Below are 72,089 nucleotides of genomic sequence, written 5' to 3' on the forward strand. Positions count from 1 at the left end.
CAGTTACAATCACTTTGTTTACTTTACTTGCTCTTGCTGGATTCAAATTTTGTGTTTTACGCCTAGCCACATAAGGGTAGCGACCCAAAAAGAGTCTCAACCCCTTACGCTCAGCTTTTTGTTCCATTGTTTTAAAAGTATGTGGAATATTGTTTTCCTCGCACAAAGAAAATACACTTTTTCCAGTTATCTTACTAGTGCAACGATAGCAAGACGAAAGGTTCTTGAGCAAAGTTCAGTTTCTTGATCAGATGATAAAATCGTATTTCTACCTAATTTTCTTGTTGGTATACCTGTTGTCAAATAGTTTCGTTAGGTCCTCCTAGGTATCCGGAATTCCTTTGAAGCCTGGTTAACAGATATTTCTTAACTGCTTTCAACTCCATCTTGTCTAAAACATATGAACAAAAATCGTTAGTTCAGAGCAATTCAACACAGTAATAAGCTTTCATTTATAAATAGTGAGCTAGTTCTACATAATCACAACGTTTAAAGATCAATTAAGAAAATACAATCTTTATCAAGCCATTTCCCTAATAAGTAAGGCGATAGCTGGCCCTAATAAGTCCAGGCACTGGCCTTATTAGGGCAATCTTGTTTACCAATTGAATCTGTTACAATAACCACTACATAGTTCATGTGTTTCAAAGACTCATTTTATGATCTTATAATACAGTCAACGCTAAACTCGAAAATGTATACCACTTAGCAGTTTTGATGGATAAATTTACGTTAGTTCGAAAATTAAAACTTACCTGAAGTTCTAACCTTCAATCTTGATCTGATGGAACATGTAACTGACGGTGGTACATATGGCGTAAAAGCTTGAAACTACTACAACTTTATCCTCAACTACAGCCCATTGACTGGTGCTGCGCTCATCTGTCCAGTGGTAATTCTTTTAGAAATAAAAGCTGTTAGCCTTATTAGGGCCATGGCCTTATTTGGGTCACCTTATTTATGTTATTCGGAGCAGTAACCACGACGATGTTAATGTCTAAACAGACCATATTCTTTCTTGACTTGTTTCGTATTCTTTAAGTAATGATATACCTATGGGAAAAGATTCACAGTTCCAACTTTATTTATCTACAATAAGAGCTAAAATATGGTGTAAGAGTTCGCGTAGAGAGATTTAAACACTGTCCAACAGGCACTTATACTTACTAAATAAATGGAAAAATTAAAATTCTAAACGACTAAACAAACTGTAAACAAATATATTTGCTGTTTATGTGTTGCATAATTTTTGATTTAGTAATTTTTTATTTTAACATTTTTTATTGTACCTTTTAACTGTTTCTAGTCATATTCTCATTTATGTTAATTTACTTTTAGGTCTTTTGAGTTGTTGGAAAAACTAAAACTAGACAAACAATAAAACTTAGTTAAGTCGAAGTGGAAGTACCTCTGTTTAAGCTAATGTTAATATATTGACACTTTATCCTTTTCCTTACCTAATTTTAGTGTGTTATATTTTTTATTCAGACAATTCGACCTTACGTTTAAGTTATTAGAACTATCATTGTACTAGTTTTAGTTTTTTTATTATGTTAGGGAACCATTGACCAAATATTGCAATATGTTGAAGATATTGGTGAACAATCTAAGTATTTGTGACTAAAGTCTGAAATAAGTGGTGAAATCAAATACATTATATTAACTCTACCAGTTATTGTACAGAAATCATTTTTATTTAGAACGATATATGTTTTGCCAGACCGTTGATAGATTTTTCAGTACCTATGTGCTGCATTTATTTAAGACATGAAATCTACTTTAATTGACTTATAAAAAACAGTGTTTTCATTCAAGACGGTCAATACTGATGACGCATTTATGAGCGAATAAACCAATGTATGACAGAAGACGTTAGCGACACTATTTAAAACATGTGCAATCCAATGATGCATATTTTATATAGTAGAGCTAATTTTAAGCGAAGAAAGATAATAAGTAAATAAAATTTTAAATCTAGTCGCTTCGCTAACATCATTACTTCAATATGTACGCATCAATTTAAATGACGTTGCCCAAACTTAGGGGCGTCGCTAGTATCGAATCTCGTTGCTGCACTACGTTTTTACGTTACCTTAGGCTGGACATGGGAGATACTGTGAATGCTCATATCGGCAAAGTGTTGTACTTTCGAGGCATAAAGTGCTCAACATACGTCCATGGCTCAACACAAACTTACTGAAAAATCATTCAAAAACGGCAAATAGCTAATAAAACTTTTGTAGAATGCGAACGTGGATTAAACTTATGAAGTAGAGGTAATATAATGACAAAATTCTCCCTAAAAATTTAAGTACTCTATGTGATATTGTACCCCTTACCCAATTTACCTGTTGTAACCAAACCGTTCGATTTCCCAAAGAATGCGACGAAAGAATAGACGCGAATCAAAATAGAATTTTTTAGGAAATCATTTAAATGTAAAGTAATAAGTAAGAGCAAATAAATATGCAGATCTGTCCATTTAGAGTGGTTTTTCAAAAGAAAGTATTATTTGTAGATAGCTAGTCAGACAGTCGTAAGTACAAGTTTGCAAATGTCTAGTTACCTTTGTTGTACCATTTTTTTATTTCAGTTTTTGCAGAGTATCTACTTTTTATAATCAAATATGATGCATAGTGTACGAAAATGTAGCTATCCAATTTTTGTGTAGCATGTAAATTTGTCATTTAAGATTTTTTTTATTAATTTTCCTTTTCATGTTTTTTCTACTTTAAGTTAATAATATTACAGAATAAAAGAAAATAAAACTTCATTTCTTTTCACTTTAGTCCTTTTTCCCAGTTACTAATAAACATTTCTTTTTTATCACATTTCCTTTCTCGGTAGTTACTTCATTTTGTAATGAATAAAGCAGTTGCTTTTAATACTATAATTTATGTTGGATGTTACATTTTCGTTTATGTTTTTATATAAAATTTGTTAAAATATGTTTTATGAGGACTGAAAAATTGGTAAGTTTTTTATTTTTTAAAGTATCACTTCAATTTTTGTTGTTATGGAAAGTGTTTTAATATTTTTAGAAATATATTTACATGCATTTCATGTACCAAACCGGAATAAAATATAAGAAATAGTTATTTCTTCTATTTATAGAAGAAATATTTGTGTATAGAAGAGGCATAGAAATAAATAAAACTCTATAACATTACAATGTTAAAAAAATGGACTAAAACAAAAACATGTCTTACGGGACCACCTAATAGGTGGTATGAAAGGTAGATGATATGCATCAATATTGCTTATGGTAGTTAAACACATATTAAACACAAAACTATATCTTACATTTTATAATAAAGTTTTAACAATAAAACTCACAGCCAATTCATTAGATTTTTTAAACATTTGGCTTACGGCAGAAAACAAGAGATCATTTTAAAATACAAAAAACTTTTTTTTTTATGAAGACATGACTCTATTGTCATGTCTATTTTTCAATGTGCCTCCGGTAAGGTGTCCTTCCATTGTTTTCGTGGTCTTTCAACTGATCGTCATTCTATTGGGGAAACGTCTACTCTATTTGTTGTCATTCAGATTATTTGATCATTTAATTCTACTCTTCGCTTTCTTACCCAGTCCTTGCCTACCCACGGATCTATATCAGCGAAACTGGTCGTTTGGTCAAAACCCGAAATCCACGAAGATCAAAGATGCGTTACATCAGATCTCTTTTCCCATCCTGCAGTGGCAGAATACTGCCAAATTACAGCACATTCCGTATTATTTTAAAAAACTCACATTCTCTTAGAGATTTTTATGTAATAGCTACTTCTTATTTCATAAGAACTCCTAAAACGGTAAAAATTTTAAGCATCTTCAGAATATAAAAAGAAATTAAGAGACTTTATCCCTTATGTGGAATCCAACTCTGCACTACTTTACTGTACCAATAACCCTGGTTGGACTGGACTAATGGTAACTGGAAAAAAATGACATGTAAGATCATTTTTACAATAAACTTTAATAAAATGTAAAGGAAATGAAAAAAAAATAGCACAGACAATATCTTCATACATAGACTGACAGGTTATCTATAATATTCTATAATTCTACAGAAGTGATAACGTATATTACAAAGATTATAAAAATAATAAACTATATTTTTCAGTTCTCGGCGTCCTCTGCAATTGAAATTGCTGATTAAATTTGTAAATACCTGTTTTGTTTTATTAAACTGTTACATAAAAATATAAAGTTACTTATATAATTATATATTTCTTGTTAATAGTTCAAATTTGTTAATCTTGAGTAACATCATCATTAGGTATAGAGGTTTTAAGTTTGACTTAAATTTTAACAAATAAAGCCAAATAATTTATTTTAATATCTTAAATAGTATATAGGGTGTTTTATTCGATATATTTCAATATATCTATATATATATATATATATATATATATATATATATATATATATATATATATATATATAAGTAAAAAGTAATGGCATGTCTCGCAAAACACTCTGTTTTGTGAGACATGCCATTACTTTTTACTTTTATTATTCACTCGCATTATCCTTTTCTATATATATATATATATATATATATATATATATATATATATATATATATATATGTATATATATATATATATATATTTAAACTAATTTTCGTTGTATAAAACATAAATTGTTTTTTTCTGAGGGACAGGTAAAGACTAACAAGCAAAGAAAATAAATATTTATACACCAAACTACGTCGAAACTACGCCAAAAACATGGAAAATTGGGAACCTTACAACGAACGTTTTATCAAAGTGGCCATTAAGAGGAATTCAAATAACAAATTGTGTCATATTGTGTAAATTACGAGTACTTGGTCCAAGAGAAAAAAGCTTTGGAAGAAGGCGTTAGGAAACTACTATTTGAGTAGTTATGTTCAAATGTATCTGCTTGTTACAAATAAGTCCCTAGTTATATTGCAGGCGAGTCTAGTATTACCTCAAGGTACTTTATTTCACTCACCAGATTTAGATTTGTACTATTCGGTTTTAATTCCGGACTTAATTCCTCTAAACAAATACTTCTAAGAAATTTCATAATTTTTGGCTCCTAAGGCTTATATTAAGTCCTAGACTTACAATCCGTTCTACAGTTATAGTCAGAGCAGAGTCTATTGCATTACACTCTGTGCCAATAAATTTGCTATGTGCTTAGATGGCCAGATCGTCTGGATAGCCCCGGAGATGTGTCTGTCGTTTCTGAGTCTCTGAGACAATATTTCACAAGAGAAGAGGTAAGAATTCCCCTACGCAAAGCATTTGGCTACCTGTGCAGATATTGTATCCAATCGTACCGTTGCATCTATCATATTTAACATGCAGTGTATCACCTCTTTTTTCTAACAAAGGTGTGAAAAACCCAGCGTCACCTCTTGGTTGTCTTGAACGTACCTACTTCATCTGTACAAGATGATGCAGTGCTGATTCCGTCGAGAATCCTGCTGTATATGAACATTGTCGCTGATATATCACACTTTCAACCAATAAACTATCCCTAATGTGCATATCAAGCATGTTTTCTATAAAACATTTTTATAAATCTTCTGGTGATTTATATGACCCAAATGAATTTATTGCTCAGTTTACTTTGTCGTAATCTGTCACTTCTTTTTTCACTCACCAGTTTTCTCTAGATCAACCAGTTATGGTATTCAGTCCAATGTATTACTACAATTTAGTGATGTCAGTTTAGTTGAGACTCGAAAAGTGGCTCCTGAAAAGTTTTTTCGGGGTTATTCACCATTATGAGTGTATTCCTCTAACACCTGTGGAGTAAATGTATACTTCCGAATCAACGAAGCTATTTAACGTAAATTATTGAATGGTTTTTGAAAGGAGAATTTATTTCAAAAGAATTCTTCCTATTCTTTAATATTCCTACATTTCTTCCATATTTCCAGAGTGACAGCAAGCCTCATAAAAATAGACATCAAAGACAAAAATCCCGAAGACAAAGCAGTGTTCAGAGCTGAACGATACACCATTGACAAAATTTTCTATCTGATTCTACTAGATCTGGAAAAAACCATATGACCACGTGTCAATTTCACAACAATCGAAGTGACGGGAAAATATATAAATAAACCCAGTACTTTTAAGTAAAGCACAAAAATACTACGAAAACAAATATGCAAGAATTAAAATAGAAAATGGAATCATGGTCCCATTTTAAACATGTAAGGTAAACTGTTTATCGCCCACCTTATTTGAGATTTATGTAAACAGATCTTTAGAAAAATGGGTGAGAAATTGCTGTAATACGGGACTATTTTATGAGAGAAAACATGTTTTACACTGTTCTTCGCCAATGACTGAAATAGCCATTGCGGAGGCAATGAGAAGATCTTAGCTGTAAGTTAAGAGTGGGATGTAATACAATGTTTTTAACAATCAATACGGAAATATGAAACTATATTAACGACAAAGTGGCATAGAATAATATCTTATAGTGGTAAAGACGAAAACATGTGATTTAAACTTGGAAAATTACAAGATCAAAGGTACAGAAATATACTAATATCTAGGTATTGTCTTTAATAAAAAGTCCCTATAAGAGTGTAGTTCACTTTACGGTGTAGGAATGTTACCAAACCAACTCTACCAAAGCTAATACAAACAAACTTATAACTACGAAAATGGACTGTTTGAGTCGAAGTAGTGATACATCGAAACTTTACGATGGTTTGCAATATAAAATAATTGCTTCTTCTTCATCCAGATGTGGGTCCCCCATGTTAGCCTCTTGTCAATGTCTGATACAAGATATTTTACAGTATGATTTTTAGGAATGTTCTTATTATGCATTAGGATATTTAGTGTTTCTTCGTGACATTTAGTTAATATCACGTTAACTGATTTTGCTTCGTTGATTGGTATCTTCCATTTCTTAGCCCATATTTCAATTAAATGTATGGTTTATTGTAATATTTGAGCTGCTTGTATGGGATCTGGGTCTTTGACCAGAATTGCAGTTTCATCTGCGAATGTTGTGATTGTGTATTCTTCTCCAGTTAAGAACTCAGCTGTAAAGATCGTGTAGAGAATTGGTCCCAAGACGCTGCCTTGCGGGATCCCTCCATTTATGTTGTGGATGTTAGACACACTTTCTTCGTATCTTGCATACGATAGTCTTTCTTCGAGGTATGATTTTAGTATCGTATATAGCGGCTTTCTTCAGTTTCAATACTAATCCTGAGTGCCAGACCTTCTCAAAGTCTGTAAATCATTTATACCTTACAATATGCATGTATAAGGTATAATTTGGATTTTATACTAAATTGATATAAATCGGTTTCTTGTAAGTTATAGGGTTCTCTATACTTTGATATCAAATTTACCTATATGATTTTACATATTCGAATTATATTGCTTATATAAAAACACTCTATATATTGTAGACTATGTATTAGAACAAATATTAAATGATCCAGTAAATAATCGCTTCATTGGTATTACTTAAATAATAACTGTGGTACAGATAGATTATTTAAATAATATATTAGCCAATTTATGAAGGATTTATCAAATAAAAATATATAAAAACTAAACTGTATATGAAGTATTATTTAAAGCATTTTACGGTTTGTATTTAAAAACGTATATATATATATATATATATATATATATATATATATATATATATATATATTTATTCCAAAAGTATAATATATGACGGTAATATATATTGGTTGGCTAATATTTACTGGTTCATTTTGATCATATCATCACAATTTTAACAGTTTCATAAATGTATGATTTCTAATATGTAATAGTCTAACATATCTTATGAATGTAATTAATAAATAAACTCGATATCAAATCAAAAAGGATGCATTTGTTTGTGCTACGTTATATCGTGGGTTTTCCGAGATCCCATGATCCCTAGAACTCTCCATTGACAATATAATGAAGTTAAAAGAGAAAAAAATACAGACACGATTCGACAGATTTTTTTATTTATAATTTTTTGTTTTCCCTTTAAGCCGTCTGTTGTATAGCGGACGTATTGTAAATAATTCGTTTATGTTACATCTTCCATTAATTTATTACACACATTCCAGAATTCTAGATCCCTATACCAGCTTGTACAGGTCTAGCAGACAGATATCATATATATTTGGAGCCACTTCGTTGTATCCAAACAGTCTTTGCCGCCTGAGATCTATAGTAATTTCTGCCAGTTTTCCGCAGTATTTCAACCATATTTATTATATGTCCGGCTAATAATATATTTTTAATTAGTATTTTTCTGTACTTGAGCGATTATACTTAACCGGAGTAGTAGTTATATTATCTTGAATACAGGCTTTCATCCCCTCGCGTAATACTTTTTAAATACCCAAAATTTTTTTAAAACTCGTTTTGCGAATTCTGTCTGGCTTAGAGGGGTCCTTGGGGTAGTCATGAAAGCAGGACTATGTCTGGCGTAGTCTATGAAAAGTTCATTTTGATTTTTGAAAGTTAGGGAACGCGCTTTAAAAAACCTTTCAGCCCCTTTTTACCAGCTGACTGTTGTTGAAAACGGATGCTTTAGAGAATTTCTTATAGCCAGTTTATACGCCATTCTTATAATATATTTTTTATCTAGCCGTAAAACCTAGAGTTCATTTCTAAGCAATATTTGACTAATAGTTCTTCGATGTCCGCAGACAAAACGGGACGTCTACTTAAATACAAAGCAACTAATGATTCGGGAATCTTTTCGGTATTCTTAACATACCGTTGCTCCATAGGAAAGGAACTTCAAAGTATTTTGAATCTCGTTTGTAGCCCATTTGACCGTTTCTCACAGCTGTGGCAGCTCGCATCGTCTTACCTGAGTCCCAGATTGTGCGTTTTTTAGCAGGTGGTGTCATCTGAAATATTAAAAAAGAAATGCTATAGATGCTATACACCAAACAGTACCCTAATATATTATGATACCTCTTATTAGACACACTTGATCGTCTCATATTAGGAGTAACTACGTGGGAACTTTGTACCAGCCCAAATTTTGACGTTAGGATTGATTTTTACGCCACCACAGTTTCGTGTGTTTACGAATTTAAGTAGCTCTCAGATAATTACTTAAGTGATTTTTTTATCTCTTACCTTGAAGATGAAAATCCAGTTTGAACTAGATCAATGAAAATCTTTTGACTCACAAAAAACTTTAAAAGATGGGTAATACTAGATCACAGACACTCGATCCCTTCACAGACTACTGGAAACACTACCAGAGCTTAGTTTTCACGTCACTCACCAGGCTGCAGCACTTACAAGACTCTAGAGACAGAGGTCTCATATTAGGAACGGGTCTCATAATAGGATCCTTAACCTTATGCGTCAGAATCTCTCACCTGAGGTGATGTATTCATTCGGGCTTTCATAGCTGGTGTTAGTATGCCCCCTATTATTTTGAAGCGAATCTTCTATACTGGCGTTGTATTACTTTCTTTTCTCTAAAGCAAAATCTGAGGCGAGCGTCACAAGGTGCCGTCGTCACGAATAGCGGTTCTGGACATCGATTCATTACTCTCGATCAACTAGTTTCTAGTCATCATATATTTACTCTAAGCAGGTTTAAGTTAAAAACTGAAAGTCTAGTTATTGAAAAAAAAAGTGCTACAATAATTAGCAAATAAATTTTTTTAATTAATTATTATTATGTGACACGTTGTTATGGAATATGTAAGAGTGATAATGACTCTAAATCATTTAAAGACAATACATTATTTTATAAATTTTCTAAAGCCTTATTTGTTTATAAGCAATGTTATTTCTTTTTTAAGTAAAAAACATTTATTTAATAAATATTTATTTATAAATTTATAAACGTCATCATCATCAACCTGTATGCGTTTACTGCTGGACATAGGTCTCTCTCAGCTCTTTCCATCTGTCTGACGTATATTATACATATGACGTATTAGTACAAGATCCTACTGCAGGATCACTACATTCATAACGTAGATCATCAAAATCATATTTTTACATACATTTAAAACTAGGTGAATACATTGATAATAGGTTGCCAGTCAAAAAGTGGCCGCAATATTTTTAATTCAATCAATAGTAATTAGTTTTAGACAACTATTTTATTTCGTTCATTTATTATTTAAATAAAATATGCTGCTCATCGCGTATATGCTTTTTTATATCAAATTAAAGTCAATTTCTTTCTTAATATGTTGATATTCTAACCATAGAAACAAAAGAAAAGAAGAAAATAAATAAGAAACTGAAAAGACAATAAGTAGGATTGAGGTTTAGTTTTTATTTGTCGAGTTTAGCAGAAAGATAAGAAAAAGAAAGTGTGGTACTGGTACACGGTTATAACCTAAAAACTAGCAATATGACGCACCTGGACTGGAATAATTTTAATAGGTGAGTATATAATTATATATTATTTTTTTGTTTCTATTTGACTACAATTCATTTTATTGTGGAATCTGCTCACTTTTTAATGCTTGTATGGTACTAAGAATAAGAACTATTCTACCATCAGTCATATAAAAATATGCTCTAGGAATTGTTACATTTTTAAAGTAGCAACTGGGAACTGCAAGGTCCTGGTAAAATATCTATTGAAACCGAATACACCAAAAATTATAATTATGACTCTTTCCTACATACTTGTAATACTTTTTATAATATTTTTATAATTATGTAGTTTAACTTTTTTTTAATTTCATAATACCTTATGCCCTGTTCACGAGCAATTGATGAACTTGTTTAGTTCCATGGTATTTTTCTGTTTCCGACAGACAATTTATTGTGGAAGGAGTTTACTTATGTGCTTTTGGGTATAACAATGATGCTCCTGTTATTTGTTTCAGCAAAGAAAATGTACCTTTGCAATTGAAAGCTGTTGCATATACCTCAGATCGGGAAAATGTGAGTACAAAAAGAAACATGTTCAACTAATTTGTCTTCCTCATAAACTGACGACATAAAAGTTTGCAAATTATTTGTCAAGTTGTTTTTTTTACAATAAATATTATAAGGAAAATAGGATATTTTCAGAAAATATACATCATTTGTAATATTCTAGCTTTAATCATCAGTTATGAATGGTACTTACATGTAAACAACAGATTAAATATTTTAAACTCCTAATGTAAATTATTCTATTGAAACAAAAACGTATACTTAAAGTACAAAAATACTACATGTTAAAATACAAGCTACTGATTGTCTTCCCATATATTAGGGCCTAACCATTTTTTTGGATGGTACGACTTTTAAGCAGCCGCCATTCTTTTTAACTCCTTCTTTGGTTGTCAAAATAGTCTTTGCAGTTGAAGAGTTTAATAAATTCCGTTTGACACTTTTTATGTTAAACAAATCACCAAATATATGTTCTACGCCGGCATTAGAGAATGGTAAAACAAAAAGTAGCAGTAGCGTCATTTTTAAATTCGGAAATAAAAAAGCATTAGCATCATTTTTTAAATTAAATATTTGAGACCAATATTACTCACAGTCATCTGAATTTAAATTTAATTTTTCAAAGTCTAATAGAGCATGTCTTCTCCATTCATTGTCTAACTCCTGAATATTAACATATTCTTTTAAAATAGGAAATTGATTAGTTACACATTGTAATGATTTTAATTTAAAGCTTTATGCAATTTTGGGATCCAATATTGAAATTATTTTATGGATAGGGTCTTTAAAGGTGAATCGATTTTTAATATTACTAACTAATTATATATAGAATTCTAAAATACATTTAAAAAAACTATCAAACTCTTCAAATTTGGTTTTTTTTTTAATTCTTGCAAGCTTTCTGTTGCAGCAATTCCTAGATAAATACCATATAGACTATATTTGTAGGGTTTTCGTGGTTAAGTGTAAATATGTCATTGGTAGGTACTTTTTATTACAGACATCTTTATAAAATTGGAACACAGTGTTTTCAACAGAGTTCAGTTTGTGGCTGAACCTTACAAAGAATTGTTTTTTCTGACTGAAAGATTAAATTAAAGTCTGTCATTAGACCTAAAAAAGTGACACATAGATAAATAATATAGTAATGTGACATAAACTCTAGATATACTGGTGTGAACAAATTTGACATGGTTTCTTACATTTTTTCTGTTGTAATTGACAGGTCTTCAAATACACATTCCGTCAAATATGCTCTAAGTGGTCATATTGCTAAGCACTCTATCGACACATTCTTTAATAGATAACCATCTTGTTTAGGGCTGGAGAGAGTATCTTGTGAATTTTCACTTGAAAAATGTTGGATCTCTATAAATTTGTGTCTCCTCAAAGCACTCCTATTAAAGTGACTGCCTATGTTTCGTAGAAGATCTTCCACATGCCTAGGTAATTTTAAACAGGCTTTTGATGTAGCTAAATGTGCTATATGACATGAGCATCTAATACGTACTATATCTGAAAATTCTTCCTTTGGTGATATCCAATGAAAACCCTACAAAATTTGTTAGTGGAATATTCTTTGTCTTTAGAATACAGATAATATAGATAATTAGCTATTGATCCATGAGCCCCTTAGATTAAAGAAACCCGAGATGTAACATGAACCTATTTAGATTGCTGCGCGAATGTTACCTTATTTCTAAACTTAATCGCTGGGGTGGGGAGCGTCTACATAAATGAAACAGAGTTGGATTCAGAATAATTAATAATATTTACTGAATTAGTTTCGAATATAACACAACTTAATATACACTTATTTAACTAATTACATTAATTGTATTGACTAATAACAAAAAACAAGAAGTTAGAATAAAGTTTTACAATAAAAATAATCAATAAATAAAAACTAAAAAATATTTTTGAATACATTCAATTCAATACAATGTGTTCATTGTACCATGAGTATCTACAATTGTTTTATTATAATGACGAATTCGGACGTTAATGTAGGTGGAAATGATTAATTTTAATAAATTGGAATAATGTGACTCTAAAAAGGAATAATGTTTGAAATGGTTGTTTAAGTTTTTAAATAATAATTGTTCTGTTAATTATTTTAATATATGGATATTAACAATATTAACATTAATACGTTTATTAACGTTTATGTGGCACTGTAGCACTTTTTCGGCAATAGAGCAAATAATAACAACATCTTCGGATGGATAAGTTAAATTTAATGTGTCTCTTTGGTTGATGAATGACGTCAACAAGTCTGCTCGGTCTCCTATAAGTGCGTTTACACAATCTTCACATTTCAAAATTCTCGATATTTTATAAATGACATATCCTGAAATGTATATAATAACTCCTCTTTTGTAATTTGTGAATGATAAGTTCATTAATTGAAGTGATATAAAATTTGTATTGGGTATGTCATCGTTATCATCAACAAATTCATCTTCAACAATTCGTTCTCTGCCACAAGACTTATTAATTATTTTTTCAGGAGCCATAACTGTAATCAGTTCTAAAGGAATACAATTTCCTCTGAAACTATCCTTTAGTTCTAAATGTTTTAAAATTTTTTTATAAGCTGCCTTAAACTGTTTAGCCGTTGGATTATTGTTATAACCCCCCATTGATCTAATTAACCCAAAAAAAAGTTCAAGGTGATCTTGACTTAATTTGTAGGTGGGAATATATACTAATAAATTTGTTTCCACTAATTGTTTGTACAAATGTTGAAGACTATTTATACAAAATAGAAATCCCAAAACTCCCATTTCTCTATTGCTTTCACAAAGCTAACTAAAGTTAATGATTTTAAATAATTAGCAGTTTCGGTTAAAGTCATTAATTTTGATATAATTCTCTGTATTTAAGGCTTTTTATAATCTTTTTGTGACATATTTCTGGAATTAAAAACATCAAACAAATTATTTAAGATGCGAATAAAATTAACTGTAGCAGCAGAGTTACTAAATTGTTGTAATTGTAAAACTTGTGTTGAATATTCAATTGCATGTGCCACAGAGTTACTAAATAATTGTGTTGCCAACCTTACCTTCATTTTTTGATTTTTATAGTTAACATGAGATTTTTTAAGTATATTTCGTAAATGAACCCCTTCTTTCTCTTGGAGTTTATTTAATTCCTCAATATATTTCCACTCAACAGTTTCACCATTATCATCAACTAGAGTTAGTTTGTCTCCTAGGGTATTTCTTAATAATTTTATCATATGACACGGATCGAACAGAACTGCAATTTCTTTATTTGAATTTGGTAAAGTAAATGTGGATTTTAATGAATTTAATTGAAAACTACACCCTAACTCCTTTACCATTGTCACATTATTTGATGCACCATCAAAAGTTACTGATATCACTTCTACACCTGATTGATTTATCAAATTTAAGCATTGTAATATTAAATTTTGATTTTGTTTCCCAGTTAATTAATCAATTAAGAAATACCCTACAGGAAGTTTCCAAGAACTATTAATACAGACTAACATAAATACTATTGCTCCCTTGGCAATTGAATGACAATCCGTTTGTAAGTCAACACCATAATCTACATATCCATAATATCGTTTTCCATCCCATTGAACATGCTGACGAATAGCCATCTCAATAACTGTTAAATTACAGAGCAATTTATATGGTGTATTGGTGGCCTTTATCTTCAGCAGTTCAAAAACGTCTTTTGAAAAACCAGCATCTCCATTGACACTTTGGTACCATCTTGATATTGTTTTGGGATGGGGTAATGCAGAATTAAAAGTAGTTCTTATATAATTATATGCTTTAACGGAATAAAAATGCAATGTTAAAGCAAAGGTTTTCAGTTCACTACCATATTTTCCTTTAGTAGACAGTTGTCTGTGTAAAAATTCCTTATTTGGTCCTATTACAGCTAAAGCTTCTAAAGTTTCATCTGCAACTTTTCCTTTCAAGGACTTAATAATATCTTCTAAAACTGCAACTTTTTTCTTATAACGATTAAGGGAGACTTTAAGGGTTTTAATTGTTTTCCTAGCTCTTCTTAATCGTTTCCTTAACTTTAATTTTCTAGGTGTAACAGCCTACAATAAATGATACCAAATTAGCAATAATAATAGTAATAATAATAACATCAAATTAGCAATAATAATAATAATAATAACAAAGTAATGGTTATTAGCCTGATAAAAGCAAAAAATGTGACCAGAGCAGCCGAAATCCGAACATATGAAACAATAGTTAGACCAACGGTGTTGTATGCATGTGAAACATGAACCAGAAAGAAGAAAAAAGTGGTATAAAGGAAGCTCACGGTAAATTGCATAAAAGAAAATACCAGAGCTGATGGAGATATATGACACCAAAAAATCATGGTATGGAGAGTTCAATGATTGGGACCTGTGAGGACGAGAAAGAAGTGGTTTGATGCTGTCCGGGCTGACATATAAGAAATAAGAACAAGGGACTGACAAGAGAATAAGCAAAAGATCGGAAAAAGTGGAAGAAACTAATCAAGTCCATGGGAACCAAGGCCCACCAAAACCTGTAGCACTGTTTTATAAATACATATATATATATATATATATATATATATATATATATATATATATATATATATATATATATGTATATATATATATATATATATATATATATATATATATATATATATGTATATATATATATATATATATATATATATATATATATATATATATATATATATATATATATAATGATTATTAGCCAATCTACAAACAAAATACATGATGTCAATTCTTTAGGTTACGAGATTCACGAGATTATATTACAGTATTAGAATGGTGTTGGACTTACCGAATCATTTTTTATGGTAGGTGAATTCGGGGGTGTTTTTTGTACAGTTGATCAGTTCAACGGCACGAAACAAAATACGAGCTTCGAACATTATCGGCAGTTCTCGTCACGATACGAAGCTAATGTCGACTTATATTGGTGGAATCGCTTAGGATAGGCTAAAGAAGAATTTGGCATGCTGCGCAATGAACGATGTTCCTTGTTCCATCTCATGGTACAATGAATACACAAGGTATGATACATAATGTTACAAAATCGGTTCGCTTTCGCGCATGACGTAGTCAAGAACGCTTATTCCCGCAACATTTGAATGTGTTGTATAGGAAAGACTTTTAAGTTTTTTTTATATAATTTGGCTAATTTAATTTAGTAATTATAAAGAGATGATAAAATTATGTTATTATAATATTTAATCATAAATAAAAATTTGAAGTTAATTTAAGTTTATTGATTTTTGGTACAGTTATTTTGTTAACATACATATCCTTTATAAAACAAGTTTTAATTATCTTTTATTACACGTAGGTACAGGTTAATTAACTTATACTCCAGAGTTCGATATTTCAAATGTTTAAAATGATACAAAAAAGTGGTAATGAAGGTACACAAAATTTGTACGTATATACCTACTAAACTAAACACAAAATCAAAATAAATAATGATAAAGTCAACTATATTTATATCGAATGAGCTAGCTGGCCATCGAATATGAGTGTAGTTAGGCCAAATTTTTTAAGCAGTTGCGAAGTGGATATTTGTATAAAGACACATATGTAAGCATATATCTAAATTATTTTTCTAATATAAAATAGATGACTCAGTCAGTATTGAGTTACTTTAAAATATATTTATTATCTCATAACTTGCAATTTGCAATAGTCACCATTGATAACCGATATTATTGTTGAACTTTTGTTTTTATACAAGCCTTCTGTCTTGCCGGTGTAAAGTCGTCTGAAGTCGATATTTATTGCGTTTTGCGTTTGAACTAATTTGTGTCTTATTTTCATATTATATTGTTTGATAAGTAAATCTTGCATATAATAATCGGTAGGTTATAGTAATGTGTATATTTTTTATTTTACTAAATTTCATTATAACTCATCTAAAATACCATATTGAATTGTAAAACAGATTATTCTTTATTGTAATCTATTTTGTTTTTATTTCAGTAAATCTGCTTGGAAGTGAGTGACAGTAAATCAGAATAAGCAAATCTACTACTATTTACCTATTCACAGTATTTCCTCTGCAGAAAATTTTTAAATTTCAACGGATTTGCATACAAAAAGAGTGCTTATATTATTAGTATATGTATGAAAACAAAAATAAATATTTCGCCTGAATCCCTAGCAAAAGTAAAGGTTTTACGCTACTGAAAATATATTTTTTATTCAATTATAACCAAAACAAAACATTTAAAAAAAATTAGATCATTTTTTTGACCATAATTTCAAAATTAATGTGTACGTTAAGCTGTAATAATGGGTTCGAGGTGGTTCGAGCGGTCTTGACTACGTCACACTCCTGGGCCAGCTGTCAAATGTCATGCGCAATATCATACCTTGTGTATTCATTGTACGCTGAGGTGATGATGGTTCCATCTCGGGTTTCTTTAATTTAAGATGAGCCCGAACAAGATCAAAAAATTGTGTTTTGGTTAAATTATTTTCGTAAATTATAGTAGTGAATGCACATTGCCTTTTTAATAAAACATCAGTAGTTTCATCCATAACCAAAGAAAAAAAAAACATCCTGGCTCCCTTAATTTAATATATATTTCTTCAAGAAAATTATACCCCAAGTTATTGTAAGTAATTGACTGAGCTTTGGTTCGTTTTAAAAGTAATTGTTTAGCAATTTTCGAGTCATGACATCTATTTTGAATTAAAGGAGTTAGGATGTCTACTAATAAAAATGGCACGTTATTGCTTGCCAACAAGGCACATAACTTTAACTCTGCCGTTTTTACAGCTACATCATTAGCATTTGGTTTATACAATTCAGTGAGTTTAGTATTGCTTGTCACTTTTGTCCAATCTAATTTATACCTGTCACTTGTTGATTGTTTTAATAATACACTTTTATGAGCTACAATATCACAATCACATACCTTGCGGCATACTCATTACCCTCAGATGATGGTTATTTTATCGATTTTTCTAACCAATTCATAAACTGTGGAACAGTTTTCCAAGAGCTGTTAAAAGTCTGCTTCTCTTCATTGTTTGAGGCTTTCTCTATTTTTATTTTCTTTTTTGTTGGCGTTGTGGGATCATTCTAAAATATAATCATAATTTAGATGATCTAAATCAATAAAATATTAGTCAAATACAAATTTATTTTACTACTGTAGTAGAAGCAAAGAATATAGACTATTCTTTGGTAGAAGTATATAGATTATAGATTTATAGAATAAAAAGTTTAAAGTGCCAGTGAAATTAACTACAAATGAAGGAAAGTTTTGTATTTGACAGTGTTGCCATGTCGTTTTAATAAATCAGGAAAGAGCATGGGACATATTAATTAATTTTACAGAATGACGGTATTACCGTCATTCTGTTTTGTTATTTACTTCGTTGGAAGTACGAGAAACTGAATTCACTACGAATTTTGACTAGGATGAACGGCTTGTGGAATGCAATTTTAGATTCCCTTGCCGATTAATTCATCCAGCTGTTTGTTTCGCAAATTTTAGGAAACACAGTGGTTAAGATTTGAATTCGGTTTCGCTAAGTAGAAATCGTTTGATTTCTCTTTTTGTTTAATTAATTTTAATAAACATTCTTTTTAAGTTTTTAAATGAAGTTTAATTAATTTATTATAATTTTTAAAGTTTAATTTTTAAGTTTTTAAATTTAATTAAATATCTTTCCCGATATATTTTTACTTTGTTATTCATATTTGATGGATTAAATTGTGGCGGTGAAAAAAAAGTGGTTTAAGTCATAAGTCTTCCATTTGCTCACAGATAGCAGCACAAACTTGACAGTCAAACAAAATCTCGGTTGTAGTTGAGGAAATAGTGGTGCAAGTCAGACTTACACCACTATTCCGTCATTCCTATGACAGTTGTTTACTATTTTGTAGTTGTGAGTTTCCAATACAATGGATGACGACAGTTTAAGTGATGTGAGTGATGAGCCTAGTATTTTCGCTTACTCAGGAGATGAGGAGTGGGTACCTTCTAATTCTCAACAAGTATTGAAAAAAAGAAAAAATATAGCGACTTCGCAACTCAGGTTGTGAGTATAAGACAACAAAAGGAAAAGTAGTGCCAGGTAAAACTTTTTCAAACAACAACTGTTTTTGCAATAAAAAATGTTTTGAAAATATGTCATGTGAAGACAGAAAAAAAGCATTTGATTCATTCTGGAAATTGAAATCATTTACAGCACAGAATGCTTTTATTTGTGGTTTGATCAAACAAAAGAAACCTGAAGTAAAACGTCCTAGGGATCAGTCACGACCTGGTAAGACAGTGTCTAACCAATATTTCATTCAAAAACAAGGCGAAACCATGAAAGTATGTAAAAAATATTTTCTTGGAACCTTTCAGATATCTGATGGCCGAATGTCACGGGTCATTAATAAGATAAAAAACAAGGGGAACCACCTGGTTCAGATAATCCAGGCCATGGTATACCAACTAATAAAATATCTGAAGAACATATGAACTGTGTCCGGAAACATTAAAAATTTTCCATCTTACCAATCGCACTACACAAGGAATAAGAATCCCAATCGTAGGTATCTATCTTCTGACCTTAATGTTACCCCGCTGTATCGTTTGTACAGTGAGTACTGTCAGGAATAGTTACTGTCCCCGTTTCCAGTGATATTCATTGCCGTACATTCAATAATGAGTACAACCTTCATTTTTTTCATGTACCACAAAAAGATACGTGCTCAAGTGTGATGCTTAGAAATTAAAAAAAGCTGCAACAACAGATGCTAATGAGATAAAACAGACTGAAATTGAGCACAAACTCCATCTTGGGGAATATGAAATGGGACTATGAAAAAAGATACAGAAAAGGCCCAGACTGACGATTCTTACTATGCATCCACTTTTGACCTAGAGAAAGCCCTACCTTTCCCAAAACTAACCAAATCTATCGCATACTATAAACGTAATATGTACATTTACAATTTGGGCTGCCATGAGCTATCATCTGGCTTACGCTACATGTATGGATGGGATGAAACAACAGCTTCGAGAGGATCTCAGGAAATCAGTGCCTGTGTCACAAAGCACATAGGATTACGTGCAGCAAATTCAAAGCATGTTGTATTGTACAGTGACAGCTGCACCGGCCACAATAGAAACTGGAATTTTGCCTTGGCCTTGTTACAGTTAGTTCAAAGTGAAAACAATAGTATCGAAATAATTGATCACAAGTTTATGGTAAGCAGACACTCTTACTTACCAAACGACTCAGACTTTGGTTCAATTAAAACTCACTCTAAAGGCAAACTGATTTATGTGCCTGAAGATTGGTTTTAAGTCAGAGTCCGGTGTAGAAAGAAAAAGCTTTCATTTTCACAAAAATGCTTAGAGAAGACTTTAAAGATCTGAAAAATCTCAATAAATCAATTTCAAAAAGAAAAACCAATACGGATAACCAACCAGTGTCATGGTTAAAAATGCAGTGGATTAGAGTAAAAAAAAATGTTTAGAACATTGTTGAAAAATCTTCAACTTCAAAACAATAAACTTGTTTTGATTTCTTTACATTCTCTTTAAACTCTTAAAGGAAAAGTGGTGTAAGTCATTTCACCCCTTAAAAACTACCCTTAACATAGTTTTATTTGTACAAAAATGTTGGTAGAGTTGAACATGTTCTTAGTAAATAAAAAAATATCACAAGCATGTTTATAAATGTTCCATAGATTTAATTACAATGTTTCTAGTAAAACCTTTTATATCTCAAAATGAGGCTCAGATGACTTACACCACTTTTCCTTTCACTGCCCCAATTGTCAATAATGATAGTTTAATCTCTGCAACATAAATTTGAAAAAATGTAATTATTTTAATGACTGCAGATCTGATGATTGAAACCAAAATTAATATTTTATTGAAAGTTGTGGATTAGTTTCATGTAGAAGTAGATGTGAGTATTAGAGAATAAAAAACCCACTCCCACTAATAGATGCATCTATTGAAACCAAGAATTATGCAAAAATAAAGTAACACAAATTTATAAATTTTCATACACAAATTTGATAAAAATAGCAAGAATCATAATTCCTAAATATATACAATCAATTAAACAATATTTTAGTATAATATATACTGAGAGCTAAGCGACCTTATGTACCACACAGTAATAATTATTATCCAAGTTATTTAAAGACCATTCTAAAAATCAAACAGGACTAGGATGTATATATATAGATATGTATATATATAGATATGTATATATATATATATATATATATATATATATATATATATATATATATATATATATATATATGTAGATAATATATATATATATATATATATATATATATATATATATATATATATATATATATATATATATATATATATATATATATATATATATTTGTAACAATAACATACCTGGATATAATGGGCAAAAGTGTTTCTTCGTTTCTTGCGGTCTCCTAAAAGCACCTCGATGGTACTTCCTCAGAAGAAGCAGGAAGCAGGACTCATCAATTTCCACCATGATTGGTTTACACTTCTCGACAGAAATTGCACCAGTCGACAATTGTTACATTTGAGGTATCGAGTGAAGCTTCGTTTTTGATTTAAGTTTGTGGGATGTCATGTGCAAATCCGTAAACGATAATAATGATTTGTTTTAATGAGAGCCTCCTATTTGCAAAGAAGGATCCTTCTCTTATAGTGAAGAATAATCTTATATCACAGTTTAACCACAAACAGTTAGGACACTCGGAGTCGGCGCCTTTGAAGTATAAAAGTATCCAGACGCCATATTGAAAACAGACCAAATCAGTTACGGACTGGCACAAGTGGTTAGAACAGAGACGTGTTTATATCATAGTATAAAAATAAACTGTGTTTATATTATTTTAAAGTTAGTAAACAAGTTAATTTGAATTAATTACAATCGACAATATATTGTTTTAATTTTAATCCTCAGCTGGTATCGTTATTTTATAAACACACAACTGGTATCGTGGGGTGCGTAAATACTCCAAAATTAAAGTGACCAGCATTTATCTCTGCATTGAAAAAAAGAAGACATGTCTCATACAATATTTATTATTAACTAAAAAATACAAAAGGTAAATATTATTATTAAAAATGTTTTATTTATTTTATATAAAAATAAAACTTTTCTACCATAACCAAATAAAAAACTGAAAAACTTCTATTCCTACTAAAGTAAAAAACAACTCTTACAATTATTTCGGGAGGCAATTTTTTTGTGTAAACTAACTTAAATAGACTTACTTTTAACTAACTTTAACAATAATTTAACAAAAGTAAACTTACAAAAAATTTTAACAAGTAAAAATGATATCGGAAAAATTAAGAGGGAGTGATGAATACGTATATATCTTAATTTCTAAAACAATCTTAACAAAAGTTTCGGGTGACACTACGTTCCTTACAACTTGCTCTCTTACAGTCATCACATGATTTCACTTTTCTGTCTTTATGTTTCGGACATCTTGTCTTAGCAGGTTGTCGATTTGGAAGTTCCTCAGTTGGGTTTCTTGAACTCTTGTCTTGACCTGTTCCAAGAATTTTTATGATTGTGGTTTTTAAATCATTAGAGAGCTGTTTCATATCTTTTCTTCTTTTCAGATGTTCATTCAAAAGACTTTTACGGAGTAATATCGTAAAATGTTTTTGAGACAAAGAACATTGACTATTTGCGCTTTTATAAAGAACATGCATTTTTTCTTGTTATATCTGAAATTACATAAAAGACAGCCAGAGGCCATCTTTTTTATTATAAGTTTTTTACCTGCCTTTTTAAATTGCATTCACTACAGTTTCTAGTAGAATAGTTGTGAATTTAAATTTTTTTTAGTAGCAATGGTACTTATTTATTTTTAAAGTATTTCGTACAGTTCTAGCAGTGATACCAGTTTCTGTTGAAATTAGGGTGTTGTTACAAGGAAAATTGATTTCAGTTAGACTACTTAAGGCAGTTTCACGCTGTTCCTGTTCTTGATTAATTGCACGAGCTGGTTAATTTATCTCTATCACTATCCGTGCATTTTCTACAATTATTTTTTCACAATCAGTTTTTTCAAATTTAAAAATAATGTTGGGAATTGCAGATTTTGATGGTACAGGGCCTTCGAATGAAAACGAAAACGTACCGATTATATCGTTGGCACTACTTCCAGAATATCATTTAATAATTTGAATTTTATGTTCAGTTGTAAAGGTTACCATTTTCCTAACTGGAAATATCAATTGCATTATTTTTTTTTGCGAATAAAACCAGAATTATTATTTATTTATTTATTGACGGGATGACCCCATTTTTTACAAAATAATTAACAACGTAAAATATCTTAACCATAACACAAATACTAAAACTAAATATTAAATAATTATTAAATATTGTTTAACAATTATTAAATTACATAAATTAAATTTTCCTGGAAATCGTTTTAAAATGAAATTAATACCCCCAAGTTCTTATAAAAATTATATGAAAACTCCCAAGTTGAAGGTCACTCATCTTCGATCCCTAATATACTCAGTCAAACAGTGCTTGAATCTTACAGATTTTATATCCAGCAGATCCGACACCCTGATAGGGTAAAAGGAAGGGGAGAAAGAAAGAAATATCCAGCAGATCATAAGATTGACTAAAGTCATTTCCCAGTATCTGAATTCTGATATGGGAATTTGGCATAGTTAGTGTGATAGTGTTTTATAGAAAACAAAGACATTTCTTTAAGAATTCTAGTGCTACATCTAAAGTTGATAGGACCTAATAAATCAGAACAGTCAGTTGTATGATTAAGTAGTTTATAGAGAAAGACTAGATCGCATTTTAGTTCTATAGTTTTCTAAGGAACTGATATTTAGCCTTGACCTTCGTTCCACCAAAGACAAGTTCTTTAAGTTTAATCTATAAGCACAAATCCGGAAAAACTTATTTTGAATTTTTTCGAGGGTGTAAATATGGTTAAAATAGTATGGTGACCATTCTCTAGAAGCATAAGACAGGATGCCACAAATAAAAGTAAGATATAAAATTCTATATGTGGGTACCGAAATATCTCGAGAATTTCTTGTGATGAAACCTAGATTGATTGTGATTTCATTACTAATGAAAAAGTAGACGTATATTTGACGTTTCCCTTATCAAAACTGAATGTCACTTTAACAAAACTACAATTCAATCTAATGGGTGTTAAAAACAAGCTCGTATGTTGGTACTAGTTTCATACTATATTCGGCTTCTCTTTGCTAGTAGAACAACCTCATACTGTTCTTTTCGCACTAATGCATGCTATATACAGTTTTCAGATTACCACAACTGTATAGTATTTTTTTGCTACTAACATTTATATATTAGCTTATTCTTAATGTAAGCTTAATTTATTCTAAACAAAAAAAATTGAAAAACAAACAATTATAAAAAAACTATTATTTGTAATATTTGGAACATGAACATGTATTTAACCAGACTTGGAACATGGAAATTTGGTTAAAATTATAATTAATTGGGCAATTGTTACAAACCATTATGTATTTCTGCATTTCCTGTAACAGAGTTCTCTGAGGGAATATTTACTTCACTATTGTGAACAGTGTCGGCAAAAGAAGTTAAAGGCATTGTAATACTTTTATTAGAAGTAAATCAACAAATCAAAACAACTACATGGCACTATACTAACACTTATTTTGCATTATTTACCTAGGAAAAAAAGTAAATACTGTTTACCTACAGAGAGAAAATTTACTTCTTGTAGTAATTAAATAAATAATAGTAATTTTTCATGTTACTAGTAAAAAAATCTATAAATATTTTATAACTTGATTCCCAAGTTTCATTTATTTTTTGGGGACAAACGATAATTTTTCATTTCTCAATTCCTTTTACTTTTGATCTGAGAACTTCCTTCCTTGGAGTATGGGAAGATAGAAGTAAAGGTGTTTGAGTGCTCAATGTTGGAGAAAAATTCTGACAGTGGTGAAGTTGATTTATCTACATTATCTGTAAACAGAAAAAAAATGTATTATACATAAGTCAATACTCTTGTAATAATAGAAAAAAAGTCCAATTTTAGAAATGTTATAATGTATTGTATATTTCTTTTGGAAAAAGAGTGCTAATTCCATCACTTGTTATGAATGAATCCTCTGAATGTTTACTACTAGTATTAAAATTCATATAACTTTCAACAACTTTTATTTTTAACTGTTTTTTAAAAAATAGGATTATACATAGAGTGGATCAAACAGACTAAATAACCATGTATAACCTGTAGAGCATTCTTAACTTTGATATATAATAACATAAGGAACACTATTTAAAATTGAAACATAGGTTTTCAATAGTTTAGAAACCTCCTTTTTAATTTTAATAACGTTTTGCACTTGATGTCTTATAATGAAACATTAATATCTGATATTAAAAATAAATATCTTTTTTGGGATAACCAACATATTTAAAAACTTCACTGTCCAAATGAATCACATATGATTCAAATAGCGTGGTTATATGCTAAAATGGATTATATATAATCCATTCATGATTCAAATGTGATTCAAGAGTAGGTCATGATATTTTAATATTAAAATAACATTGGACTTGGAGACTCTTCGTAGCTATTACCATTTGGACAGTGAAGTTTTTAAAAATAATAGATAAGTATTTACCAAAAAAAACGCTAATAGAAGATGACTTACCTAAAAGTGAATATGAATGATCACGGTGATTGTCTGAGGATCCCTGCATACATAAAAAAATGGTAGGAACTGCAGTAGGCTTAAGCCTGTTACGGAGATAATTTAAGAAAACAATTGTCATCAAAATGTAGATGACAAAGTTTATAACTTTTATGAAAAAGCTGGAAGCTTTACATATAAAATCCTCCCATCCAGCAGCTCGTGCCCAGGTTTCTGCCCTGAAACAAATATATTTTAAGAATTTGAAAATTATTGAAAATTGACTAGATAAAATGGATAAAAAATATTACTACGCGAAAAACTTTATCATTATAGATTACAAAAATTTAGCAAATTTGAGTTTTTATAAACTTTTCATAACAAAATAGAAATATCATTTCTATATAATATATAGGTATATATATATATATATATATATATATATATATATATATATATATAATATATATATATATATATATATATATATATATATATATATATATATATATATATATATATATATATATTATATACAAAAGTAAGTACACAAATATTATTTTAATAGTTGTAGAGGTACAGCAAAAAGTAGGGATCTTCAAAAATGAACCTGTCTTAAAATCATTTTAAACTTGTAATTTACGTTTATTAGTTACGGATATTGACAAAAGAAATACATACCCTTTGAGGATCCTTGGGAAACGTAAAAAAAACGTACCTCCCGTCTTCGAACGTGAATTTTTGCAAGTGTTTCACAGCACATGCACAATGGGTCCTCCAGGCATAATGAAATTACAAATATCTCTTGGAAACCACAAAACTAATATTTACCTACGTATATAATATACGAAGTTGAAATTTGATAATACAATTTAGGTTCTAAAAATAATTATTTTTAGACTTAATTAAACGAAAAATAAAAACGACACAGAAATAAACAAACAAATCACGACAGATGACTACACGTCACTTGCGTCACCTTGTAATACCAGTCTGATGTCACAAGATTTCGGTCTGTTTTCAATATGGCGATATGGCCTGCGCTAAATGATGCGCGTACTTTTTCCCGCCTGTCGAGTGTCCATACTAATGCTTATATTAACTGCAACCTGCGCTTAATTAGATTCTTGCTTATGTTACACAAGTTACATAGGACACTATTTTTAATTAATTTACGCAACACGCACCACACTAAAGGGTCAAACGCATTTATAAAACTTAAATTGGTTTAAATTAAATCGTTCTTCCCGCATTTCTGCTACATTTAATACCCTTTCAGGTTCAACAATTGTAGGCATTATTTTAAATTGAAATTTTTGTTTACTGAATACACAAATTCACACAATTTTAAATGTAGTGGACGATCTGAACAAGTTCCAGTAACTAACTATAATTGCTAATACATTTATACATTAACAAAACGGTATTCAGGTACCATTTCATTCCAAAACTATAAGAAAATAGTAATAATATACAAAAATTGAAATCTGCTGCTGAACATGTGTTGCAATTGCAATAATTTTGGTTTTAAAAGTTTTGACAGTATTGCCAAGTTTCCGCTAATCTACCAAAGGCCAATTATAATTTTTTTTCTAATAACTAACTGCAACTTGTATCAAAAGAATCAAATATTCATTCTTTCGTGTTTTATAAAAATTTAAAAAATAACAGATTCCATAAAATAATATAATAAAAATGTACTGTTTGAACATGGTTTGTACGCATATTTGAGGCATAAAACATATACATAATAAGAACATGGCAATACCGCAAACGCAAATTTGACGTTTCATTTGTATGTATACTTCATCTCTTCTTCATCTAATTTACATACCGCTGCACGTCATCGGCGTCATAGCCCGTGACGTCACATGATACCAACACGAAATATTTAGGCGGTAGGTGTGTTCTTTTTTAGAATCACTTTGCTGAGTACACTAGCATTACAGCCACTAGACATATTTTATTATATATGCGTAGAAATAATATTTAAAGATTTCTATTAATGTTAACTTAAAGAAATACACAATAATATGTTTCATTTAATTTGTATAAATGCATTATAAAGCGTTTTTATGAAGAAGATTTGTTCGAAACACACTGTAACTGTAATCAACCATTAAAACATTTTAAAATAAGTAATAACAAAGAATATAGATACATGCATCTATATTCTTTAATAATACTTTAAATGCTATATTTAGTCTGTTTAAACCAATATAGTGACATTGTTTTAGAAAATAGGAAAAGTGATACAGAGATTAGACATGATTTGAACAAATGATTAGTGGTTGTTCTTGTTTGAAGAAATTGATGAAAAAGCTGCATATGCCAATGGATTTTATAATTAAAGATTCCTAGAGAACTTTTTTAAACAATTGAAGTAGAATTCCCACTGTGGTTTGCAGATTTTGTAAGTAAACAAGGTCATGCAACAACCAGTAATATAGAAGCATATTTTCAATAACAAAAATTCAAGATTTATCAAATTATAAAAATCAAACATAGATGAGAAAATTATTGATAAGTTACCAAAAGAAAAAAAGTGGCTTCTAGGTATTTGAAAAACCGTGCTACATTTCTTTTATTAATATCTGCATAAATGCAAAAATAAATATGAGAAAAGTGAATATTATTAAGAATGGCAATAAATTAAGAGCAGTGCTGATAAAAGACATACCAAATATACCATTTGCATCGAAAATACATGACTGTTTCCTTCATAAATTCAAATTCTGTCAACAGCAGCAGTAGATGATCCATTTTATTAAACTTCCTCTGAAATAAAGACATTTATTTTGAAGTTCATTAAAGTTTTAACTTTAGAGCCAGGCTTTAGAGAAAGGGCAATACTATCAACATACATTTTTACAAATCAAAATAAAATCTTTCCCATATGTATTAAATTTAGATGATTCTTTGGCATTAATTTGGAGTAAATCTTTTTAGTATTGTTCTAGTGGACTCAACACATATTCTTGAGTGAATTGTGGCACATATTCTACCAAAGTACTAACAGTATGGTTCACAGAAACAACAAAAATTAAACAAACTTAACTATGCATTCTTAGGAAAACATCTGCAAGATATGGCAACAAGTTTTCAATCTCCTTGCTGTTCATGCCATCAAGGTTGTGGGATTAACAGGGTATATAACCATCACATATATGTGGAGTTAGATGTTGAGAAAGGATCTATTTTCACCATAATATCGGCCACCAATTCACGGTTGATAGCTCTACCTTTGAAGTGGTGGACAAATTCACATACTTAGGCTTCCTGATCAAGCTTGAAGAAATCAAGCGAAGAATAATCCTAGGAAACAAATGCTATTTTGGACTGAGTAGACATATGAGAAACAGAAACTTAAGCCAAAAAAACAAAAATAACCATATACAAAACCCTTATACAACCAGTGTTGACATATGGGTCGGAACATGAACCATTTCCAAGGCAGATGAAAATCTCCTGCTTATATTTGAACGAAGGATCCTGAGAAGAATATTCGGTGACATCTGTGAAAATGGTGTTTGGAGAAGAAGGTACAACTACGAGATATATCACAGATATAAATATATATTTGGTGGTAAAGACGTAGTCTCCCTTATAAAAATAGGAAGACTAGGATGGGCAGGACATCTGGCAAGATCACAGTAGAACAACCCTCCTAGAAGAATCCTTATGTGACAACCTGTGGGAAGTAGAAGTAGGGGTAGGCCAAAACTCAGATGGAGGGATGGTGTAGATGAGGATGGTAGACAAATAGGCGCAGCAAACTGGCAACAGTTGGCAATGGATAGAACTGACTGACGTAATAGACTTGGGAAGGTCGAGGCTCTTTTATAGGGCTGTAGCACCAATGATGATGATGAAAGTGAGATAAATATTGCAAAGAAATGTCTTCATTTTCATAAAAGTACTTTTAATCATTGCTATTCTGCGTTTAATTGTTATGTCTGGATCTAGTTGATCCGTATGACAATTTCCAAATATGAAATTTTGTGAACTTTTTCAACTTCGATCAATTTAATTGACGCTCTGCATCTGGATTTGGGTTACGACTAAAGACTAAGACTTTTTTTTTTCTAAGAACAAGCAGAATTTGAAGACTTTCAATATTTTCTGACACAATTACTGTATCGTCCGTGTATCTAATTACATTAAGTAGTTCCCTGTTAATTTCCATTCCATGTGGCTGTCACTCAAGTGCCTTCATAAATAACTGATCCGAGTAAACATTGAACAGTGTTGAGGACAACCTGCAACCTTTTCTGACTTCTATCTCGTTGTATGGAGATTTCGTCAATGTAGATATCTCCAGTTTTTACGATAGCAGTTTGATCTTTTCTGTGATAACGGCATAATTGTAATATAATATTTAACTCCTTAGTTCCCATAGCATTTCTAAAACCAAACTGGGTATCTTCCGAGATCTTCACATTTGCGTCTAGGTTTGTTGTGGAGTATTCTTAGAAAAATCTTAAAAGTGTGGCTGATTAGGCTAATTATTTGATATTTTAAACATTTTTTAGCATTGTGTTTTTTAGATATTGTGATAAAGATGGATTTTCTCACAGCCACTCTCCGAGAATCATTCCAGTGTTATATATTGCATTTAAAAGTTTTACTACTAGTTTTATGTTATCTCCATATACTAGCTTCAGCGATACAGTTGGTGTATCATCTGGACTGCAAGATCCTAATTTTATCATTTTTTAAAGCATGTTCTATCTCTAATTTCACAATTTCTGGGCCGCCAGTACAATTTTAGTAGGATTAAGTAATATTATTTCTGTCATTTTCAAACAACTCTGATATATACAGTTGCTATTCTCTTCTTATTTTATTCTCATTTACAATCATTTTGTTGTTATTGTGAACTCGTACAGAGGGAACTCGTCATTTAAATATGTTGCTTATGCCTTAAATATGTCTTTTACTTTTTGTGCATATTAAACAAGTCGTGCCTTTATATCCCATTCTACATTTCGTCGCACTTTTTTCGCAACCATTTTTATTAGGCTAATTTTACCTCTCTTTTAATTCTTCTCTGCAGATGTCTATATTCCTTTTCATTCGATTTTATAAGTCAACGTTATTCCATCAATTTCAAGATGTCTTAGATCGGGATATAGATTTTAAGTATATTGGTTTTGAATGTTTGATTATTTATTTGGTATTCCGTCTTAGTTATATTTATCTTTAGACCCCATTATTCATACTCTTCTTTTAATTTTATTTTCCTATATTTCACATCCTTTTTCTTATTTTTACAATAATGGGTTTTGTTAATTTATTACCTATCTTTACTACTTATAACTACGGAAAAGACTCTTGCAATTGAAGGGATCGGTGCAAAAACCAGTCAACTCCATTTTTTTATGATTTGTGGAAAATCAATAAAAACTTTCTACTATTGTTATTTGTAGTAATTTTTTGTCAAAAAAAGCTTTTCAGCAAAGTAAACTGATCAACATAATATATGTCTAGAAAACTAGAAATCTTCAGTTTCAACTTCGCCACTGTCACTGTCCAGTTCTTCTTCTTGTTGTTGTTCATTTTGATTTGTAATTCGTATTTGTTCGTAGTACCAGTTATATATTAGAGGTACGTATTTATCTGCCAAAGACATCACATTTGATATTTTTTTTGGGGTTTATTTTAAGTGGAAATGTGTTGTAGAGTTTAGTACTTGGCCAAACTAATACTGCATTAGGTTTTTTGATGACAACTGATGAATATAGCGTGATACCTGCTATAACACTACACTGTATTATGTTTTTTCTTTCTTGTTTGAAAAGACGATACTTGGAGATGGTAAATCTTTCTTTTTGTTGGTTACTTATGACTTTTTAAAAAATTGGTTTAAAAGTATTTGAAAAATCGATGATAATATCCTGGGTAACGTTTATTACGCAAAACTGTTTTGACGTTGTCTTGACTAATTTTTCCTTTCCCTGTCTATACATTTTACTAAAGTAGTTACATTATTATGCTATGCCAGATTTCCTTATGCTTCAGAACTTTTAAAAATACTTAAAATATTCCACACACAGACAAATTAGGTATAACTTTGAATGACTTTGTGTCATTTTTTACTACACTCCTGACTACCTACCTATAAAAGTAACCAAAAGCGAATGGAATGGTATATCTTAATGCTCGAAATTTTAAATATTGTGTGGACTACTAATCTACGAAAGTTTTATTTCACAACCTACCCTAATTACGATGCTTTCGATGGCTCTGTTTCGAGATCCCAAGGGTGAGAATTTTTACTTCTTATTATTAAAAAGTATTGTTACGATAAAATATCAGTCATATTAAAAACCTGTAAACTAAGTGTTAGAATATTCTTATAATAAATATAGTTAATAAATTAGACTAATAAACTCAGTTCAGTATTTTGGAATTGTACATTCACTAATGGTTATCGAGAAAGGTAAGTTATATAGTTCAGTTATGATGTACGGCATTTAATGATAGGCAGAAAAAGAAATATGAACAATGAATTAACATTACTGAAACAAGTACTTATCTTATTTTTATTATAATTTGTTTATTGATTCCATTAATAGATCCGTTGTGCAGAATAGCAAAATTTTGTAGAACGATTTATTTTATTGCAGAATCTCGTAATTGTAAAAAGATTTCTCAACATTTTGGATAACAAATTGTGTCCTCAGCACGTCCAAATTTTTACTATCAATTAAATTTATCTTTTCTATAAACAACAATATAATTTTACTGCATTAGTCAATTTTATCGGTAAATATTTTAAGAGAGGTCAAATATGCAAGTGATTTAAATAAAAAATATTCAGTGGGTATTTAAGTTACTGTTAAGGTACGAAGGAGGAGTTTTGTGATTGTAGCAGTAAGGAGTAAGTGAGTATACAGTCCATATTTGATTTTAATTTTTTATTTTACTTCTCTCCCTCCTCTTTTTTATGATTTGTTACAAAATACCCAAAATTCTATTTGAATGTTTCCTATAAGGGGTCAGATTCTCTAGTTACGTTTGTCTATATGTTTGTTTTTGTGAGAGTGGAAATCTTCTAAAGACCTTACAAAATCGTACTTGGCGTGAGTTGGATTCAGGGTAGATGCATTACATTCGAAGGCATTTCCTTGAGGGGCCTGACCTCCGGATGCATCCATGGTACCCCCTTTAACTAAAACCACTCTCGGCTTGCAAGCGTGGCACGTCTTTCAGGACCGTTCAACCGCGCGCTCAGCCTCCCATATTCCTTTTTTAATTATCTGTATGTTTATCTTTTATATTTAATTTGTATTGGTCCTTGATGTCTTTCTCGTTCTAGAATTTTTTCCTTTTTATAATTTTTGTTATTGCATCCAAAACATCCATAAATCATTCTTTCCCCTTCCCATAACCGTCATTATGTCTTGCGCTCTGAATATGTCTACATTGGCGCACATTTCAGCTCTATCTTCATTGAACCTATTACATTTAAATACACAATGATCGGCTGTGTTAACTCCACATTCCACACAGTTACCATTCTGGGCTTTGTTAGAAATTGTGTACAGAAGTAGTTCGTGCTCTTGTGATTGCAGCTGATCTCCTCCTCCACATCCAGGATTAGCACCCTCGTTCACGTAGCCCTCCATTCATTTTCTCATTCTCTTTGCTATATTCTTATTGTTTCCCTTCTTTATTTTTTGTTTTCCTGCCTAGTCTTTCCGTATGTTCTCGATCTTTCTTTTGCCTGCAGGTGAATTGCTCATACCCCCGATATGACCTGTAGAGCTACAGTCGAGGCCGCCGGGTATGCGAAGACGGCCTTTGACAAAGCTTTCTTTGTTAAAGGAAACCAGTAAACCTAACCTAAAAAATTTCGACTTCTACATCTAGACCTTTGGTTATTTTATAAAGTATTTCATTTTATAAAATTTCATTTCATAAATGAAATTTTAAAGTTTTTATATTTTATTTAATATTATTTTGGCACTGTTTTTTTATTTCTAATTAACGTGTCTCGACAGCTTATAAGTCACTGACACGGGTACAGTATAGGGGAAGTATGCCTATGATGGCATATCTAACTTCACCTCTCGTTTTTTTTTTATTAAAATACATGATCATATTTGTTACAATTTTTTTTCTAGTTCAGTTGAATGTTCCAATTCAGCTGGACATATAAAGGTCAAAGGGAATGTTGATTTTTATATTAAAAAATTGAAATATCAGAAATGTCAAGTGTGCCATCATAGGCACATTCCTTGCCTATGACGGCATGGCTGCACAGTATAATAGAAAAAAATAGGTTTTAGTGGAATTTTCGCATTTTATTCAAAGAGGACAATAATACAATAAATAACAAAGTATCACACATTAAAACAATTGAGAACATAAATTCCAGCGCAGAGTGACACCGGGATTGGCACTCCTGACATTTAATCCAGCATTCTTTTGACTTTGAGAGGGAATACAGGCCATTACAATACAAGCAAGCGACGTCGGAATCATCATCTTCAAAATTTTCGTTATCGCTCGCAGATTTCTGTTCCATCTCATCATTTCTCTCTATCCCTTCTTTTACCATTCGGTACAATGTTCGTTTTTCAGGAAAAGTGTCATCCTCAGATTTCCGTTCTAATCCACTGTTGTACGTAGCTTTTCCTTTAGGTTCTATCTTCTGTTTTATTTGTCGTTTAACTTTGTTTGCCAGTTTTCTTCGTTCTACATTTTCTTTGTCAATGACCTTATCTTTCAATTCTTAAATTTCAGAGGTTGAATTTATTACCCCTGTTTTTCCACGCTTCTTTTGTTTTTTTTTGTGTTTGACTGCGAAATACTTGGAATGGGTGATAAATCTTGGATTGTTATGTGAAGAGTATCCTCTTGAGTATTTTCTGGAAGGACACATTGGCAGTCTTCAGGTAGGTGATTTTGTCCACTTTCTAGGTTTTCTTCTAGATTATAATCTGGATTGTTTAGATGGATGTTTTGAGTTCGATCTTGATTGCTCTCTATAATTTTATCTGTAACCAATGATGGAGCGAACATCTATTCCTCAAAAATATCAGGATTAAAAGGTTGAATCCCTGTTTTGGCACAGGCGTTTATGGAATTAGCAGGAGTAGGACTTTTAAGGTAAGCTATTTTAAACAACCTAGCAACTTGAAAGTGTGTAACGAGTCTTCCAGGATTTTGTTTTAACCAATTTTGAATCTCTTGGTATAATAGGTTTGTAGAGGACTAAAAAGCCCACGTCGAGTGGCTGCACCCGGTGGGAACAGTGTGGTGGAAAGCAGAAAAGTACAATACCATTCTCTTTTGCAACTTGTAAGACTTCCAGTTCATTATGACTACTGTGGCCATCTATAAATAATAATATTTTGTTCTCATTCGAAGATTTGGTATAGTGAATAAAATGTTTAAGCCATTGAACAAAAATGTCTGAAGACATCTACCCTTTCTCCTGGCAAAAAGCAACACTTTCCGGTGGGGCAGCGTCCATTAATTCATTTTTGAACCTTTTTCTGGGAAAAATAAATGCAGGTGGTACAAAAGTACCAATTGCATTCATTGAACATACAACTTTTAAATGCTGACCTCGTTCCCCACTGCTCAGTGCTTCTACTTGTTTCCATCCCTTGGTTGCAAACACTTTTTGAGGCCTTGTTTGAACAGTACTAAGACCTAATTCATCAATGTTGAATACATTTTCGGATTGAAAATTTTATGTATCTAAAACTTTTGATAAAGAGATAAAATATGCTTTAATATTGTTCTTATTAAATACTTGTGCTCGCGCGAGAGATGTATTTTCTGGTGTTCTGATTGAAATTGTACTATTTCTTTTGAAAAAACCTCTCACCCACTTCCATCTAACAAGACGAGTCGTTTTGTTGAATTTGTGTTTGATGTTATTTCTCTCAGAAAGTTCGAAAACTAGTCGTCTCAAATTTAGCGTTGTGAGATCAAAAAAATCTTGTTTCCATATCAATCACATGAGTAGCTAACTCTTGCTCAAGATGAGGAGGTAGTGTAATTCTTCGGCCACCCAAATCTCCTTTCCTACAATGGCAGAAGTTATAATGCATTGCCTACTGAAGCTTAATACTAATCAAAATTGCATACTTACTTTGGATATTTTAACTTCAGAGGAGAAGCGGCACTGTTTTTTTATTTCTAATTAACGTGTCTCGACAGCTTATAAGTCACTGACACGGGTACAGTATAGGGGAACTATGCCTATGATGGCATATCTAACTTCACCTCTCGTTTTTTTTTTATTAAAATACATGATCATATTTGTTACAATTTTTTTTCTAGTTCAGTTGAATGTTCCAATTCAGCTGGACATATAAAGGTCAAAGGGAATGTTGATTTTTATATTAAAAAATTGAAATATCAGAAATGTCAAGTGTGCCATCATAGGCACATTCCTTGCCTATGACGGCATGGCTGCACAGTATAATAGAAAAAAATAGGTTTTAGTGGAATTTTCGCATTTTATTCAAAGAGGACAATAATACAATAAATAACAAAGTATCACACATTAAAACAATTGAGAACATAAATTCCAGCGCAGAGTGACACCGGGATTGGCACTCCTGACATTTAATCCAGCATTCTTTTGACTTTGAGAGGGAATACAGGCCATTACAATACAAGCAAGCGACGTCGGAATCATCATCTTCAAAATTTTCGTTATCGCTCGCAGATTTCTGTTCCATCTCATCATTTCTCTCTATCCCTTCTTTTACCATTCGGTACAATGTTCGTTTTTCAGGAAAAGTGTCATCCTCAGATTTCCGTTCTAATCCACTGTTGTACGTAGCTTTTCCTTTAGGTTCTATCTTCTGTTTTATTTGTCGTTTAACTTTGTTTGCCAGTTTTCTTCGTTCTACATTTTCTTTGTCAATGACCTTATCTTTCAATTCTTAAATTTCAGAGGTTGAATTTATTACCCCTGTTTTTCCACGCTTCTTTTGTTTTTTTTTGTGTTTGACTGCGAAATACTTGGAATGGGTGATAAATCTTGGATTGTTATGTGAAGAGTATCCTCTTGAGTATTTTCTGGAAGGACACATTGGCAGTCTTCAGGTAGGTGATTTTGTCCACTTTCTAGGTTTTCTTCTAGATTATAATCTGGATTGTTTAGATGGATGTTTTGAGTTCGATCTTGATTGCTCTCTATAATTTTATCTGTAACCAATGATGGAGCGAACATCTATTCCTCAAAAATATCAGGATTAAAAGGTTGAATCCCTGTTTTGGCACAGGCGTTTATGGAATTAGCAGGAGTAGGACTTTTAAGGTAAGCTATTTTAAACAACCTAGCAACTTGAAAGTGTGTAACGAGTCTTCCAGGATTTTGTTTTAACCAATTTTGAATCTCTTGGTATAATAGGTTTGTAGAGGACTAAAAAGCCCACGTCGAGTGGCTGCACCCGGTGGGAACAGTGTGGTGGAAAGCAGAAAAGTACAATACCATTCTCTTTTGCAACTTGTAAGACTTCCAGTTCATTATGACTACTGTGGCCATCTATAAATAATAATATTTTGTTCTCATTCGAAGATTTGGTATAGTGAATAAAATGTTTAAGCCATTGAACAAAAATGTCTGAAGACATCTACCCTTTCTCCTGGCAAAAAGCAACACTTTCCGGTGGGGCAGCGTCCATTAATTCATTTTTGAACCTTTTTCTGGGAAAAATAAATGCAGGTGGTACAAAAGTACCAATTGCATTCATTGAACATACAACTTTTAAATGCTGACCTCGTTCCCCACTGCTCAGTGCTTCTACTTGTTTCCATCCCTTGGTTGCAAACACTTTTTGAGGCCTTGTTTGAACAGTACTAAGACCTAATTCATCAATGTTGAATACATTTTCGGATTGAAAATTTTATGTATCTAAAACTTTTGATAAAGAGATAAAATATGCTTTAATATTGTTCTTATTAAATACTTGTGCTCGCGCGAGAGATGTATTTTCTGGTGTTCTGATTGAAATTGTACTATTTCTTTTGAAAAAACCTCTCACCCACTTCCATCTAACAAGACGAGTCGTTTTGTTGAATTTGTGTTTGATGTTATTTCTCTCAGAAAGTTCGAAAACTAGTCGTCTCAAATTTAGCGTTGTGAGATCAAAAAAATCTTGTTTCCATATCAATCACATGAGTAGCTAACTCTTGCTCAAGATGAGGAGGTAGTGTAATTCTTCGGCCACCCAAATCTCCTTTCCTACAATGGCAGAAGTTATAATGCATTGCCTACTGAAGCTTAATACTAATCAAAATTGCATACTTACTTTGGATATTTTAACTTCAGAGGAGAAGCGGCAAAAAACTGTTTGTGTTAACCAGCGGCGGCCGGCCAGGTGAAGTAGGTGAAGGTGAGGTTCACCAAAAAAATATAATTAAATTGAGACAAATAAATAAAAAATGAAAACAACATTATTATATCTAAATTCTGAAATCAATTATTTATTCTCTTTTAATTAATCTAAAAATTAAAAAAGACAACTAGCTTTATTAGCGGTACATACTTGACGGTCAAGTCCTGACCTGTGTCAGTAGCCGTGTATAATAGGATTCAGGAAGAGGTGAATATAATTTTTGAAATGCAAAATCCATCTGCATCAGCGTTCACGGTTGCCATGGCAACGTGACGTCAGCCTATCCTTAGTGATAGCTGAGAAAACTGGTACGTGCAGTTCCGTTTAAAAATATATTATTCGTCTTCACCCACTGTTGGATGTGTATTTGGTATTTCTATTTTTGGGAAATTTCTCTAAGCGACAATATTTTGAAATTTAGTCCATTATATAGATATTTTTATATAGTATAGTGTATAGTATAGTATTTATTAGTTTAGTCACAATATATATTTTATTTGTTTAGTGCACTTTATTAATACATTTCTATGTGGTTTGTTTCGGATTTCGGATATAAAGTGTTCTCGTGGATTTCGTTTGGACAAAAATAATTTTAGAGAGACATGAATCCAATTAATGACTTCTTCTTCTTCTTCCTATGCCGTCTCCATTAACGGAGGTTGGCGACCACATTTCTAAAAATTTCTCTGTCTTTTGCAACGTGGAATAAATCGTCTACAGTCATGTTTGTCCAGTCTCAAATATTTCGCAGCCATGATTTCCTCTTTCTACCTATTCCCTTTTTGCCATCGACTCTACCCTGCATGATGACCTGCAGAAGACTATATTAAATGGTGGCTAAATTAATGACTTGGTGTGTAATATATTAGAGACTCCATTTAGGCATTGGAAAAATAAAGATAAAAGGGATGTTCTTTTACATTGTCGACCAACCAGTATTTTAAAGATCTGCGTCTGATCCAGAGTGGTCGGGTGCAATCAGCATCTGACTTAGAGTGGACGGCTGAATCGAAACTCACCAACCCCAGGCGTGGTGTTTTAATCGCCAAAAAACCCTCAATGAAATGTCGAGGTTCAGAACTAAAATACCCCAGGCAAGCAGAACTGAACAAGAAAAACTGTTTTCAAGTTATTAGGGCCATAAACTCTAAACATTTTTTTTAACGAATTTTTTATGAGATTTGGGCGCGAAGTAGGTACCAAAACTCCTTTTGGCTCAGGCAAGCTTTCCTCATCTTCACTACTTTTTTAGGCCACGAGCCGCTGCTGGTGTTAACGTGCGTTATAATAGTTCAACACTCAACAAATTACACTTTTCGTTACAGACTTATCTGTGGAAATAATAAGTGTTTGTATCTTTACTGTTGCAAATAAACACTGTCTATGCGCATGCCTATGCAGCCGATATCGTTCGACAGGAAACGATTTACTAATTACACGTGGTATGCCTTCAAAGGCAACATGCCATCATAGGCATATTTCCCCTATATATTATACATGCAAACATTTGGTATGCACAATTATTAGTGGTGAAGGTGAACAATAAAACATAACCCAATGCACTAGTTAGATTAGCTGAAATAAACATGTTTCTTTTAGAAATTTTAGAACATCCTCAAAACGGTTTGGAACACTAAGAATGTCTTAGTTACTTTTAAGTTGTAGTCACTTCTAGATTAATCGTATTCGATAGTCCATTATCACGTGTTTGACGGAAAAGAGAGTATTGCAGTAGTGGCATACTGTAGGATTTTCTGACCCCTTAAGGTATCCAGGTATACCCTATTCGTAGTTAGGAATAACTGATTTTTTTTCTGTTTATAGATGAATTGAGGCAAGATAAGTTAAATTAAACTTCGTGCAGCTTAGTTTTTGTTTTATTCCCTCATGAGCTGATAATTTTTTGTTTAATCAATATCTTAAGATCCGTATGAGTTTGACCTCTTTAAAGGTTGAGTCAGAAGAACATAATATTGCTTTAGCGGCCTGGTCTGCTTTTTCATTTCAAAACATACCAACATAAAATGGAGTCCAGATCATTGTGACTGTTATGTTAGTAGAATACAGTTGGTTACAGATGTTTTGTATTTCTTGGACTAGTGAATTTTTTAAGAAGATGCATCTTACGGAATGAATTGAGGAAAGAGAATCAGTACATACGGCGATTGTCTCACTTTCATTTGAAGACGGGTGGAATGAATTCTTTAATGTGTGAAGTATTCCATATAATTCTGCGGTGAAAACACTACAGCTTCTAGGTAGTAGCACAGAGCTTATTGTGGGTGTTTGTGGCTTTTGTTTTATTGAATCTGCATAGATCAGTACTGATTATTGGAATATTGTGCATCAACGGAACTGTCTTAGACGTACAAATAGTAGAAGTATTTGAAAGGTTGATAAAGTTGATAAGATAATATTTTTGGTAACGTGATTGGATAAATTTGCTGGGATAAGCTCTAAGGTATTGATTAGATTTATTACCGGGTTACTTGGCTTTTCTGATAAGTATGAAAGTTGAAGTTGTTGCCTTCTTAGATGGAGTGGTGTCTCTGAAGATTCAACACAAACACTTTCAGCGGGGCTTGATGATTTGAAAGCGCCAAGATATAGTCGTAGGAATGTATTTTGAATTGTGTTAAGAGACTTTAGTGAGTAGCTACTGGATGTCATATAAAAAGTAGGTACTGCCATAGTCTGTACTATGACAATACAGACTATGGCAGTGCTGTATAATTTTTTTAAGAAGAGATTCCTCATTGGCTCTCCAAAAGTAACCAGCAAGAGATTTAAGTAAATTTATGCTTTTGACGCAGATTTCTTTAAGCTCCTGAATATGTTCTCCCCAGGTAAGCTTTTTGTCAAAGATGACACCCAGAAGTGTCAAAGAGTTTGTAAAGTCCGTTTAAAGTTATATAAGGTAAATTAGATCTATGCTTTTTGGTAAAGTAAACTCATTTAAATTTAGAAGCTAAAATCACAAATTCAGCACGTTTAGACCAGATGTCTATTATATTTAGTGTATTTTGTGGCAAAACGCTGTTGGTAGCCGTTACTCTGCCATTGCAGTATAAGATAATATAATCAGCATATATCGGGTACCTGACCGGTGGTTCTATACGTATATTAGTCAAAGTTATTCATGCTAAGTAAAAATAATGTAGTGCTTAAAACAGAGCCATGGTGTAAAAGGTTATCCAAAGCGTGTGGTTTTGATATTTTTCCATTTTTTACTACTCTAAAAAAAACGATGTGTTAGTAAATTTTTCAAAAATAAATAAATTTTACAAGTAAAATTATATTCTGTTCATTTTCTGAGAATTGAAAGGTCTTTGTACAGTGTCAAAGATACTTTGAATATCTAAAGTTGCTGCTATGACTTCGATTCTATTCGAGAATTCGTTAACAATGTCAGCATGTAGTCTGACCAAGTTATTCATTGTATTTCTATTTAATCTGAAGATTGTCTAGAATGAGACAAGAATATTATTTCTTTCAGGATATAATAGCAATCGTTTATTAACCATTTTTTCTAACATTTAACATTGTGAACAAGTAAGAGAAATTAGTCTATATGATTTTAGAAGATTTGGAGATGACTCATTTTTTCTGATAGGAATTGTAGTTGCACCATAACGTTGTGAACCGTTTTTGAGACCAGATCTTATTATATAGCTTAAGTAGTTTGAGATATGTATCTGAATGAAGATTTTTTGAAAATATTTATGGGATATCGTCTAAACTGGTAGCTGAGTTTTTTAGTGAGCAGATGGCTTCGTTTAATTCTAGGAGATTCAAAGGAAGATTAGTAGAACTGGAGTTAGAAAACATTTTGGTGCCGAATACTTTGGTATCTGAGTTATTGGAAAGATTTGGAATATTTGATTTATATGAAAACTGGTATCCAGTAATATGTTAATCATCGGTAATCATTTGATCCTGCAGAGAGTTGGCTTCAATTTGTCTGGGTATATTATGACCTTTCATACGTTTTATCTTTGACCACTTTGCGCGGATGAAGTGTACTTTGTGATTGACCTAACGTACTGATTTCATGAGGCTTTCTTACTTTCTTTTAAAATGCGCCTGGAATTGGCCCTAAATTTTTTAAAATATTCGCGAATTTACCAATACATTCCTCGGCAGATTCTGTTAAACCGTTATTTAATAATCTTATATTTGTATCTATGTCATTGTTGAAGTGTAGTTCATTGGTATTTCCCTTAACAGTGGTTCTGAAAAGTTCACAGTTTGCTTAGGCAATTTTCCATTTTGTTATAATTCTTGAAGGTATTTCTGACTTGTCGGATCTGTGAATTGGGAAATGATTACTATCATAGAATCTGTTTAATGTGTACCACGAAAGTAATGGAAGTATTTCAGGAGTACAGAAAGATAAATCTATGAGAAACTTCCTGTTTGGATGTGAAGGTATGTAGTACTTCCTGAATTTAGTAAGTTTAGAATAATATTTATATTATTTAGGAAATTTTCGATTGTTTTTCCTCTTTCAAATGTGTTTTTGAAGCCCAATCTAGTATTATTTGCATAGCACTAAAGTCACCTGCTAAAATAAAAGGTGTAGAAAACTGAAAAAAATCTTCCAAATAGAAACTTGTTCCAAACAGCAGTTTGGAGGAATGTATATGCGACAAATTGTAATTTTCTAAGGCACAAATCTGTAACGGCTATAGCTTCCACGTTTGTGTTTAGTAGAAATTTTTTATGGAAAATATCAGTGGAAATAAAAATTTATACTCCGTCACTGGTACGAAGTTGGGTAGTTCGAATGTAAAATTTTTAAGTTGTCCGGAATATTTATCAGTAAAATTTGTTTCTTGTAGACATAGAAAGTCAGGAAAAAACTCTAACTAAGAAAAGAAATAAGCTGTTCAAGGCATGGACGACGAGGATTAAATCCATCACATTTCCATTGTATCACTGGGAAGGCTGAGATTAATGTGAAGAGTTTTTTTTTTGGAGATGTGAATTATCGGACAAGTATTCTTGTCCGGTATTGTCACCAATATCGTGGGGATTATCAAGACTGTCAAGATTTTCAGAATCATCTGTTGTAAGATGTATTTTAATTTAAATTTTTTTAATTAAGCGTATGATTCTGATTTTTGTAGATCTTTCTTTAAAAGTTGGGTTTATTGATAGCAAAGTTAGAATAAGTGATTTAATATCTGTTATGGATTTTAATGCTTATGAGAGAGGGTTACAGCTACCGTAATCGAAAAAGGCAATTATAATATCGGGAGAAACTGCAAACGTTTCTGGGTTTTATTTTTAGACTTGAATTGCTTGCTTAGAGTCAGTGCATAGACTGGGATCGTCAAAAGAATTATGTTTTTGTTTCTTTTTGTACTGGAGGATCTAAATTAACTAGGAACTGTTTGTTTTGGAGGAAGCATGATTTGTTCTGTTGTGGGGATTTTCCCAGATTAAAGGTTTTGATCGCTTATAGACGATACAAAAGAGCGTGGCTCTGAAAGTAAAAATGTTAAATATAGTTTATCTCACTCTTTAGATATTGTTTCATTTTTGCAATTTTATGAGGAGGAGAGAGAGATAAGGTAAATTGGTTTGAGAGGGACACAGTTTTAGTATAAGAGGAAAGTTGTGTATTCTGTTGCTGTGGCAGTTGTGTCGTGGGGAAGAGGAGGACTTTGAGATGACAAGTTTCCAATTGAAGTACTGGGGCAATTAGAAGCAGCTTGTCCCGACTGTTTGCACACGAAACATTCCATCTTGTCAGTAGACAGAAAAAATCTATTATCATTGCCTTTAAAAGGAATTAACAAGATAGTATGAAGCTCGAAATTATCAGAGAGAGAGAAAAACATACACTTGACGGCGGAAGCTGAGGATATGGGAGTAATCATAATCTGGAATGCCTGCTTTAGGGAAAAACACAGGGGAGGCTATTTAAAGACAAAAGTTCATGGGGAATGTAAGGAAATATGTTCGAAATTAATGATTCTTTTGTTGTGTGTGTGTGTGTGTGTGTGTGTGTGTGTGTGTGTGTTTTGTTTTATGGCACTGGAACTAAGCCAATTAGCCAGAACAAATGTGTGAAAGTTATAAGGAAAATGCTTCAGTTAAGTATTAATTTTCACTTAATGCGTATCTAATATTATCTTATATTTAATGAACAACACATATTATTATACATAATACTCAATATTATATTATTGATTATCCTTATAATGTAACTATTTTTTTTTAACTATATTGTTTGGTTTTTGATTTATTATTTGTTTTTTTTTTTGCCGCTAATTTGCCGATACAAAAGAGTGGGATTTATGTTAGTGTGCTTATAATTTAAATTTACATTTAACTGTATGTACATAAATAACCTCATATACTCGTATATCTTCAGTTGCAAGTAAGCTCGATAAGTTAAAAGGTGTGTCTATTTTTAATTTATATAGATTACTAAGTAGTGTAGAGATCTCTTGTTGAATAGAAGGGCATTCTAATATAATATGTTCTAAACTACCATGTTTTCCGCATTCGCAATAATCTTCGTTATGGATACCTAAACGGTGTTTATATTCCGGATACATTGCATGGTTACTTCTGATTCGTGAAATTGTTTTTATAAAATTTCTATTTTGTACATTAAAAAACCATGGTTTTATGTTTAGTTTTGGAAGCAACAATTTAAACTTTTTCCCAGAGTTGGATTTTTCGTATTTTTCTTGCCATTTAGTTTTCATGGTTATTTTCATTTGGCTTACATGATCGTTCAAAGGTAACTTCATGTTAATCATCTCCCCTTCTGTAGTAGCCCTTTTTGCTAATCTATCTGCTATCTCATTATATTCTATCCCACAATGACTTTTCACCCAAGATAATGTAATTATCTTTTCATTTTTATTCAATTTTGTAAGAACTTCATATACATCTTTAATTAAATCGTCATACTGGTCAGTTATGTTAATATTTTTTATCTTTTCTAATGCACTTCTGCAGTCAGAGAATATTACTATATTAGTGCCGGCTAGGGATTGAGCATAGATTAGTGCATTTTTAATTCCGACTATCTCTGCAGTGAATATTGACGATCCCTTAGGCAGTTTATACAGTCGCTTTATTTTTTTATTAACATGATAAAGAGCCAAACCGGTATTTCCATTAATTACAGAACCGTCAGTAAAGATGTAATCATGATTTTCCCATTTATGATGAATTTTATTAAGAAAATATTTATTTAGTAATTTTTCTGGGAGTCTAGGGTAGTCATCGATTAAATGGAATACAGGGCGAATATCGTAGTGTTTAAAAGACGTTAAGTTGTTAATAGGTAATATATTGTCCTTAATTTCTGGGTAGTTATAATAACTTTCGATCAATAGAGGAGTTTTTTTATATTTCCAATATCGATTTGTTAAAACCTCGATAGTTAACTGATGAATTGTGTGTGTAAGATTGTCATTTTTTGCGTATATCTTAAATAAGTTTTTATTACTTAAGAATTGTCTCCTTAACTGAAGTGGAGGTATGCAACTTTCCGCCTCCATAACAACTATGGGTGTAGATTTCAGATACCCATTACAGATTCGTAGACATTTATTTTGGATTTGATCAATCTTTTTAAGATGACATTCAGAGGCCGATCCATATAATACGCACCCATAATCGATTATTGACTGAATAAAAGATTTATAAAATAGAAGACAAATATTAGGGTCTGCCCCCCACTTACTATGGCTGAAAACTTTTATGATGTTTATAGCATTTTCAATTTTAGATGTTATATAATGAATATGAGATTTCCAGTTAAGTTTTGTATCTAGAGTAATACCTAGATACTTAATTGAAGCTAGGTACGGGAGTGTGTAATTTTTTAGTGTTATTGAAGACGGATGATGAAACCTCTTCCTAGTAAATGTAACAGCTGCTGACTTATTTTCTGAAATGGAAAATCCGTTATTCTTTACCCACTTTTCTAATGAATCTGAAGCTACCTCTAAATTTTGATGACATTTTTCTATATTTTGTTCTGCCGTATATATACATATATCATCAGCATATTGTAATGTTTTTATATTCCTATGGAATATAGTATCCAAGTCAAATGAGTATATAATGTACAAAATAGGACTTAATATGCTGCCCTTTCTTTTGTTGAGGCGACAAGTTTTCGAATACTTATAATGACGTGTCCGATATGGATAGTTGACATTAACAATAGGGTTTCGGTGCAGATTTTGCAGCGGTTACGTATGAGAGGGATGTAGTTGCTAGAATGTTGTTTTTAGCACTCAAAAGGGTCATGGTAAAAATATGTCATGGTACAAGTTAGAAATTGTAGGAGTATTGTGTATATTTATAATGCTAATTAGACACAGACAATAACCTCGTGTTATATCTCTTTTTTAACCGTTTATGCTGTATGGTTAAGATGGTGAGACCAGTCTCTAATATGCGCTTTGTATAAATTAAAAATAATTTATATTAATTTAATATTATAATGAAAATAATACGTACAAAACTCCAAAAATCACTTTTTAAATTACCCTATTAAATCTAAATTAAATACACTAATTATTATCGATAAAACCTCCTACACACGTCCCGACAAGACCACTTAACTGTCGGGACCGACAACGTTAGTCCCGACGGTTGGTGTGTGTAGGCTTGTTGACCGACAAAAATAGTTGTCAGGTGCTGACTCGACAGATTGGGTAATGGGAAGTCGGCTGTAGGGATGTCGAAGACAACCAACTCGGTCAGCGCGACAGTCGAGTACAACCATTTTTGCTGGTCAACAACCCTACACACACCAACCGTCGGGACTAACGTTGTCGGTCACGAGAGTTGGATGGTTTAGTCAGGGCGTGTGTAGGCGGTTTAAGGCAAACTGGATTTTAATTGTACTTGGCATACGTTCTACTCTTTCGAGTGCTAGAACTTTAATCTCTGCACTGGTTTTGAAACTATATTTTTCTTAACATATTTTCAGAGCATTAACCATGAGGGTCTACGCAAGTCTGCTTCTATGTGTTTTACTAGTTGAATTAGTAATTTCAGAGTACTCACAAGGTAAGTATATATTCTTTATTAAGTTTTATTTTAATTTTATTGGTTCTTATTTGAAATAGGGCGCTGATCGGGAGAATTCTTCCAAGATCGAGGAATTCGAAGTTTTCCAAGATATGTTAGATATCTTAGATATGTTAGATATCCAAGAAAACACCATACCGTAGAACGTTTTTATTATACAATTTGTCAAACTATGTATTTATCTCTTTCTCTTTATAGTACCAGCAATTCTTGATAAGTATAGGGTGGCTCTGCGAGAAGATGGATTTACATTATGTGATATTCTAAATATGTGAATGAGTTGTTAATATTTTCTATGTTGAACGAATTGCGGCCTATTGAAATAATTTGGGTCGTTTTATTATTCAGCATATATGTAGAACCGTATTCTTTGCTTATCCTGTCCAGTTTGTTCATTATTTGTATTAGTTTCTCTCTAGAGCAGGCTAAAATTAGGGTTTAGTCCGCATATTTAACATTCCTAATTATGTAACCTTTATTGCGCATGACGTTTTTTGTTATATTATGTATAAATTATAATTTCCTATATATATATATATATATATATATATATATATATATATATATATACAGCGTGTTTCAACGAAAATTTGATACCCTCAGAAACTCGGAAACCAAGAGTTTCTTCAACATTAAGCATCAATTCCAGGTTTTTTAGCAAGTGTGGTCTAGTGACATCATTTGAAAGGTATTTTTTTTCTCTATACGACACTATTTTTTTTGATTTTCCGAATAATTTTGAAGATAATTTTAGATTTAACTAGTTTATTGGAGATGCTACGTGTTCTCCGTATTATTTTATGGGTTGGAGGCTTGGACTTTAAAGAAAGATGTTTCGGACAGATTGGAAGCCTTCGAGAGAAGGATATTAAGAATAAGTTGGATGGATAGAGTCACGAATGTCGAGGTGTTGAGAAGAATGGGAAAAGATAAAGAGGTTTTAAATACAATTAAAGTTAGAAAACTGCAATATCTGGGACATGTCATGAGGAGCGAGCGTTATAACCTGTTGAAATTAATTATGCAAGGAAGAATACAGGGTAAAAGGAGTCGCGGAAGAAGACGCATCTCCTGGTTGAATAATTTGAGAGCTTGGTTTTACTGCACTTCTGCTGACCTCTTTAGAGCAGCGGTGTCGAAAGTGCGAATTGCCATGATGATTTCTAACCTTCTTAGAGGAGATGGCACGTGAATAAGAAGAATTTATTGGTTGAATACAGTAATAACAAAACATAAAATTTCATTAAATTAACCAATTAAATGTTCGAAATGTCCTCCTGTGACCTCCATACAATAATACAGTATATTTTCAAAGCCTCTTATTCTGTCATAATTCTTTGTCGCAATTCGGCAAGATTCGCAGGCGGAGTGGCGTATATTTTTGATTTTAGGTATTCCCAGTAAAAAAAAATCCAAAGGCGAAAGATCCGGAGTCTGGTCACTCTATTGGACCCCTTCTGCCAATCCAACACCCTGGAAAACGTTGATTCTGGTCAGCTCCGTAAAATCACTCACTTTATAAACTAACGAACTAACACAGCGGAGCATAGTTGATATTTAAATAATCATTTTTCGGCATAAACAATACAAATTGTATATAACTTATAAACCATTTGCTCTATCTGGTTGCTAATTAGCACACTTTAATAAGTAGCTGTATTACATGTTATGCAAAAAACATTTAAAAATATAATTTTTAATTAAGATAAAAAACGTTAATAAAAACAGTTACTAACGTTTATAAATTACTTCAAAAATAATGCAATAATTCTGCAATTATATCGGTCAATTCTTTATGTATTTTCCGTCGACCGTCCATTTATGATTAATTTTAACACCCTCAAAATCATTAATTAATGACCCCTATTAATGAATGATTTTCTATTAATGAATAGAGGCAATTATACGTTATAGGCAATACAACATACATTGCTTGTATAAATTAATTTAACCACATTTAACGCTCTGTGATTTTGGCAGTTACCTGTGGTGTAGGCAAATAAACATACCTATTTATATTCTCACTAAAAAATTATTTAAAATGAAGTAGCCGCTGTAAGTACTGTCTGTCATTGTATGTCATTATTTATCGTTAAGTAAATAAAAATTTAAACTAAGATATTTTTATTTCTGAAAAGAACGGTCGACGGAAAAGTTTTGTAACGAACTCGTGAATTAAAATGGCGATTAACAATCTCGAACATTAACGCACTCGCTTCGCTCGAGCGTTAATATATCTCAATTGTTAATCGCCCTTATTAATACACTTGTTGGTTAAATAACTATTAATGTTAATATTCTCAAAATTACATAACTTTTAATGATCTACAACTTTGATTTAAACCATTTACTCTAAAATTTATAAGAACCGTTTTATGGACAAAAAATATTTTTTTCACTTTTTAAGCTAAAAAAAAAAACAAAGCAAAACTAGCTGCCCTTGATACCTTTAGAACCTTCAAATAAGATTTTACGTGAAATCAGTGTTTTTTCAGGTTTTTACATTACTGGTCTACTCCAGTCAAGAAAAAAAAGCTGAAAAGTTTTTTATATAAATATTTAAAGTTTCTAAAAGGTATATCAGAGGTAGCCGATGACAATTATGTAAAAACGTTCAGTTAATTTTGCTTTGTTTTTTTTTTAAACAATCGTAAAAAGTGGAAAAATATTTTTTTCTATTCCGAACGTTTCTTATAAATTTTAAAGAAAAATGGCTAAAAGTTATATATCATAAAAGGTTCTGTAATTTTGAAAATATCAAATACATAAAGAATAGACCGAGATAATTTTAGAATATATGTAATTATTTTTGCAGAAATTTATAAATGTAATAATTTTGTTTTTTGCATAATGACATATACTATAACTATTTAAAATTATGGTACTTAGTTAATGAGTTATTAAATGGTACTAAATTTTATATGGATCGACCAAATAATTTATAAGTGATTCAATTTGTTTATCCCCGGGAGTAATTATTTAAACAACTTTATTTACCAAAACAGTCACTCCAGTGGTATTTTGTAAATCGCAATCGATTCTTTGAGACTACTTTTTTAAGGTATATTAAAAAAACCTCAAAATTTTATTAAATTTGTTATTAAAAAACTGTTTGACAAAGAACTGACTTTTAAGCTCATAAACATTTATAATAACTATGACATTTCTTGTATCATACACTTGTATGTAGGTTTAATGAAACTCTGGTGAAAAAACACACCTTTCAAAAAAACAGGACCTTCTATGACCAATAGGAAATCAGATATTTTTTTCTTAAAACCCTATTTAAATTGTTAATTAACATTAAGAGCTGAAACTTGAACAAAATGTGAAAGAAGATCTACATTTTATGAACCATATGGTAGATCGTATATGCAGTGAAGAAGTAAAAAGTTATATCCAGTTAAAATGATGGTATTCGTAAAATACTGCAAGGAAGAAGTGGAGGGTAGAACTGTCCGCTGCAATATCTCAGCTTGTTACTTGTTATTGGTCAGGGAAGGTTCTATTTTTTTTTTGGAAAGTGTGCTTTTGCAGTAGCTTTTCATTGAGCCTACTTACAGCCGTGAGACATAAAATCAAAGTTACTGTAAATGTTTAGAAGCTAAAAAGTCACTCCTTTTTTAAACTGTTTTTCAATAACAAATTTAATAAAATGTTAAACGTTTTTTAATAAGCCTTATAAATAAAGCCGCAAAGAATCGATTGCGATTTACAAAATACCTCTAGATGACTGTTTGATGACGTACAGTTGCTTTTGGGCAGTACATGTCGTCATGCAAAAAACAAAGTCATTTATAAATTAGTACAGGGTTTAGGTTTTAGGTTTTTTAAAATTATCTCAATCAATTGTGTATGTAATTTATTTCAAAACTCTCAATATAAAGAACTTTCTATGATCTACAACTTTTATTTGACATTTTTCTCTAGAAAGTATAAGAAACTTTTTATAAGCAAAAAACTATGTTTTTCACTGTTTAAGATTGTTTAAAAGAAAAACAAAACAAAATCAGCTGTACGTCTTCACCGATTTTTTATCAGCTATCCCTCATATATCTTTTATAACCTTCAAATATCTGTATAAGATTTTTTCAGCTTTTTTTCTTTCTTGACTGGGGTACTAAGTATAAGCGACAATGTGCATTTAAAAATTTAACCAAAAATCTGAAAATGTAATATCAGACAGAGTACTCTACTTAAGCTACAAAGTAATAATATGCCTTGCCCATACGTAACATTTTGTAGAATTAACTCAAAGAACTTAAAGAACTTTTTTCTTCTGTTGTTACATATAATGTTTATGGTATTTCCGAACAAGTTCTACTCTATTCGTTTTGTAAATGTCTGCCACTGATTTTTCTTAGTTTTCTTACTAATTCGTAGGATTAGGTTCTTAGATTATTGTATTCCTTAAACAATTTTATGGTTGGTAATAGTCGGTACTTCCGCAATGTAATTTTCTCGGTCTCACAGTTCATACACTTTAATCTGATACCATATTCAAAGCAGCTTTTGCTAAGCAGTAAGTAATGATTACTTCTCATTTCTCATATTTGCTGATGCTCCTTACGCCTAATATTATTATGTATGTATTACTTTTTGGTGACTACTAGTATACCATCTCTGTTCACTTTTAGGAAAAACTGTATACCTACTTAGGTTCTGATCAGGTTCTAATTAAAAAATACAATATTCATCCTCAGTTCGTTCGTGGAAAAGTAATTTTCCATATTTATATTTATTTAATAAATTAATATTTAACTTTAGCATTGTTTATTTTAAGGTCCTCTATTTCTACATCAGAAAAGAATTCAGAAGAATATAGTAAAATCTGCTGGTTCCACGTTGAGGCTTAATTGTGAAGCTAGTGGAACTCCCACACCTAACATAACTTGGTACAAAGACGGTTTATCACCACTCCCACGGCGACTTACACCAACAAAATCCAAGAAATGGTCTTTGGTTTTAGAAGATTTGGTTTCCGGAGACTCAGGAGAGTACACGTGCAAAGTTTGTAATGAAGTTGGCTGTAAGGATTTAACATTCAAGGTAGAAGTAACTGGTAAGTGATCATTATTTTAAAATATAAAATAAGACAGAATATTGTTTTTAAACTTTTTTCTTGTAGCCTTTTATTAAATATCTCTTAGTAAAATATTAAATATTTAGAAAGAATTAATAAAAAAAGTTGTACTGAGGACAGCTTAATGCTTGTTTTCTACTTGAAAATTTATAAAAAATATCTATTCGAAGTTTAACATTTAACACTTTTTTAGTAATTTTCGTGCCCTTGATATATATATATATATATATATATATATATATATATATATATGTATGTATGTATATAATTAACTCTACTAACTACTAACTACATTTATCTAATTACTATTTAAATGGGAATAAGCCACAATTAAAGGTTAAAATACGTTTATTGACGTTTCAATTTTAATTTAAATTTAAAATGCTACAAGAAAATAGCTTTAGAACAATACATTTATCTACTCTAATTAATCGGTCAATTAATTGCCATTTGATTTACACGTTAATTATTCTAAATTTAATTATGTGATATTTATTTTATATTATTTGGAAAACACATAAATTCGCTAACGGGACACTGACATTAATGACATTGTTCCGTTTTACCAAAGAATCTTAACATCTTAACAAAGGCAAGGGTTTCCTGCCGAAACGTTGGATAATAAAATCTAGTTCCAAATTTAATATTACTTATTGAACCTAAACCCAAGAAATACTAATTTTATATTAAATATAGTATGGTTTAAGAAACTCCATATATATATATATATATATATATATATATATATATATATATATATATATATATATATATATATATATATATATATGGTGTAACGACTGTCAAACTCAATAAGAAGTGATATAACAATGGAAAATACACACACTGTAACTCTTGAAGGTCTCAGTCAGATAAGAGGACAAAAGAAACAAAGCTATAATGTTACTATTCCAAATATTAGCGGAAACGTTTCGTTATGTGATTACAAAACAGCATCAGTCCAAATCTGCAAGAGTAATACTCTTTTAGAAGGATTAGTGAAGCTCATTAAATTAAAAGAAAGGCCAAGAAGTGACCTCTTATGTTGATAGAAAGGAGAATAATAATGAAAAAGTTACTTTCATGCTCAATATAGTAAGGATGTAATTACTTACTTAATCATGAAAAACAGAATTTACATTTATAAAATTAGCCTTAGTTGCTAAATGAAGCTTAAAAAAACAGCCGTCAGGCAATTATTTGCAAATTTACATAACTACTAATTACGACAAATACAAAGCACGTGTCTATTTTTACTTTAAGTTAAAAAATCAATGTAGTTTAAAACACAAAACATTGATGGGTAAAAATATCACGTAATTATGTATTATACAACAATTTATTTACTGGTAATTATTAGCACTAAAAGTGTGTCCCGGCAATTTGATTAATTACGGCACAATTTAAGTATTCAATGCAGTCGCCATTGTGGCATTCCAACAAGTTATTCGCAGATGAAGTGGCGCAGAATAGAACTCAAAGGCTCAACAGGTAGGGAGAGATGACCGGTGCCGCGACAATTAATCTGGTCGTGTATACTATCCCATATTAGAGCTGTATATTAGCTCTAATATTTCTTGTCTCATCCATGGCTGTTTCTTTATATTGTTTTCTGGTTTAAGTTTATTATCTACCACTAAATTAAAAATATTTTTGATTTTATTTTACATATCATCCACACTTATGTTTTCTTGATTAATATCTGACATTACTATGCTGTTTATTTTGTTGTTGATCTCCTCGTTGACTTCTTCTCTTGTGGTTTTATCTTTCAACTTCTGGATATCCGGACGTTTTTGTGCTTTTCTTTTATGGACTTTTGTCGGGTGGAAGTTGAAACGTCCTAGTAAAAGATTATGGTCTGATGGAACATCTGCTCCCGGATATGTTTTTGCGGATTTTACGGAATTCTGAAATCGTATGTTGATGATGATGATGATTTTTGACTTTACGTATTACTAAAATGTTTTAGAGCGTTCACACAATACACCACGTCTCCTTAAAAAGCTTGAAGATGTGACCGCCAAAATTGGAGACAGAGTTCAATTCAAATGCGAGTTTGATTCAGATACCAAACCTTTCATAATGTGGATGAAGACTTCAAATGCTCACTGTTCTTTCACAGATTCAGAAGACTGCGATGCTGATCTACTACAGGTACACATATTGATCATATTTATATGTCTGTAAAGTTATAAAGGGAAAATTTACAGTACTTATAACCTTATTTAAAAAAGCTTCAAAGGAAGTGTAAAAACATCTCTTTATGTAAGTAGTATATTTATGTAAAATTTAAATTAAATATACCAATTACATAAGAAGTTTTTATCTGGTTTTTTATGTTACCCTTTATTATTTGTTTATTTTTAGTCTTATATTATTGTTAGATATTAAAATTTCTATAAGATACTCTGATTTTTGAGCTTAGAGTTCTTGATCTAGAACTATTCTTGAAATTTTGCCTGTAGCTGCGTCAAATGTTATGAATGGTGATATGACTAAACTTCTTGTATCATAACTAGAATAACGAGTACCGTACGATATTTTACTTGATGGTTGGACTATTAATCTCACACACCATTTATCGATTACTGTCCGATCTTGTTTACTAGCTATTTCCATTATCTTCTGTTTCTTGCTAGGCTTGTTGCTTCGTTCTGTTTTAAATAATTTTGTTTTATTAATTTTTTATTGTTTTTCCATAAATGAAGTGGTCTACTTTTTTTCTAGGTCCTTGAATTTTTTAATTCAGCATCTGTCTAGCAATAAATTTGTTGGTTTTAATAATATATCTCCTTTTTCTTCTTTAGCTAACCTGCATAGTTCTTGATTTGTGATGATATTTAGGTATAATACTTTGCATAAAAAGCATGAATATTTGTTAATAAAGGATTGTAACCTAAGACACGGTTTCTTGTGATAGTTCCATGTTTACGTTCTATACAGTAAAAGTTAACTTCACGTTGGTTTGGAAGATACGCAATTTTGTTTTTGTGATAGTGTTATTTTAAGATCAGACAAGATTTAAAAGAAATATGGGCATGGCTCTTTCTTTTAGTGTGCCTTATTCTTTAAGGACATTGGCGATAATCAAGATCAAGGTATTTGGATAATTAATTGTAATCTTTTCCTGTAAGGAATATTCTTTCTGCTTCACTCTTGTTCTTATTAACAAGCGCAACATTAAAACCGGTCCTCTTAAACCAAAGGATCCTTCAATGACCTTCTCAATCTAACGGATATACAGAAACTTTCCAGAGTTTTCCTGCCTCGAAGGAGACTTTGAGGTCCTATGGCAGACTATGGTGATAAGACAAGAAGAAAATCGACGTAGCAAAACGACGAAATTAAAAAATAAGCATGACGGAAGACACTGGAAGACCTCTGGTACCAACTAGAGATTGTTAGAGAACATGAATCTCCCCATGACTCCGTGACGTTGCAGCACGGGACCTTCATGCCATTGACTGAATTAGGGAAGATGGCAGAAGTCATCTTTAAAAATTTGGAGTTAGCTGTGCTATATTTTTACGACAGCTACTAAGCTCGATAGACTTCTTACGGTTTCATACTGTACAAGAAAGACACTTCATGTTCCCAATTCTTGAAGGAGGTACAGACAGATATTGCTCAAACCATCGTCAGGTCAGGTAGGTCATACACTTAAGGGGTATGGCGCTTATCACTAAAGAAGAAGAACTTCAATGCTGATATAGAAACTGGGCAAATGAGAGCCTGGCTTCTCTGTAAAACAAATAAGACTCATGAAGAACCATATAATGACAATGAAAGTTGTCCTTTTCGTCCAGGAGGCAAAGACAATTATAGAGAGAGTCTCGCTAGAGATACAAAGCAACAGCATATGCTGAAAATATAGCTATACTGATAATGACTAATATGTACCAGATAGTCGAAGACACGGTCAATGAATGCTGCAAAAAAGTAAATACATGGATGATAGGCAATGATTTGGAACTGGCAAGTAGCAAAACCGAAGTGGTTTTTCTAAAAAATCCGAGAAATAGACCCGACCTGATCTTCCAATTTGGTAGTACTACATTAAAGCCTACAAACGGCGCAAAATACTTAAGTATAGACCTAGATCCAGGCCTAAGATTTACAAAGCACCTGATAGTAATAGTCAAGAAGGCGGCTAAAAGAATTGCAGGTATCCAGAGGAGGCCCTAATGCAAGAGGCCCTAGTAGCAAAAAAGAAAAGTGTACCTTTGGGTAGTAAAATTGACTCTTCTATATGTTCCTGTCTGCATAGGGGTAATAAAATATCAAAAAAACAAATACATGATCACAAGCTCTTAGCTAAAACCCCTTATGAAAGTAACAAATGATTACAGGACTACTTTGACGTTAGTCCTACAGACGATACCAGGTACGCCACCTCGTATCCAAAGAGAGAAAATTCTCTACGAAACTTAAGACGGCCACCTTCCACATATGAAAGCCGCCATTAGAGAAACAATGCTTACAGAATCGAAAAGTGAATGGAAGGCACAGTGCAGGTAGTTAAGGCTTAATAGAAGAAGATGCTAGTCTTTTAAGCTAAGAGTAAATTATTATTTTACACAGTTCTTCACCAGCTATGGATCTCTTATGCAATACGTAAGTGAATCTCTACTTCAAAACTGCGCAAGACTTCCTCATGTTTCTGTACGACAATAACTATTACTGTTAAATATTTCTTCTTGTTTTTCATTTATCAGCTCTATCATTTTCCTTCTCAAGATTATTAGCCCACTTTTAACGTTTTTTGCAGTTATTTATTTTCTACGTGGATTTTGTTATTCCATAAATAATACATTAGTTTTCCTATTTTTTCCTTTGTTAGTGGTATTTAAGTTTCCATCTCCTTTAAGTAAGTATCTATGTTTTTTGATTCTATATTCAATAGTTCAACATGTTTTTTCGATATATTAAAACGTGTTCCCTTCATTCAGATTGTTTCGTATCCCCTCAATGTATATTCTTAATGTGTTTCTTTTCATTTCCTTTTCATTTATTTGGCATTAGTTTCATATTGTATTGGTTTATTAAGCTCTTTAATAAATTCTCGTCAACTAATTCACTTAAAATTCGTCTACATAGATTAACTTGGAAGTGCCTTTCAATGACTTGCGGATTATTTAGAGTTATATGACTGTTATGTGACTGCCTACATTATAAGTAAAAATTATTTTAGTATTTTAGTTTTTAAAACGGTAAATTGTACCCAATAAATACAAGTTTTTTTTCAATAAGAAATAATTTGTTTTCATTTTAGGAAACTTTATAAATGATCTAGTTTCAAGTAATAGCTAGTAGCCAGTAAAATCTGTCGATCATTTGGCACTAGAAAGTGTAGCTCTGTAATACACACAAATACACAGAAATCGAGAAATATATAAATTTGTGCAAATAAATCATAAAATCAGCCTTACGTTATCTTTTTTTTTTTTTAGAAATCTTACGATGGTAGAAAGGACCCCGAAGTTTATGAAATCGCAAGCGTACACCGGTACGATGAAGGATGGTATGCTTGTATTGGAGCCAACAGTATGGGTAGTACTGCTTCCAAGGCTTACTTGAAAGTTTCTTCATAAGAAGAAATAGTAAAAATATTGGAAATCCAGTAAAACTTTTTGAGGAATCGGTATTTAAATCTTAATACACAACGAAAAAATTATTTAGTTTGTTTTATTGGATATCATTTTTAGTCCTCAATAACCATAATAGTAAAAACTGTAGTAAAGTGACCGTCATGGTCCAAATGAGTTCAAAATATGAACAAAATTTTAATATTATTACTACTAGGCCTGTACATGAACGTGAAATACAGCTTATTTCAAATTGAGTGGCGAGCCCTTCCACGAAATAGTTAATATCTATGATCAGACCCATGCAGTATCGTTGCAATATTAAGCAAATAAAATTATTTGAAATCGCACTAATTACAAAATTATTACTCACTTAAATAATAAATGGAGTTTGATTGTACACACATTGTTTTATAAATACCTACCAAACTTTTTGTTTGTTATAACCGTCTTTAATAATTGATACTCTATAAAGTTTGGTAAAAGGTAATTTCTAATTTAGTATCAGTAACCTTAACACCGTAATTATAAAGTCATTAAGGCCGTACAAAGAACTTATAAGAATTATTTCCGAGAATTTCTAGTCACTGGATTTCAAACGAGTTCGTAATTAACAAAGGAATAGTTTACAATGTATTTAAATATATGCAAATACTATTTCCCTAACATAATCGAACCAGTATTAAACAACGTGTGAGTAAAGCTACTGGAGTATCTTTACATACAGGAGGATCCTTTTTACATAGTAAAAAGGATCATTCAACAAGCGAGTGTGTTAACAAACGCAGAGTCAAATAATACACTAAAATTTCAAGCTATAACACTTGCTAAAAGGAAAGCAACCGTGACACACTTGAGGGAGTATGACAAACAGTTCATTAGAAATACCATTAATCGTTTTCATGAGACTGAACGTTATCGTGTATCATTGAAGCTTTTGCAGAAAAGGCTTGAAGAGGTGTACTGGAAGAGGTGTACCGGAAGAGGTTTACTGAAAGAGAGTGGACTGGAAGTGTGAGTTCTCTTTACAGAATTGTGAAAGATTTGTGATTTAAATGGAAGAAAACAAAAGATAATCGACGTTCATTAATTGAACGGGATGATATTCGTGCTCTACGCATTAAATATTTGTAGAAAATAAATATTACACAAGCTAAGGTAAGTCAATTGTATATGTTGATGAAACCTATGTACATGCAGCCCACACTACGCCAAAGAGCTGGACAGATGACAGTGGCAAAGGATTGTTCAAAAACATTTCAAAAGGAAGTAGGTTGGTTATCGTACATGGTGGTGGGGAGATGGGTTTCATACAGAATGCCCTTTTGATTTTTAAGTCAGGAGCTAAAAAAGGAGATTATCATGATGATATGAATTCAGAAAATTATGAAAAATGGATGAAAGAACAGCTAATCCCCAATTTTTCTGTTGGATTTGTTGTTGTTAATGATTGATAATGCGTCATATCAAAATGTACAAATTAATAAAGCACCCACCAGTAATTCTAAAAAAATCGATATGATATCTTGGATGACCGAAAAAAATTAACCATTTGTAACGGCAATGTTAAAACCGCAATTGTATGAAATCATCAAACGACACAAACAAGATCATATTTAATATTAAGTTGACAAAATGCTGCAAGAATGTGGATATGTTCCTTTAAAACTTCCGCCATATCATCCAGACTTGAACCATATAGAAATGGTTTGGGAGCAAATAAAAAATGAATTTGCAAAACAAAACGTTTATTTTAAGTTAGAAGACGTAAAAGTGTTGGTGGAACAGGAATTTGCTAGAGTAACTGTAGATAACTGGAAGAAAGTGTGTGAACATGTTGTTGACATGTTGTCAAGGTTGAAGATAAGTACTTGGGGAGTGAACGTCGCATAGATGTAAGTTCTGAAGAATTAAGGATTGATTTAAATGATTCTAGTGACAACGATAGTGCATCTGATTATGAAAGTGAATAATATAATTTAATATACGATGTATATATATATATATATATATATATATATATATATATATATATATATATATATATATATATATATATATTATGATGATCATAAATTGTTATTGTGCAAAATCCGAATGAAACACATATATGTAATAACAAAACACCAGAATACATCACAAAGATAAAAGTCGAAAGCTTACAGGATGCACACAAGATAACTATTCTAAAAAAGAATTACCGAAAAAAGCAGAAATACATATATCACAGAAAGTGATGGAGTCGAAGAAAGCTGGGCAACAGTTAAGTCTAATATCTTAGCCTCGGCCAAGGAAGTTCTTGGTGAAAGAAATAAAAATAAATCGTTCCCAAGACGAAGAACTCCATGGTTTTGTACAGAAGTGAAGGAAAAATGTAAAGAAAAGAAAAAAGCTTACCTGAAAACATGTCAACCAAAACACAAGAGGCATACCATATCTACAAGACAATTAGAAACGAAACACATGCACTTGTAAGAAAAATAAAAAATTATCACTGGGAACGCTTTTCGAAAGAAATGGAACATGATTTTTACGGTCTGCAAAAGGAAATATGGCGATTCATAAGAGGTCAAAGAACGGAGGTAAAGGAACTAATAGAACCAAAACACATACAAAAGGATACGTGGATTGACTACCTAAAAAAGCTATATGCAGAGAAAGAACAAACGACGCTAGAACCGGAAACACCAAACATTACCACAAATAAAGAACTTAATATAAATATACAGGAAGTTCGGAAAACACTTGAAAACCTGAAGAATAGAAAAGTAGCAGGTAAAGACGGGATACGAAACGAGTTACTGAAATATTATGGAGCAGCAATGACAGAACAATGAACAACATTAATTAATAAAATTATAAAACACAATAAAATACCCGAAGGATGGACGAACGAGCGAACTAATTCTACTATTCAAAAAAGGAGATAAAAACAACCAGAAAACTACAGAAGTATAAACTTATTAAATACTACGCTAAAACTTACAACTAAAATTTTACAAGTGCAACAACAATAAATCAGAGGATAAGTTTAGCAGATGAACAACAGGGTTTTAGTGGAAGATCGTGTACAGCTGCAATATTCGTTATAAAGCAAATTACTGAGAAATCACTAGAGTATAATAGACCAGCATTTCTGTGTCTGATTGACCTAAAGAAAGCGTTTGACAGGTTAAGACTCAAAGATGTAATTCATCTTCTGTATAATAGAGCAGTTCCCCTAAACATTATAAAAACTATCGATAACATCTACCAAAACAACAAAATGGAAGTCAGAATAGATGGACAACTTACAGAACCTATAGAAATAGGCAGATGGATATGACAAAGAAGATTCATTGAGCCCCATGCTCTTCAATTTGATCATGGATGAAATCATCAAAACCGTTAACAAAGAAAGGGGATACAGAATGGGAAACAATGAAATCAAAATACTCTGTTACGCAGACGACGCAATATTGATACCCAAGATGAAGATAGTCTGCAAAGACTGGTCCAAAGATTTAACACAAGAGCAAAATAATTTAATATGACAATCTCATTTCAGAAAACTAAAACAATAGTAGTCAGCAAAGAACCAACCAGATGTAAAATAAAAATTGATGGCATCAGTATTGAATAAGTAATGGAAATAAAATACCTGGGAATTACGCTGTCTAGCTATGGAGACCTAGACAAAGAAGTGAGAGATCAAGTACAGAAAGCAAATAGACTGGCCGGATGCCTTAATAATACTATATGGCGAAACAGACACATTAACACTGAGATGAAGTCAAGAATTTATAAAGCCAGTGTAAGACCAATAATGAAATACGCCTCAGAAACAAGACCCGACACAGCCACAACGCACCTACCGGACTACATTACAGAACGTTTTCGGGATAACTATGCCATTATCAGTGCTATCTGGATGTTCATGTTTGAAGCCACTAAATATGCGGGTAAAAACCCTTTAAATGTTAATTAAGCTACACTGAACTGAACATTGACCAAAAGTCCAACTGATCAATAATATAAGAAAAGTCAACTGATGAAATATGAAATTATATTAATTACTTTAGTAGATTGCGCAATCCAGATCTCACACTCAAAACTGTCAGTGATAATTTAGGTGTTAATTTGGGGGCAAATGAAATGAAGATAGAGTGTAAATTGATCACGAACAAGCTTGTTTAGTAAGTTATTGATTACTAAAATGTTAATATTAATTAAACTATAAAATTAACAAAACTCCTAATGGATATACCTACTCAGTGTAGGAAATCTAAACAGTCGAGCTAGGTCCCTACAAGGTGAATCTGCAATAAAAATTTTAAAAATTGGTTTAAATTTAGTACAATTTAAATTAATTTGAGTATTGCCAGTAAGAGTTTTCATTTGTTTCTTTTGTAATTTCCCAATCTTCTAATAAATTCAACTCCAAATAGTTTTTCTTTCTACTAATGTCTTGTAAGATAAATAAACTGATACTGATATTAAAATTGTTAACTGTAAAATGAATGGTGAGCAAAACTTGAAGAGTTTAGTCTGTTGCGTGTTTTGTTGTGTGAAAAGGAACCTAAGGTGTTGTCTGACTTGAAGGATATTTTGATGTCCTCAATTGTAGAGGTAAAAAATTTTGATATATTTTTTTTGGAAATGTTACGGATACAAGTAACGGAGAAAAATTTGATGTTATTTGTGGCATTGGGTTGAAGCAAGTATTGTGATAAATTATTAAGATTTTCTGCAAGTTTAGGTTTTGCTCTATTTAGAAGCTTATGGACGATGTTAGGATCATAAACATTATTGAATGCAATTTTCCAGTGGCCGCTCGTGACCTCAGTATGTGGGTAGGCGAAACGCGACAGATACATCTTTATATATATATATATATATATATATATATATGTATATATATATATATATATATATGTATATATATATATATATATATATATATATATATATATATATATATATATATATATATATATAAAGCCGTTTAAAAACCCGGCCATTACACTTGCACCACGGTAACATTGACCAATCAATTTATCTTTGTAATCATATGACTCAAAAACGATTGTAATTAAACTATATAGAGCATCTGCTACAACTATATAGGGTAGCGGGTAGATACTTATCTATGATCCCGATAGGTGACAGATCTACTTCAGGGATGCGCCCCTGCCCACGCGAGCCTTGGTTTATCTCCTAATACCATACAGGGAAACCATTATCCTACCCTAACCTACATAGCCCTAACCATGTGGAAATGATTTTTGATTAACGAATGGGAAGATGATCCTCCGAAGAATAGGGGGTTAAGGCGCCGGGCCTACTACCCGACACTCGGAAAAGGTCATTATGCAAAAACCAATCCAACACAGGCTTGGATTTTGGACGGAAACAAGGATATTCGACTTAGGCGAAGAAAAAGGACTATAAGAATAGGAACGTGGAATATACAAGGAATCGCATCTAAACAAAATGAAATAATCCCAGAAATCGAAAGACTAGGCACATATATAATAGTCTTAAGCGAAACAAAAAAAAAGTTAAGGAGAGGAAATTATAGGGAAATATACACACATATGGAGTGAAGTTTGCAAACATGAAAGAGCCGCAAAGGGAGTATCAATATTAATAAAAAATAAATGGAGAAAATACATACAAGATTACCAGCAAATAAATAAACGAATAATGGAAATTAGGATGAACATATTTGGACAACCAACAATAATTGTTGGAGTATATGCAATGAATGACAATGTGACCATAAGGGAAAAGGAAGATTTTTTCAACGCACTAAAAGATGTATTAGACAGGACAAAGGAAAAAGAAGATATTCTACTAATTGGAGATTTTAACAGCCACATAGGAAAGGATGATGAAGATATAGTGGAACGATTCGGAGAAGACGAAATTAGAAACGACAATGGAAGTCGGATAATCGAAATATGTCGAGAATACGATTTAGCCATAACCAACACAAGATTCCAGCATAAAACATACATAGATACACATGGGAAGAACCTAGTAGAAACCAAAGATCAATTATTGATTTAATAATAGTAAGAAAAGCCAGCAAAACAATAATACAAGATGAAAGAGTATACAGACAAGCAGAATGTGCAAGTAACCACCGATTAGTGCTAGGAAAATTCATATACACGGGAAGACGACAAAAAGACAATATCCAGAAAGATGAGGAGATGCAAAAAATCGCAAATACGAGGTATAAAGTAGAACTTCTACAACAATTTAGTACTCGAACACTATATCAGAATAGGCTACAGAATATGCTACAGAAGAACGAAGAATGGACCCCAACAGAAATGTATCAACACCTAAAAGAAAAAATAAACAAAGCGGCAAACGAGGTGCTGGGTATTGAACAACATAAGAATACATATTTGGAGAAATACAGCGACGAATTAGAAGAGATGATTAAAAGAAAAAAAAGTGCATTTCATAAATGGCTAAACGACAGAACCCCAGGAACACGGGGAGAATATGTTACCCTCAGACAACAAGTTAAACAAAGAATAAAGCTCGAGAAAAACGAATACTGGGAGAGAATGTACAGAGACATAGACAACACCATAGGGTATAACAGATCAACGGAAGCATGGAAAAAAATAAAAAACATCAGAAGTAATAAACGAAGTAAAAATACCATACAGATAATTACATCAAAAGAGTGGACAAAGCATTTCACAAAATTATTGCAGGAGAATAGGCCGGAGTATATCTCATACGACCCTGTGACAATAATAACTGAGGAAGCAGAAATCACAGAGGAAGATATAAATAAAGCACTAAAAAAATCCAAAAACAATAAAGCACCAGGACCAGGGAACATAAAAATGGAACTGCTGAAATATGGAGGCGCAAGGATAGTATCCTTTATACGAATGTTGTTCAATAAAATCGAAGCAGGAGAGAAGATTCCCGATGAGTGGAATTTATCATGCATGTCCTCTATTTTCAAAAAAGGTGACAAAAGGTCACCAAATAACTACAGAGGGATCAGTGTAATGCCTTCAATAGCAAGAATCTTTTCATCAGTTATAAAAGAAAAACTAGAACAACACATGGACCCTTATAGCGAAGAACAAGCTGGATTATGAGACAGGTGAATAAAAGGAACAAAGAAAAAAACATTGAAACACATATGACCTTTATCGACTTAGAGAAAGAATACGATAGCGTGCCCAGGAAACAACTATGAGAAGCAATGGGAAGAATGCGCGTTAAAGAGAAATGGGTGAATATAACACAAAGACTGTATAAAGAAACACAAGTGCAAATAAAGTTAGGTAATGAAATAACAAAAACAATCACCGCAACAAAAGGCCTCAAACACGGATGTGGTCTCTCACCTACACTTTTTAACATATATATATATATATATATATATATATATATATATATATATATATATATATATATATATATATATGTATATATATATATATATATATATATATAGATCAGGCTTTGAAAAAATGGTATAGAAACAGTACAAGAGAATATATTACATTCACTTCTTTTAGCAGATGATCAAGTCATTTTTGCACAAGACAGGGAGGATATGGAATATATGATAAGGAAATTAAAGGAAGAATATGAACTTTGGGGACTCAAGATAAATATGTGCAAGACCGAATACTTATGTATTGGACCCGAGGTTGCAGATTTGAACTTAAGTTTAGAAGAAGAGACTATTAAGAGTTGTAAGGCTTTTAAGCATTTAGGGTCAATGATTAGCCGAGATGGTACTTGTATGAAAGATATAGAAATGAAAATAGCACGGGGAAAACAAGCCACAAGAGCACTTCATGGAGTGATATGGAACAACACTCTAACCAAAGAAAACAAAAATATTACCCTATATGGAGCGGAAGTATGGCCAATGACAACAACAATACGAAATAAAATAAGAACAGTTGAACTGGACTTTATGAGAAGATGTCTACAAATCACAAGAGCGGATAGAATAAGAACGGAGGAAATATGGAACAGAATGGAAGTAAAATGCTCAATTACAAAAAAGTTGGAAAACAGAGCCCTGCAGTGGTACGGGCTAAAAGAATATTAAACTGGGACCCGCCGGGAAGAAGACGGAGAGGAAGACCTGCTATAAGATGGAAAACATACGTCGGAAATGCTATGATAGATAGAGACCTCAGAGAAGGTGACTGTGAAAATAGTGTGCTGTGGAGGACGAAAACGGCGAACTCATAATGGGAAAAGCTGAAGAAGAAGAGCATCTGCAGATCTATTATAGCTAATATCAAAAATCTCCAAAAATCTTTCTGTTATCTGACCAATTTTGTTAACAAAACGGATTGTTAAAATACACCGTGATTTTTCGGTTATCAGTAGTATCGTCCGCTAGTATAGAAAAAAATTGAGCTTCAATAATTTCTCTTGAAATTTTATTTTTTATGTAGCTAATCAGCAAGACAATCTATTAAATCGTTTTGTATTGTTTTTGATAAACCCGTGAACACCCCTTCTGTTTTTTAATATAATTCTGGATTTCTTGATTGCGTTTAACTGCAAAATTTAAAATTTCCTTAAAATTACCCATATTTGAAGTATTATGGCTCTCATTCCGACCGCGAAAAAAAATCGTAACATTAATTTAAATATGAAAATAAAATTCTATTTTTTATAACTTCTTCATTATATAACTTATTGGAATAAGTAATATGTCTAGCTAAAGCGCTGTCAATAGTTTGCGTATTATTTCTAACCTACACTGAACGGCAAAAAAAGTGGCCAGCCTATAAATTTCCGAAAATAAAAATTCATTGGAAGTTTTATGCACTGTTTTATATTGCGTCTTAATTTAAATACTTATTTCGATCATGAATGCTTGTTTTGACCAGTTTTGACGTTTACGTTGATGTTTTCTGTAGTCGATATATATCTTCTAAGTTAAAACATTTAATTAAACAGTAATTTATCTTTTTAAACGTAAATTTCGACTAAATGGTGTTATCTTCAGTAGATGTTGCTCGAATTATTGCGTTGCTACATGACGGAAGAAGTCAAGTTTATGTATCCGAAACTTTGGGTATTCCGAGAACTACAGTCCGGAAAACTTTCCATCGCTTTATAGAGACTGGTACATACTCGAAGAGTCGAATAAAAGTCACCTCATAAAGAGATGATCATTGTGATGGAACTTTTGGAAATCGCTATTCCACTGCACTTACTGCAAAAAACCGTGTTCAGGAGGTTCGAAACCTGAATGTAAGTGAGAGAAACGTTAGAAGACGCAATAATGAAAGAGGACTAATGGCAAGAAGGTGGGCTATTGTTACCGAATTACAGACACTGTAGGAATCGATTAATTTTTGCTCGACAACATCAATACCGGGATGTACAGGATTGGAGCCGAATTCTCTTTACTAATGAATCGCGGTTCTGTTTGACGTCTGGCCATGGCCGAGAGAGGGTTTGGAGACGAATAAATGCAAGATATGCCCAAGCTTGTATGTCCCACAGAAGAAAGTTGGCGATGGTGGTGTTATGGTTTGGGCTGGAATCTCATTTGAAGCTCGAACTGAACTTATTTTCATCAATAGCCCCCCAATGCTCACCGGTATATAGAGGATGTTTTGGCAGAAGCAGTAGTGATATTTGGTTCATTTATTGAGGACAGTTTCGTCTTTAGGCATGATAATGCACGGCCGTATACTGCAAGAATTGTGGCAAGTTACTTGGAGGAAGTAGGAATTATTATTCTAGAATGGCCAGTCTGCAGCTCTGATCTGAATATCATCGAACATCCTTATTAAATTAATTATATAAATTATGCAAAGGAATCAAAGAGTAATGGTCATTTTTTGTTTTAAAAATGAAAGATGTTGAGTATACAATATGAAACAGTGCATAAAACTTCCAATGCATTTTTATTTTCGGAAATTTATAGGGTGGCCACTTTTTTTGCCGGTCAGTGTATTTAAACCTAAACAATGGTTTAAATTATGTTCTTTCGAAGATTCATTTTTTTTGACACTAGCTGAAAAAATTTTCAAATTTGAATATCCCTTACTCACCCAAACATTTTGCTTTACATTTAAAAGCAGTAGATAAGGCAAAAAAAAAGTGAATTTCTAAAATTGCTACCGCATCATACCATATTGTTTTAAACGATCTCGAAAATGGTCGATTATCCTTCTTATCTGTGGATAAAATTTGTAAATTTGGCAAAGGAAGGCCCATTACAATAATTTATACTCTTTCTTGATTTTGGTGCCTTGAAAAAAGCGTTTCAATAAAACTGCAGATTAATCGTGTAAAATATTATATAATTAATCGCCTATGAAAACGATAAAATCACTGACTAGCCGTGAAGCCGTGTTGCTCTGGTAAACGGTAAACGGGTAAACGGTTGGCGACGTAAACGTAAGAAAGACGTTTTATTCTCTTTTAAGAATGAACTAAACCTTCGGAGAGAATATAAAAAATAGCTCCTTTATTTTAAATAGCTATTATGTCAAAATTTATAAATCACAATTTTAAAATAAGTAATTTATAATAATAAATAATTTATTATTGTACATTTGAGGAGGTTAGGCGGCGCCTACCTTGCTTAACTCGACAGGCCGCCCCTGCAATTTGCGTAAGTGTTCTAAATTGAAGTTCTCATTAAAAAATGGAAATTTGAGAAGCCTTTAAATGTAACTGTTGAAAGCAGCTATTTTGTATTGGGTTGGATGATTAGATGTTTCATGTATAACATGATCTGGTTGAGTAGGTTTTCTGTAAATATTGTACTCTAGAGAATCTTTTTTACGAGATGTAGTCATATCCAAGAAGTTCAAATTATTGTCAGATTCTGGTTCCAGTGTAAAAGAGATGTTAGGATGGAGTTTATGTTAAGATTATCCAGAATCTGTAAGGCATCATCTTGGGTTCACTGTATGAGAGCTACGCAATTATGAACATATGTAGACCAAAAAACTATTTTGTTGTTGGTGTTAAAAAATTTCTATTCTAAGCTGTCTAAGAAAATATCAGCTAAACAAGGTGATAATCAAAAACCCATTGCTAAACCTGTTGGTTGTTTATATATTTTTTAATCAAATTGAAAAAAGTCTTAATAAAAAAAAAATTAAGCATAGTGTTTTTATTATTTGTTTTTTACTGAATGTTGCAATTGTTTAAATGGTTGTGTACTAAAGGTAAAGTTTCATCTCCTGGTACAGAAGTAAACAAATTGGAAACATCAAAAGAAACTAAATAAAAACTCTCTTATATTCTGATGATATTTAAATGTTCTATCAGATCTAAAGAATTTGTAATGGAAAACTTAAATTAGTGATGGACTGAATTGTGTTTTAAATCAACTCGGATAGTATAGAAACTGGAGCGTTACAGAAACTTACAACAGGACAATTATGTTAACAAATTTTAGGGCGTCCACATAACCTAGGTGTTATAGAATTAGATACAGTTAACATTCTGTCGTTATATTTAGTAATAGTATCATTAACCAATTTAACCACTGCTTTTGTTTTATTAATAAAGGTGATAATTGGATTTATCTCTAAAATAACAAAGCTGTTATCTGTAAGGAAAGATTCTACTTTCTATATGTATTGAACTTGTTCTAGGATTACAACACAATTTCCTTTATCAGCCTTGCTAAGTACTAGAGAATCTCTTGTAAAGTTTGTGTTTAAGTTTAAAAAATTGTTTTGTTTTTTAAAAGAATGGTGATTTCTATGAAAATTACGTTTTTACTAACATTCTTGTTATTAAAGTAAGCTAATGCAAGAGTTTCTCAAATACTGCTTACTTTCAGCATTATTTGTCATACCTGCTGACAGAGTATCCAGCTCCACTGCAAAACTTCCTAACACTGAGTCAGTTTACCTAAAATTCTGACAAAAAAACTTAACGCCCAATTCTAAAAAATACAATTCATCTAAAAAGTTAGTGTTACTTAGAATTAAGATTCTATGATGAAATTGGTGACCTGAAAAACTATGCATAAGTGTTCAGGTACTGGTACGTTGTTTCTGCAAAATCAAATGGTTTAATTTGTTAGTAAGACTTTTCTTCTTGGTGGATTGTAAGCGGGAGACCTCAGCTTCTATGTGGCTAAAGAAGTCATTAACAAGAAACCAAAGATGTTGTTGTACAATTTGGTTATAAGTACATAATTAATTATTTTTTATGCTGAAATACACCCTACAGTTTGTTACACTTATTCAGTGACACCCAGTATATTATACAAACGCATAATATTCAAATAAATGGACTAAAAACCGACACTTTGAACCTCTGTAACTCAGAAACAAGTTGCTATCGACAAGTCCTCACAGACATTTCGTCTAAAGACTAGCAACTTTAGTGGAGTCTTATATTGCCATGTAATCAATTCCTATTGTAACTTAACACCCTAAATTTTAATTTTCAAAAATGTAACTTAAAGTTAATCATATAATATTTAAAAGATCTTTACCCATGTATTTAGTAGCTCTAAATATGTACATGCATATAGCACTGATGATGGAATAGTTATTCCGAAAACGTTTTGTGATGTAGCCCGATAGGGTTTTTAATTATTATACCTTTTATAAAGAAATTTTTAGATAAATTTTTTCTCTTTTCTTCTTAAAGATAACCGCCTGGATCTTTTCTAGATTTATGGTTTTTTTTCATTAGATACTTCATTCTTCTAGGGTATCCATTGCCGTCTGTAGATTTTTTACAAGAATATCCAGGTTTCCGCGTTTTGCCGCGATTCCAGTGTGGCCTGTATAAAGACTGAGTGGTGTCCCTTGGAACCTATGCCGTAATCCACTCACCCTGTGGTACTCCAGCTTTCGGGGCTCCGTGTTCAGATGGTACTTCTCTTATCTGAACTCTGAACCTCCGGTTGCTTAGGTACAAAGAGATCTCGTCATGGCCCCGTTGTATCCATAATCTCTCATTTTGTATGTCAATACTTCATGCCGCACTCGTTGAAGGTTTTGCTTATATCCAGGAAGCCTGCTCCTGCATATTGCTTGTCGTTGAATCAAGCTGCTGTGGACTCTGTAAGTCTGAGTAATTATAGTGCCCAGGAATTTTCTGTGCCGGGAATCGGAATTGTGGTTCTGGGATTTATCCTTGCCTATCTGTCTCTCCTGGCTTTGGTATAATGATGTTCCCAATTATCCCACTTTCAACTTCTGTGTTCTGTTGATATGACTTTGACTTGTTGATTCAGTAGCTTTGCTCCATTTTTGTCTTTCTGATTTCTTGTTCTTCTGGCTATCTATTTGACTTTATTCATTTTCCTTATCACTTATTATATTTCTTGATTAGATTAATGTTTCTAAATCTTCTCATGTAAATTTCATATTCTTTTTCAGTAGTGTTTATGTTTTGATGATTTGGGGCTCTAGGATTTTTTCCATCATTTCTTGTTAATTATCGATTGTAGATATGTTTCTAACATATTAAGATAAGACTTCTGAGGTAGGTAGGGCATGTAATGCAGGTGGAACAAAATGCCCGACTAAAAAAACGCTTTTTAATTGCTCAAAGAAGAAGGGCAAGACCTAGAACAAAGTTCCTTGATAAAATTGATGAAGACATGAGAATACATGCTTGGCGGAGGAATGCGAATGGAGAGAAATTCTTGAGAATACTGAGTGAGACACACGCAGGGTTGTTAAGCCAGAATGATAATGTTGGAGGATATTTCTAATTCCTATGCTGATTTGTCGTTTAAAGTTTCTTTTTGTTTTCTTTCTTTTCCTTGTTAATATATCTTCTTCCCATGTGCCTATTTCTAGGAGTATGGGGTTGTGACCTCCTTTTCCCTCGTTTAAGGTTCGGATATACGTATATGGTCCTAAGTTTTTATCTACTGATACATCTAAATGGGTTGATATAGCATGTTCTGCAAAGTGGATTGGTTGGATGGGCCTAATTTCGATGGTGTCTTCGTTGTATACTAGATAATTATTTAATATTATTTCAGTTCTGTTTGTAGCTCTATTGTTCTAGTGAGGGGATCTAACGTTTAGGTCTCCTATTATTATAAACGGTTCTTCTATGTTTAGTATCGCATCTAAGTCTTCGTCGTTTAAGGATCTGTTGGCCTTACATATGCTGAAGTGATTCTTATTTCACCTTGTCTCATTTGGACTTTTATTCTTGTTGCTTCTATAGTGCTTAATGCTGGCGTCTGTTGTAATATATGATTTGTGCTAATTCTCTCGTGAATTTGCTCTGTGTCTTGGTGATAACGACATCTATAGATGTCGTATATCGGAAAAGGATGTTGAAGGTATGAGTTATGCACATTGGCAATTTTTTTGCCTTGGTTACGTCTTATTTTTCCACTGTAATTATAAAGATTAGCAGGAGTTTATTC

At 31.8% G+C, this 72,089-nt stretch overlaps 1 protein-coding gene across 1 annotated transcript; it reads left to right on the forward strand.

The window, feature by feature from the left end:
- The first annotated feature begins 21,914 nt into the window (after positions 1-21,914).
- Positions 21,915-57,801, forward strand: LOC140450707 (fibroblast growth factor receptor-like 1). The gene is made up of 5 exons (XM_072544379.1): positions 21,915-22,018; positions 46,941-47,020; positions 51,825-52,103; positions 54,097-54,281; positions 57,578-57,801. The coding sequence occupies exons 2-5, from the start codon at positions 46,951-46,953 to the stop codon at positions 57,716-57,718; spliced, it is 675 nt and encodes a 224-aa protein (XP_072400480.1). The 5' UTR covers positions 21,915-22,018; positions 46,941-46,950; the 3' UTR covers positions 57,719-57,801.
- The last annotated feature ends 14,288 nt before the right edge of the window (positions 57,802-72,089 follow it).

The sequence above is a fragment of the Diabrotica undecimpunctata genome, chromosome 1 (assembly GCF_040954645.1).
Source record: "Diabrotica undecimpunctata isolate CICGRU chromosome 1, icDiaUnde3, whole genome shotgun sequence".
Lineage (NCBI taxonomy): Eukaryota > Metazoa > Arthropoda > Insecta > Coleoptera > Chrysomelidae > Diabrotica > Diabrotica undecimpunctata.

Bases quoted from the DNA above. Each gene is read 5' to 3' on its own strand.
- LOC140450707 (XM_072544379.1), top strand. From the start codon at position 46,951: ATGAGGGTCTACGCAAGTCTGCTTCTATGTGTTTTACTAGTTGAATTA. The intron at 47,021-51,824 runs GTAAGTATATAT...GTTTATTTTAAG, and splicing joins AATTTCAGAGTACTCACAAG to GTCCTCTATTTCTACATCAG. The intron at 54,282-57,577 runs GTACACATATTG...TTTTTTTTTTAG, and splicing joins GCGATGCTGATCTACTACAG to AAATCTTACGATGGTAGAAA.